The 72,089-nt window shown below is 40.4% G+C and overlaps 1 protein-coding gene and 1 long non-coding RNA gene across 2 annotated transcripts; both read right to left on the bottom strand.

Annotated features, from left to right (window-relative positions):
• Positions 1-30,279: 30,279 nt before the first annotated feature.
• LOC150086265 (uncharacterized) lies at positions 30,280-42,871 on the bottom strand. Its single transcript, XM_090374447.1, has 17 exons — positions 42,474-42,871; positions 41,005-41,152; positions 40,250-40,317; positions 40,085-40,165; positions 39,491-39,661; positions 38,243-38,364; positions 37,904-38,021; positions 37,474-37,696; positions 37,237-37,301; positions 35,288-35,368; positions 34,786-34,968; positions 34,574-34,659; positions 33,823-33,934; positions 33,164-33,374; positions 32,925-32,989; positions 31,071-31,151; positions 30,280-30,399 (listed from the first exon to the last, which is right to left on the bottom strand). The coding sequence occupies exons 1-17, from the start codon at positions 42,583-42,585 to the stop codon at positions 30,332-30,334; spliced, it is 1,995 nt and encodes a 664-aa protein (XP_090230573.1). The 5' UTR covers positions 42,586-42,871; the 3' UTR covers positions 30,280-30,331.
• A 4,419-nt stretch (positions 42,872-47,290) lies between these two features.
• Positions 47,291-49,324, bottom strand: LOC150086264 (uncharacterized). The gene is made up of 2 exons (XR_016546961.1): positions 49,223-49,324; positions 47,291-47,787 (listed from the first exon to the last, which is right to left on the bottom strand). It is a non-coding gene; the product is annotated as an uncharacterized LOC150086264 (long non-coding RNA).
• Positions 49,325-72,089: the final 22,765 nt, after the last annotated feature.

Here is a 72,089-nt window from a genome sequence, read left to right as displayed (position 1 = left end):
CAGGTAATTATTTAGTGACGTCATGCTGGAATTTGATTTTGGCGAGTTAATGGCCGAAATGATCTGGGCCCCCAAACACGAAAGGTATCAGAATCTACAGTCACTCGGTATCGTGCATGGTTGAAGGCTGAGAAGACAGAAGATTAAACTTTCCACGATAAATTCAACTTTAATGTTAAAAGCATCCACGAGAGGCGCTTCCTATCGGTATTCCAACCTTTTATGTACACTACGTGGTCAGAATAACAGAAGCACAGTTGACAGACTAGGGTGGTTAAGCTACAATAAACGGCAACTTTGAAGATCAAAAAGATCTATGTTTCGTGTTTTAACAGACAGAGGGCGTTGCTATGCAGCGCCGCGTTTGATGATCTAGTCCAGGCCCGCAGTACAGTCGTTAAATGATTGCGTGGTGTAGGCAGGAAGGGTTCATATGTTCGACAGTACATGCACTAGTCGTATTAACTGTCACGGAATGCACAATGGGACATCACGAGGACAATTACTCCCTCTGGGGAGTGAACGAGGATTTAAACTAATTTATAGCCTTGGATTAGCGTGTGCAGACCATTATGGTGATGTTATCGGAGAATAAATCACTTTCGCGCGTGGTCCCCGATGCTGGTGTGTTATTTACGATGCCGTAAACAACATTCTGCGAATTACGGAGGTCAAATGGCTTCGGCGTCGGTCTCCAACTCTGACGAAATTTTACGCTTCGGAAACATAAATTTAAAACTCCGAAGGATTAATGTTCGATAGCCAAAGGGAAGGATTATTTTGGGTTGGAGAATTTCCCAGTGGGACATTCCGGAGTGAGTTTGAATAACATCGGAGACACCTTTTAGAAGGTCAAAGAGAACCCTTCGAAATTACCTTCTTTTTTTTTGCTTATCATCCTTCAAGGTTGTTGTGGTATTATCCCCCTGGTAATTAATTCCACGCGCAGAGCTCTTGGCTCTCCCTAGAGACCCGTCGACAGGGAGGTCGTTATGGGTGCCCCCCCCCCCGACATCAGAAACCATAAACCATCTGGGATGACGCAGAGATCGGTTCGGTTTGTTGTTAGTGGCCACTGAGAACGATTCGTTTGTCCAGAGTGGCTACTAACGACACGTGATGTGGTGAAAAATGAAGACAGTTCAAAACGCTGTCATGTTCGTGGGGTCCATAAGAGGTCATTTATCTTGCGGTTGACGAATGATGTCCGCAATCACTTTTCAGTCGTGTTCGAGATTATTAATGACTGCTGACAAGAATTGATTGCTCCATCGTGCGGAAATCCATGCTCGAAATATAGGAAGGACACATTTGAAATAAATCATTTCTTTTCTTGTCCAAGAATTCAAATAATCGAAGCAAATCAGTGGGATTTGCTTTCGATCAGTTCAGAAGCAACAGTATATCAATATTTAACCTACATCTACCTTTTCCTTTTGCTCAATTAAACCTTGGACGTCTGTGGTCATCCACTTGGAGAAGGTCCTCAGTGGAACCAATTAATTGGTACTTTCCAAGATGAATCCCTTGAATACTTCCCATAATATCAAGTTGAATTTCATTGTATGGTATTCGCTCACTCCTGCCTAAGATTCAGGGAAGTGATATGCACTTACTCAGTCAGCAGTGGTAAAACTGTTGGTCGTGTTTGGTATTAATGTCTTATAAGTAAGTTTTGAGATCATGCTTCCTTTGATTTTTTTCAAATCATATGAATGTTTGAGGTCATGCTTCCCGGAAATTTTTAAATAATGCTTCCTAGATATATTTGAAATCATACCCCCTAGATATTTTGAGATAATTTTCCGGTATTTTGAGATCATTCCTACTTCCTAGATATTTTTTTAATCATGTTCCCTAGTTATTTTTGAAATCATACTACCTATATATTTTTGAGAGAATTCCTCAAGGTATTTTTAAAATAATTTCTGCTTTTTAGTTATTTTTAAGATCATTCCTCCTCCTACCTATTTTTGAGATCCTCTCTAGGAATTTTCAAGATGGTTCCCCTAGGTATTTTTAACATCATTCTTACTTCCTAGGTATTTTTAAAATAATGCTTCGTAGGTATTTTTGAAATCAAACTCCCTAGATATTTTTGAGATCATTCGTCCTAGCTATTTTCTAAGGTATTTTTGGTAGTCTAAGGTATTCCTAGGTATTTTTGAGGTCATTCCTGCTTAATAGGTATTTTTGAAATAATGCTTCTTAGGTATTTTTGAGGTCATACTCTCCTGATATTTTTGAGATCATTCCTCCTAAGTATTTTTGAGATTATTCCTGCTTCCAAGGTATTTGAGATCATTCCTGATTCCTGGTATTTCAGATAATTCTTGATTCCTAGGTATTTCTGAAATCATAATCCAAAGTTATTTTTTTAAGCCAGTTGCCCCTAGGTATTTTTTAGATAATTCTTTCTACTTCCTAGTATGATTTTTATCTAAATACTTCCTAGTATGAAATCTAGGAAGTATGATCAAAAATCATACTTCCTAGATTTCTAAAATACCTAGGGGGTATGATTTTTTCAAATCGTACTCCCTAGGTATTTTAGAGCTCATGCTTTCTAGTTATTTTGAGATTATGCTTCCTACTTATTTTGAGATCATGCATCCTATGTATTTTTAGGATCATAGTCCCTAGGTATTTTTGATATCATGCTTCCAAGTAGGCAACGTCTGTTGACCTACTTTTTTTTACAACTGAGTGCATATAAGTGGCTTTGTAGCCGAAGTACTGTATTTTATCAATATTATTTGATTTTAATATTAGTCTTCATCTGAATTGAGCGAAAGAGAAAGAAAAGCTGCTTTTCTAACTTCGAAAAGAAAACCAAAGGCTCTAAGTACACTGAATGACCACGTTATTAGGCACACCTACCTTTTAATGAAACAGAACTCTTTCATTAAAAGAGAAATGGGGAAGTGAAAAGATTTAATGGACTTTGAAAGTGGTCTGATAGTCAGCATGAGTATCCGCCCACAGGAGTATCTCGGAAACTTCGAATCTAATGAGGTTTCCTTTTCGATTGTGTTTTAGATGTATCGAGATGACGAATTGAGATTCATCTGGTGGCTAAAGGGGGGCTTACTTTCTATTAGAAAGGTGTACTTAATAACGTGGCCACTCAGTGTGCGCCTCAAATTTTAATTAATCTGAACACTTTGTGTCTTTTAGACAGTTTCAGACAGAACTGGGAAATGTCTTAAGCGTAAGAAGCGTTATATTTCTTCAGAAAGTACTCGCCGTACTTAACTGGTAGTTAAGCACCGAGTGAACGCGGAGAAGTTCATTCGTCTTCCACGGAGGGCTGTGCGCCACCTCTTAAACATCGCAGTCTGGAGCACTAATTGATTGCTCCTTTGCAGCTCTTAGTAAACCTCTCATTCCCTTGACGTGTTAAATTATCCTCGAGGGCGTTGCTGGGATCTTCCTGGTCTTAGTCGAGGACGAAGAGAAGAGTACGAAAAGTAGGATGGAATAAACGCACGTGATTCAAGTGTTGTAGGAAATTTTCGGAAAACCTGGTCGAGTTAGAGGCGCATTTTTCGGACAATTTATACAAGATTTGGGATTCTGACATCGAGATCTTTTAAGATGTGGGAGCAAGTTAAATATAGATGAGTCCTTAGCAAGCGCTCCCACATCCATTTTAAGAATCTATGGACACGTTCCCTTGCCCCTTTGCGTGTAGAGAAGTAGGCCCGACTGCTTTTTTTTTGTAAACTGTGCATACAACTACAAAAGGCTCTGTGATCGAACAGCCTCAAAGGAACTCTTTCCATCTTTGTGGTAAAATGGATAACAGAATTCATTTTCAAAATCTATAAAGCACCTGATGAGCTCAGAAGAAACGAAACAACCGAATGGTTAGTTTCTGCATGGCTGTTATCGCCAGGACACCAATTATTAACTAAAGTAATGCCGAAGAGAACCTGTAGGAGTGAAAGAAGATGGGAGCAAGCAGCTACCAATCTGCAGCCCCTGCGTGTGTTCCTCATTAATGTCTGTTTCCAACTCGAAGGAATAATGTTATCTTTAGCCAACGAGTCACCGATTACTGTGTCTCGCTCACCGCTTTCTTAACTTCTTCTTCTCTCTAGTAGGATTGCCACTTGAAGCAGAAAACCAACGGACCGAATTATGTTCCGCGTCTCTGACGTCACACACACGCCCGCGAATCCAGCGAAGAGAACAAACAGCGGAGGTTCAAGCGATATCGTGGCTATCTTGGTCCTCCTCATCTGCTTGCCACGGATTATTTATAAAATAATTTTATTCTCGATTTTTGATGGATCTTAAAGATTTCAATAAAAAGACTCTCTCTTATTAACCACAAATTCTCGGATCCTTCACGAATTGTCTTAAAATCCCCCTTTCAGAACAGCACTCGAGAATAGAAAGGGATCGCTTTAAGGCGGTGAAAAATTACTTTTCCAAGGAGACTGACAAATGTTTGGTACCGTTTTGGATCTGCCACTAATCCGGGTACTCCTGTAACAGTAAGTTAAGTATTGACAAGCAGGGTGAATGGACGTCAGGTTAACAAAGATACCTGTCAGCGCCTTTTATCTGCGCCATATACACTCCAGCTGATTTAAAGAACACTTCGCTGGCACCACACCTAAGCTCATTATCCACAAGGGTGATTTATAGCACTCCGGATTCGAGAGCAAACAGCAAAGGATGCCGAAGACAAAGGGAGGTTACAAAGCCATCGATCTTAAAATCACTGAACTGGAAATTGGCGAGAAATATCCTGAAAAGATCTTCCAATTCTCTGGTTCCATCCCTGCCCTCAACTGGGTACGAATGACAAGACAATTACAGCTGTTCAAGGTTTAAAAGTCGAATTTTACGAATGCAAGACGACAAATCGTTTTTGTTTTAGAAATGACGTTAATGATGGCTATAACCCTAAGAATATGTTCATCAATGGCGAAGAGGTTCATCGATGGGCATTTCCCTCATGTATGTGTATCTTTGTTACAAAGGTTACTTAGGTTTCCTTCATGCCAGCTTTTTGGAGCATCTCTGTAATGCCAGATGTCATCATCATCATCATCATCATCATCATCATCAGCCATTTTCAATCCACTGCAGGATGAAGGCCTCTCCAGCAACTTTCCAGTTCCTTCTGTTTTGAGCACAGGCCATCCATTTACTACCCACAAACTCATGAATTTCATCTATCCATCTCCTCCTTTGTCTTCCAGGATTTCTTCTAGCTCCCCTTGGGTACCATATGCTAGATGTATGTTGTATTAAACTGAGTGCTGAATAAGAGGATCATAACACAAGCAACAGTTCCGAAATCATTAGAAAGAAGGATCTCAAAAATACCTAGGAAACAACATCTCAAAAAATTTGAGGTAATATTTCCTAGGGATTACGATCTTAAAATATCTAGGAAGCATGATATCAAAAATACCTAGGGAGTATGATCCTAAAAATACGCAGAAAGCATGATCTCAAAATATCTAGGAAGCATGATCTCAAAATAACTAGGAAGCATGATCTCCAAATAACTAAGAAGCAATAACTGCAAAATACCTAGTAAGCATAAGCTCTAAAATACCTATGATTTCAAATAGGGAGAATCACCCAAAATAACTAGGGGCTACTGTCTTAAAAATACCTAGGGAAAATGACTTCAAAAATATCTAGGGAGTGAGCATGATTTAAAAAAAATACCTCGGGATTATAATTTCAAAAATACTTAGGGAATGATTTCAGAAATACCTAGGAATCAGGAATGATCTGAAAAATACTTAGTGGAATGATCTGAAAAATACTTAGTGGAATGATCTGAAAAATACTTAGTGGAATGATCTCAAAAATACTTAGTGGAATGATCTCAAAAATATCTAGGGAGTATGATTTAAAACACACCTAGAAGGCATTATTGAATCATCCATAATACCTAGGAACGAGTCTCTTAAAATACTTAGGGAGAATGATCTAAAAATATCTAGAGAGTGAGTGTGATTTCAAAAATACCTTTGGATTATAATTTCAGAAATACCTAGGCATTATGATTTGAGAAATACCTAGGAATCAGGAATGATCTGAAAAATATTTAGGGAAATTATCTCAAAAATATATTGGGTGTATGATATTAAAAATACCTAGAAGACATTATTTAAAAAATACCTCATAGAAAGCAGGAATGATCTCAAAAATACCTTGGAAGATTATCTTAGAAATACCTATGGAGAATGATCTCAAAAATATCCGGGTAGTACGATTTGAAATATACCAAGGAAGCATGAATTGCCTTTAATAAATCGGAGAATAATCTCAAAAATACCTAAGGAGAATGATCTAAAAATATCTAGAAAGTATGATTTCAAAAATACCTATGGAGCAGGAATGATCTTAAAATCCTGAAAAATTATCTCTAAAATACCTACGGAGCAGGGATGATCTGAAAATCCTGGAGTATGATTCCAAAAATGCTTAGGGACCATTATCTTGAAAATACCAGGGAAGCATGATCTCAAAGGTATCTAGGAAGCATGATTTTAAACCTTGTTTATAAGACTTTAATACCGAACACGACCAACGGTTTTAGAAATGTGAGAATTGCTTGAATTTCTCAGAGGTTTTCTATTGAAAGTTTCGAAAGATGAACTCAGCTACCACGTCATCGTTTAATCAAAGATGGTGGAATCCACACTGACGATCGTTAATAAATGTCTGGCCTCACCACAAACGCAAGTATTTCTTCCACACGCTGGACAAAATTCCAGCTTGAATGCAGTATTCGCGTTGCATTCCCTAATTAGTTTCTCACTGGATCCTCTGAAATGCTTCCGCCTGCATATTAATTTTTCATTTGATTCTTAAATGAGTAGAACTTCAGTTTTGTTTTCGTTTTTCTGCCCCATCAAATATTCTTTTATTCTCACTCTCTTTTGTCTTCGTCGTGAGCCCAAAAGCATTTCAGAATGAAGAAGTTGAAGAAACCCATTTGGTCTCTCGCTAATGAAAGCGAGTTTCTGTTTACTGCTAAAAGGTCTCGAGAGATGTCAGAGCTACTTACCGAACTTTAAGTGAAACTAGGGGGTTGTTTCCCCCCTCCGCGGAGGTCGCTTTTAGTTTAATTACTCGGAGGAGAATAAAAAATCTTCCGCTGCCTCACAGTTATAAATCCTGGATGACAAACTTCCCTGCAAAATGCGCCAAATTTCTTTATAAGCGACTCATCCACACTCATCCCTGGATGGCCGAGATAATTACAATTTTGCGGGATTTTTCTCTTTGAAGAGAACTTGGAAGTTTCGGTTTTCAAACCCCACATTTTTAGAACTGCGAGTAAACAAAACCAGAGGAGAGTTTACCTTGGCGTTCTCTCAGTAAAAACCCCATCCCCGCTCATTAAAAGACGAAGTCCACACGTTCTGGCGAGGACAACTGAGTTAGAAACCAATTGAGATCGAGGTCAACAGAGAGTTGCTTCCACTTACCAAAAATTATCTTAGCATATATCTACAATATGCCTGTTATCTTCCTATATCCGTCCGTCCGTTCGCATGTAGTAAAACGGCTATTCAACGTATATCATAGCTGAAGCATTGGATATTGAGTTTGTTACTTTGCAGAGTCTCCTTAGAACTCATCAGTGGGGCCATTAGAGAAGAAAACCAACAGAGAGACACTTAGAAAGTCTTGGATTCCGCTCAGCTAATGGATCCGAAGAAATTAACTTCTTCTTAATGATGCTGTTTCAATATCAAAACCTCGAGTGTCTAATCAGCTGTTTTCACTCCCACCCCATTACACTTCACTCCTTTTTGGGCATCACAACTCAGCAATAAAATTAAAAGCAGCGATAAACCATCTCTTCCGGGATGGAGCCCACAAAGAGGAATCCCAGCTCGTGTCGAAATAAATTCTAATTTAATTACCGCAGTAATCTGAAGAATAATTAACTGTCTGTCTCATGTTTACAGAGGTTTTTGTTCCACTTAACAGCCTCAGTTCCATTAAAATCATTTTGCTAATGTGTTTTCTTTTCGGATCTTTTTACAATTCGCCCTCTGGTGTTAGTACTTCGAAATCGCATTTTTCTTCGCCTTTCTTACAATTTCCTTGAGGCCATGCAGTGTTTAGTTGCTTCTTAGAGAGAGGCAGTTTAGTTTTCTTGGCTCTCTTAATGTAATAGCTAAGTGTGTTTGACATTTTATGCAGGGGTGGGGGGAACTGTCTTCAACTCCACTCCAGTCTAGTGGAAGTCACTTTTAATGATTTATAGTTAAATTTCCTGAATTCATTTATGTGTGGTAATGTCGTGGATTCCCCTCCTTCTCCTTGCAGGCAGAAGCAACCCGGGGCTTGATGAGGATGGGAAAATATCGATGAAAATGGCTTCATAAAGTGGGATGCTGCTGGGGATAGTTTAACCTCCAAAGCCAGTGGAAAAGGCTTCTTTTCATAAGACGCACTTTAATGGGCCTCTTCTTGGAGAATTCACATTTATTCCTGAAGGGGAGGGTTATTAATTTCGATTGAGGGTCACATGTCGAGAATTACTGCGATATAATACCGCGTGCGATGCAATATCACGTGTTTACTGGAGTCTACTGATAATTGATAACGGATAAATGCAATAGTTTGCAAGATAATAGACGCACGTGAATGATATTTGGCGAGGAAGTATAGATAATGGCATCCTGCTCGGCATACGCCATTGAGGGCAAGTCCAAATGATTATTAAGTAGGCAAACAACTGCTTGACTTGCAAAAGCAAGGACCTCGTTATATTTTTACTTATGATACCTGATGATGAAGTGCAAGCTCTGGTGTTGATATGGGCAGCTGAGAGCTTAATGAGTCTCCAATATAATTCCTTTGAGGGAATCCACCCTGTTCATCAAGGTGTCATTAATATCCTCACAATCCTTACATCGAGCACATACAAAGACACCCCTTGGCAATATCATGTCCCATTCTTGATAGTTCTGCAAACATCAAACAAGCCGTACATTTCATAAGGCCGTAATTCAGAGAAAAACTGCAACTCGTTTATAGAGGTGCAGGACGCACCTCTATAACGAGTTGCCACGATATTGCATTACATTGAACATTACTTTGATATAGATAAATACTATTAAAGAAGAGCAATATATATTAGAAAATAAATCTTTTTCCAGTGTGAGCTTCGAATAAAGTGTGCGGATCACTAGTTGGACAAGTTGCCTTGATATTGAACTACTTCAACTAAACAAATCAAAGATTTTATTCGGGAACTTTTTGGTATTTTTCTGTAAATTTCGCGGTTTTTGCCAAATTTGAAGTAGCACCTCCCTGTTTCACAGGGTTGTGTTGACATGAGTAATACTGAGGCAACTCGTAGTAGAGGTGGATAGCTTAGGTATTTACCATACAAATGTACAATATTTTCATGTATCATTATAACGGAAATTAGTTATATGCCAATGATTAATTCTTTTGTTACAAGTTCTACTTATATGTGAAAATCCGTCGGTGTCTAGCCATCCATATTGGGTCTCGTTACTGACTACGTTGAAATTTCCAAAAAGTGAACGGAAGTCGATTCCAGGAAGGAAGAAATTCATCTTAAGTAAAGCGAGACCGTTGCCACGGCAACGGTCTCTTTCTGGATTTTTCTGAGCAATAAAAATAAATAATATTACGTTGTAAATAGATTAAAGGTTGTGGAGAAATATGTTAAGAACAAAACCAAGATAGTTGAGCGTATCGATTTGAAGTTTGTTACTTGATAAAAGGGAACCACGTGACATTTGGGGTATTTAACTATCTTCCATAAAAGTCAGTGGAAATAAAAGAAATTGAAGCAGTTTTCAGGAAAACTTGGAGTTAGATGCTGACAAGATCGGTAAATGACAAAGTACATCATTTGCGGGTCGGAACTCGACTAGAATTACCGAATTGAAGCCGATTTACTATTTTTATTACTTTCATCGATCCCATAAATCGAGGTGAGAGGTGCTTCTTGTCAGGACATTCGTTAAGATGACTTTCATGACGTAATAAAGAGGCCATAAATACGGTTTGTTCAAAAAGAAATGTAAACCCCATCTTTCTGTTCCAGATCATTAAGTACAAGGATGGTGTGAAGTCTGTAAGATTCGTAAATTCAGGTTAGAAAGAATTACGAAGGGAATATTAAATTTTGAGGATAATGTTGCCACTAGATGGCATATTAAATTTAGAAGGACAAAATGTTGCCACCAGATCTTGCAGGCTGATGGTCATTGATTGGTCATTGATATTGATAACAGAACGGCTCGCTATGTTTAATATCATCAGCCAGTGAGCTGCAGACGACATGTTTGATTGACAGCCTACTAGACCAATGAGAGACCAGCGCATTTTATTTTAGAATCCGGGTTTCAGGATCTCATATTTTCCCATTGCTGATGAGATTCGTAGTACCTTCTTTAGACTGGGAAGCCATTCGAGATGTTCCTAGAAATGTCTTCCTTGTCCTATAAGAATTTTATTAAAATAGAAATATCTCTTTCGTTCCGAGGGAAGATGCGATAAACTTTTAATTATGCATTCAAGAGAAACGGATCCATCAACACCAATTTGGATTTGAACTCTTGCAGCAGCAGAGTTGGCAGCGTAGACCACACTTCTCAAATAACGCGTGCGCAGAGAATATATTCGTATCCTGGAAGGAATTTCACAACTGATTAAACTCTATAAGAGTGGAGTCTGACAACAAATTCATCTTTGCATTTCCTTTGGTCCTTAACGTGCTGGATAACTAATTCGATTTCACACCTTTCCAACTCTCTCGCCTATTTTAATTCGCACTCAAACAAGTAATTCGCTCTGAGAAACGCAACCATAAATAAGACGTGAGGTGAGATCGAAATGGATTTCCTTAGTATGGACACTGCATAATTCAAGGGAGGTTGCGATGTAGCTAAAGACACCATTCTTAGTCTTAGAAATTGCGTTATACCTCTTTTCATCTCCAAGAAATTGTTGCTTATGGAACCCAAATTAGAAGAAGAAGAACTCTTTATTATATACAGAAGGAACATTGCTGTAATTCCTCGAGATGGAGGAGATCTTAAGAAATGTAGGATTTGGTTTGTTTGATTAATTGGTGCAGAAAGACATTTTTCATAATTGAAAAGTACGTAGAAGACAGAAGTTCCTTTCTTCAGTTATCCACACATTGCATTAGAAATTCTATTTATTTGAAAGTAGTGAAATACTGAGGCAACTCGTGCACCGGCCAAAGAGAAACCTGATCTTGTCCTACAGCGGTTATCATTTCTGTCCTACGCGTTGTGGAAAAGGTCTGGTACGAATCCTGATGAGATGGGATGGATTCTTCAGACCTTTTCACACGGTGGCCGAGTTAGCCAGTCCTGGGTGTCTTTTGCATGGTTTCAACTGGCAAACAAACAGTCCAACATGCAATAGTTCTTATTAGCATTACAGCACGATTTGATAATGCAGTACTCTTAATTCTCAAAAGAGAACATGGTTGCCTTTGCAATGAATCGCCACGATGTCCTCAGAAATGTTCTCATTTTTGGGGACATTCCCTAAATGTAATTATCAAATGTTTCCAATATCAAATGACGTCACTGAACAAAAAACAGAAAATGTTTCTTTTGAAGATTCAGGAATAACAAACAAAAAATAGTTGCGCATCTCGAGAGTTGGAGTTTAGTTTTATTCGGGAATTCTTTTAATGAATAATATCATTAATTAGAGAGCGGTCTGCGATGCACATTAATGACCCTTTTTTGTCCCTCAAACGTTAAGTTAGTGTGCACTTCTATTAGTTTTTTATGGACTTTAAAACTTTTTCTTCCCCTTTTTATAAACCCATATAAAAAGAGAGATTACAACCTTTCCTTAGCAATAAAGAATCGTTATTAGGCCATAATTATCCAGCCAGATTACACACAAGCCACAAAAAATATTTAAACGAAAGGCTTTTCTTTTTTCCCTTCTTACTGTTTTATATATACGAAGATGTAACGTATATTGCTAATTAAACAGGTCAGGGGCAATAATCCGAAAGAGAAAACCGAATCCTTCCTAAAATAAGAGTCTCCAAATCAGTATAAAAGATTGTTGAATTGAAATTCTATTTCCAAATCAATAAAGCTGTCTTTCTCAATATATAAACTTTTAAATTCAAATTTGCATATTCACAGACTGCAGTTTATACGAGGCTATACGGTAATCTGAAATGAAAGCTTAAAAATTATTTATATTCTTATTATTTATATTAATTAACCATCCCGTTTTTATGAGAAAGATTTTTTTTTTGTTTTAGCATATTTGTTCTCTCAAAATGTTAGAAATTCTTCCTCCAGTTCCATCTTAAGAACGAAAACGAGCTCATCTCATACATCTGGTAGTTGCCATGGGAACCAAGGAGCACAAGAGGAAGTTCTTCCTCGAGACCGAATTATCTATCAGAGAAATGTCTCTAAGATTAAAATTAAATCTTTAATCTTATAGAAATAAGATTAAAAAGATTAAATAGACTAAACCAGAGTAATTATTTATCCATCTACCAGAAAACAGAATTATATTAGAAAAGAATTAATCCCAGTGGAAAACTTGGCTTTCTGATTGCCATCTCATAAACACATTAATGTAGAGGGCGCTACTTGGTTTCTTCCGGTATTGACGTCACTACCTTGGCTTTCTAGTTAAGTGATCATTGTAGAACAGCACAGAGGAGAGACTTGCATCTACTGTTCTCTTTCTTGACAATGTTTAAAAATGGATTTTGTGGAGGTTATCAGGAAGATTAGTTTCTTCTCGTTAATGGTAATGAACTAAATTATGTGAGTAATTTAAGATTATTAATATATTGTTTTTATTTGTATTAATGTAATAAATAATTTCTTATTGTTAATTATCTAAGCTGGAGTCAGTTGTTTTAGCAACCAAAATCGCCCTGGTATTGTACATTGTTTTTTGCTCATTGGTATAAAAAATTCAAATGTCGAAGAACCTCAGTGTATGATGAAGAAATTCCAAGACGCCCCATTGCTGTAAGAGAAGAGTGTGTTGCAAAACTTGAGACAATAATCCTGGAAGATCGCTGTATTTGAGTCAAAGAACTAGATGCAGATCTCCAAGGAGAACATCATCCATCAACAGTTGCATATGAGTAAACTGTCTGCTAGATGGGTTCCCAGACTCCTGACCCTTATCAGAAGAAATCATGACCATTAAATTTTTTTTGTTTGATCCTTAAGATCTCTATAGCAACCACACAATGGAATATTGCATGAAATATTGTCGATTTTATAGCAAAAGCAAGAGGAGTTTTTTCATTGATAGTCACCATGGGTGAACCTTGGATCCATCACTATCATCCCGAAACTAAGCAAATGTCCCATACATCAACTGTCATGTACCGTACTATCGTACATCGAATGGATAAGATCCCCAAATAGCTTATTGAATGTCCTATAGTTTCCTATTGAGTCCATCCTGACCACAGTCCATCTTGACCACATCTTCAGTCCATCTTGACCACAACTTTTTTGACTCCCTAATCACGCTGTTGAACTCGGCCCATCAAAACATTACCTGAGGAAACTATCGGATTGATTTCTTCCTTGATGTCCGTTACCTCTTATAGACCATTAAACAAGAGCCAATTGTACGTTTATGTGGAAACTGAGCACTTCCAAAATTATAGATCAGTCTGGCTTTAGTGGTAGGGAAAATCATGAAGGCAACGATAAAGAGTGCAATACAAGGATATTTAGATAGAAGCAGAATTCTCAAGGACAGACAATACGGTTTTGTTAAGGAAAAGTCATTTTAAATAATCTTGACATCGCCAAAATGTTGATATGCCATTAATCAAAAGATGGGACAGTTGCTAAATGGTACTTAACCATCAGCGATTTAATGATATCGCCAAGAGTGTTTGCTCATAGTGCGGTACTATTGCAACTCGTTATGAAGTCCAAATTTGTAATTATCGCTTGGAGAGATAAGACCATTACATCAACTGATCATTTTAAATCCTTCTGGCTGCAAAAACGCGTGAAAGGAGAGGATAGAATATTTCTGAAATAAATGTGAAAGGTGTGTTCTCTGCAGCACTCCAGGGTATTGAGGTACTTTCTGACTAACTGAAGGAATCGCTGACCTTCTTGATGGCATAATTTAAGAAAAAGAAAGAAAAGTTTAAGACAGCGGACTCTTTGAGTGTCCTTGATGATCATGAACGAGGAAAGTACTCGAAGAAATCCTCTGTGGTCACATTAAGGTCAATGTCTCGTGTTTCAAACGATCTCTGCGCATGTTGTACAAACGCAGCAGTTAAAGATCCATCTGTGGCTGCGTAATGGCTGTTAAAAGAGCCGTTTCTGGTTTTCCCAATTCGTTTTAGATCTTAGTTGATATACAAGAGAGTCATATCAACAACAGATGGCGCTATTTCCTGCACTGTTGTACGTTTACAGATTTTTATTACTCCTGCTGCAAATGGGCTTTTTATTTCTTCTATTAGAGCTCACTGCCTATTTCTACGAACTTTTAACTCGCTGTAATCCTTTTGGGCATCATTCCTCCTCAGGATCATTCTTTCATCAAAAGCATCTTTTTGGATTTATTTTCTGGTAATGTACAGCTGCCCACAGGTCGACAAATCTTCCTTCTTTCAAAGATTTCGGAAAAGAAATGCTGCGGTACCTTCACTCTTTCTCAGATGACACATCAAAGGACTCATAAATTTAAATTGGAGAAGGATGATTGCAGAAAGAGATGTCCGGTATTCAAAGAATAATTCATTATTGGGATGAACTTCCACCTAGTCTTGCGCAAGTGGTAGTGTCAAAGATTTTTGTGATGTGGTGAGGTATGAATTAGCGAAGTAACAAACAAAACCGAGTTTGTCCGGGATGGTGATGGAGGCTTGTTGGCTTTCGTGTGATTTCTAAGAAAGTAGAGAAGAAACTTAATCAGTAGCGAGTTACCTTGGGGGTGCATTTGTTTCTTCTGTAAAGTGTCCGGAGGAAACATTTCTTTTGCTCTCTTGCGGGTCTTGGAAAAGACCCCCAAGAGATGTTCCAAGACGTTGTAAGACCAGGTGTGAGCACCAGGTGTCGCTAACAGACCTGTAAACCTTCATTCGATTACATTTTCTCCACCTTCTCCGAAAGTCTTTAATCCCTTCGTGATCACAATATTAAATCTTAAAAAAACAGCTCGTTGTAGAGTGAGAGGGGATAGAGTAATAAAAAGCATTCGTGTTCCAGTTGTAGGAGCAGATCCGCGTGTACACAAGATAGATTGGAAGCAGAGGGGGAGTCTTCGACTTGAGTTAACTTACAAGAATTTTCTGTTGCCAAGAGAGTTCTTTGATGAAGCGATCGGCGAGATTTATGGTTGAGAGAGGTTAATCGCACCGTAAGAGGTAGACTTGCTGATGAAGTTAAGACGTCCTTCCAGTTTGAACACACGCACACACGAGTGAATGTAAGGCGAACTTTCGAGGCAGGTTTTACTAACTTAAATATTTAAGATTGACGTGTAAATATTAACACGCTTTTTTTATGAAAACTTCACACGCGGAACGTATTAGAACGTACTGTACTTAGTAATGTGTATGGGTTGTAGGGTGAGAAGAAAGAATGGCTTTGCATTTGACATTAGATTTGATTGACATACATTTCAACATTAGATTGACTTTAGATTTCAACGACATTAGATTGGCATTTGATTTGAATGGCATTAGATTGACATTAAATTTGAATGACATTAAATTTGACATTGGATTAACATTAGATTCGACTTTAGATTGGCATTAGATTTCAATGACATTAGATTTGAATTTTGATTGATTTAAATGACATTAGATTCGACATTGGATTGACATTAGATTTGAATTGATTGATTTGAACGATATTAGATTTGAATTGATTGATTTGAAGGATATTAGATTTCAATGACATTAGATTAACATTAAGTTTGAATGACATTAGATTTCAACGACATTAGATTGACATTAGATTCGACATTAGATTGGCCTTTGATTTCAATGACATTAGATTTGAATGACATTAGATTGACATTAAATTTGAATGACATTAAATTAACATTAGATTCGACTTAGATTTCAATTACATTAGATTCGACTTAGATTTCAATTACATTAGATTTGAATTTTGATTGATTTGAATGACATTAGATTCGACATTGGATTGACATGAGATTTGAATGACATTAGATTCGACATTGGATTGAGATTAGATTTCAATTGATTGATTTGAATGATATTAGATTGATTTGAATGACGTCAAATTTGAATGACATTAGATTTGACATTGGATTGACATTAGATTGACATTACATTAACATTAGGTTTGAATGACATTAGATTTCAATGACATTAGATTGGCATTTGATTTCAATGACATTAGATTAAATTGGCATTTGATTTGAATGATATTAGATTTGAATGACATTAGATTGGCATTAGATTTGAATGACATTACAGTCGACATTAATTTGATATTAGATTTGAATTACATTAGATTGGCATTACATTTGAATGATGCACGTCAAACTGGTTTTCTATGCCACTGAGAGTGTAGAGACTTTGAAAGAGATGAGTCATTAATTAACCTGACTGCCCTCTTTCGAATAAAGTCTATAAAATCTGAGAGAGCTTTTGGGGGAAGCACAGTAGGTTCAGGAGCAATATGGTGATGTGCGCATGCCAAGAGAGATTAGAAGTCAGGATAATCCCTAATAGAGATATATGATCGTGTTTAGAATCCAGAGTGTCATCGATGATAAGCACAGGAGCAGAAGACTCTCTCTTACGAGATTCCTTTGTTGTGGTTACAAACTGAACCCACAGAAAGAGCCCCAAAACGTTCCTGACTATCGCTGACCAAGATGAAGGCCCTCGTGGGTAGCACAATTTGTAGCATCGCTGCCCTCCCCACACCGGGTGGTAAAGACCTGAGTTCGATCCTGTTGATGACCGGAGGAATTTTTATGGGCCTTTTCACAACGTGGCCACGTTAGTCGGTCTCATGTGAGGTTGCCATGGTTTTTATCCTGGAACTCCGGTTTATCGTGCAGCAAACAGGAAGTCGACCTCAGAAAACTCAATATACAGACGATATACGCGGAACAACATGGACACAGTCGCCGATGCCTCTAAAACCCAACAACAACAACCAAGCTAAAGGTAATCGTTGTAAGAGGTCTCCAGCTATTTTCAGTTCATCTAATAGACTGCTCATTGCATTAGCTCTAACCTCAACGGACAAGAATGCCCTACCTAAGCTTTAATGCTCGCCCAGCAGTGCCCTCTGGTAGCATCTGTTCTAATCTTCCAGTTAAATTGCATCTTGACGGCTCTGCCGAGGATAATTTCCTCATTAGCGGGAAACAAATGGATTCTGTAAAGCCTGCGGAAGCACACCCTTCTGAGCAGTCTCCGATGCCACTCACGGTGCGATCTTCATTCACGAGTACTCCCCATTGTTTTGGCTGAAGTGCTGAATGGAATGTGACTCCGAGTAAACATTAAAGCGGTTGGTAAATAGACGAACTTTTCCTGGCCTTCAAAATGGGAATGGATTTGAACAACACTCCGCCTTAGAAGTAAACGCCTCAATATTCTGTAAACACCTTAATTTCATTTTATGCACTGCGCAAAATGAAATTTATTCAACATTTGTTGCTGCTTGCAGAGGCTTCTGCTAGAGGACATCCTGGACCAGAAATAAATTCAAGTTTTGTCTCACAGAAGCTTGAATATCCGGGTTACTTTTTACACCCAGTTGCATAAATTGCGGAGGCAAAAATTGAGTAGGAGGATTAGACATCAGCCCTCTTCTTAGAGTATCATTGCTGCAGGGATTAGGTTTTAATTGAAGGGTACACCATGCTCGGTTGGTAGCTCGATCTCTAGAATTACATTCTTTGGTCCAGAAGAAGTCCCTTTTTTGGCTCACTTCTATCTGCTTGCCTGGTAGATGGAATAAGGATTAACGATTAAAAATAGTACCCGACAAACAGTTTTAATGAGGTAGTAATCCCACGATCCTTTTTTACCTCTTAGGTAAGACAAACGGGATTATATTATAGTAAAAAATGGGATTTATATGTTTTTAATTTAATTATGAGAGACTTGTGGATTGAGAGTTCAGATGAAAGAAAAGAACAGGAGACTAAGACCTGAGATCAACTGAGAACCTATGAATAAATTCTTTGGTTTCGCGAGGCGTATTAACTTAACAGAACACGGAGAAAACGGGGAGTACCTCGTGCAGCTTCTGATGAAGCTGGACAAAATTTGGTATAATGTACAATAACGATGAAATGGATGAGGAGTGGTATAAGGGACATTTATAGGGGTTGCATAAGAATCACGAAAAAGGTCGCATTGCAGAAGTTGATACAAGATGCTTGAAAACATGCTCACATGGCATTACAGGCGTATGATCCCTTCCAACGGCTAAGCAGCCTTGACAGCGGTGAACCATCCTCGATATAAGAGTGTCTATAAGATTCTGTGGCAACAAATCCCATTCTTCCACCAGCTCACCAAGTGACCGATGAGTTGGCTGTCGGTGTCCAATGCGTTACCCAACGGCGTTCCACACATTTTCGATCGGATTTAAGGCTGCTGATCGTGCTGGCCACGGCAGTCGTTGGATATCTTCAGTTTAAAGATATTACTCCACAAGTTGAGCTCTATGTGCAGTGGCGTTGTCGTGCATGAAATAAATCTAGGCCAACCGTACCCCTAAAAAGTTGCACATAGAGCTCCAGGATCTGTTTTCGGTACCTGTGCGCAGTTGTGGTACTCCTATTAAAAACAACGTGGGTCAGCCGTTGATCATTATTCCGTCCCACACGAGAACATCTCATTCGAATGTGTCTCACTGATGTTGGGAGATGACACTGCATTCCTCGTTGTCTTCAGATGAAATCACCCCTAGAAGCTGTAGACTGAAACGGAACTCATCAGAGAACAGAAGTGCACCCTCTTTGTCAGGGCCCTAAGTCACATGTTCATGGCACCAGTTTCGACCAGCCCTTCGGTGGTTTGGGGTTAATGGAATACAAACCACTTGCTTCCTTTCTTGGAGTACACTTGAATTGAGCCTTCTTATCATAGTCCGTTTGGAAATGTTTTCACCTGTGGCCACATCACCCTCAAGAGACAGTTGCTGACAGAACATGGTAGGGTTCCGTATTGCTTTTAGAGTCAGATAGTATTGATGGTTCTGGTTGACGTACCCCTCGGGCGACCTCGGCCAACTCATCTTGTAATGGTTTCTGTCTCCTAAAAGTGCTTCCACTGTGCCGAGATGACACTTTAAGCCAACATGCCACCTCCGCCTGCCACTGCTGGGCTTAAGTCATCCAATGGCCCACCATCTCAAAGAATCATCTAAATGACGATGTCCTGCCATCCTGAATATTGGAGATGTGGCTATCCCACTGAACAATAAAAAAAAAGACGGAAATGAAGTGATGTGGTTGTGACCCCTGTTTTTATAGGCTTGAATAATTTGCATGATGTGCTGCTCTCTAAGATGGTAGATCGATTTTTATTGGATCCTTAGAAGTTGCATGCCAGAATGCCTATTTTACCAAAATTCGCCTTCAGGGACACTGTTCACAATAAAATATTTATGAAAAACATTTTGTTCTGTTAATTTTGTCGAGGAGTGTATTTAAAAGAATAAATAAACTCATTTAAGAAGTTCAAAATATCCTCCTCCAGCATAAACTGCATCCTCTTCCAACACCACCAAAATGTTAATTAAACCCGAATGTGAATCTCCTAAAATATTAATTAAACATTTTAGTGGATTGAGATTAAATCATTTGTAGGTTAACACGCAAGGCTAGCATTAAAGGAGTTTAAACGAATCTTAGTCTGTTGTCAAGGCAACCAATGGGCGTTTCTTCGTCTTCTTTCGGAGATCAGACGCAGCGTCGGCGAAATTTACTCCGCCAAATGATCTCTTGTCACCAAGGTGGGCAGAGGAAGTTGCTCTCCTTGGCTTAATGCATTTCTCTTTTAAAATTTCTGTTTATCTTCCGAAGAGGGATTCATTGCGCTGAATTAGGAAGACAAATGAACTCGCCTTCGGCAATGCGTCGGGTTCATTACCTTCTTCTTCTTTCTGCAATTCCCGGAGGCTGTCGAAAGCACCAACAAAACTTCTCGGTGAACGCAACAATTTTCTTAACAAGTTATTCTTGGGTAGTTGCGCAATAAGAAACTTTAGAAAATAAATGTGGTACTGAAGAAGTCGAATCAAATATTAAATTAGCCTCTCTGATGAGTAGAGTGGAGGATGGAAGCGAGGATTGTGTTTCCATGGAAACAAACAGAGAATAATTCCAACAAATTACGCAAAAGATCTTTTGAAGTAAGTCCAACTGCAGAGAGGACGTGGGAAGTCTGCTAAGGTGGTAAAAGGAAGGCTTTTCGGAAAATCAAAAATCTTTTCAACACAAGGCGCAGAGAATTCTCTCCTGAAGGTGTTGATTCAGTCATCACACCCAGTCTCATCCAACTTCCCTCCACGCGTGTCTTGTAATTAATAATCCAACGTGCGCTGCATGTTGGATTATAATGACCATCTACGCTAATGGTATTAGCAGATTAAATGTCACCTTCAGAGCGTATCACTCAATGTCCTCAGAGAGAGAGAGAGAGTCTGTTGTAAATAGAAAGGTCCCTGCTACCCTTTGAGCTCTTAGGAGACGTTCTTGGTTTGGAATTTCTCTTCCACAGCATCCCAGGAATCAATGGTACATTGAATAGAAGAAACTATTTAGAAATCTTCAAATATTCGATATTTATTGTTTATAAATAATTAAGGCAACTTCTTTATCGGTTAGATGGCACGTCTCAAACTTTTGTTTCTATGGTTACGTGGGGAGGTAGATTGGTACTAATTAGCTGCGTGTTACGCCGAAATACTAATAAACAGTCCTCGTGGATTTGAAACACCCGGAGGAAATTTAAAGTGGAAAACTTCGGTCTAAAAAACCATCTTTTGGCTTAAAGATTTTTCCTCTTTTTGCCTGCAATAAAAATAGGTTGTGTTCGTAGAAAAAGCGCGGTGTAGTGAAAGGGAAAAAAATTGGGAGGGGGTTGTTGCCATCTGCTGGGAAAACTCGATTAGGAGAGGAGAAGATGGTTGAATTATTTCTCTTCGAGTGAACCCTCTGAGTGTCGCCTTCAGAGGTTAATTAAATTTTAAGACGTCTTAACAAGGGTTTACAGTGAATGAACTCTCTTATCGATGTACAGTGCTTGTCAAAAGACAATGTCATCCCTCCCCAGAGGAATCCAAAAAGCGTCCCCTTTCTTAATGTCATGATAATCGAGTTTGGATATTCCATTTGCTAGCGTGCCTCTTGCATATCATGGTGCTCTTCTGTTTACTTTCATGCCTCCCTCCCACACATTTCTTTTAATAATAACGTTTGTTGCGTCCTCTATCCACAGTTTTAAAACTAAGGTCCAAATCTGTTTGTTGGTGCTCAATAGATGAAGCCCCCAAAGACTGCTTATAGCGAATGGCACGCATTTTACGTAAATAAGATTATATTTCTTTAATAGAGCGGTGCTTTTTATTTAAAGTGCATTGTGCAATACAAAGGCACGTCGTGGTGGAATCTTTGCAACATAAGATCGATGTACTTAGTATTAAACCGAGACTATGGAACTCTCGGCTATGGTTTGATGGGTGCTGGATGAAAAATCCGAATATCAGAGTAAGACTGTAGTATTTTCTTTGAAATAAACTTTTGTCGTTGCAACTTGGGGATTCGGTGTAGATGAGACACTTTGGAGCTCGGCTAATATCTATCGATGTTGTGTAATGAATTGCATTTGTTTAGCTTTCCAACAGAAAACTCTGAGTAAAGGATTTGGTCGATGCAATTTCCAAGACGTCAGTGGAGTTGCACAAACGGATGGATCCAAGGACTTATTCGGCCATTACAGGGATTTAACACCATGTTCCATCACACAAAAGTGTGATGGAACTTGCCGAACGACCAAATTAACAGTACTGGCTCATAATCTCCAAACAGAGAACCGCACGCTGCTGTTCTTTTGGTTAAACCCTGGTAGTATCGATCCTTTCTTAAGGCCAATGACTTCAGAAGACGAGAACTTTTAATCCCTCCGTGACATTTTCTTACCGTAAAGATCCTGCTAGGAATTTCTCCCGAAAGAAATCTGCCACCAAATGTCCTCTGTTTATGGTGGTCACATTGTTCGGGTTTGTTGGGCAAAAACATTTTCTCCCGAAGTGAAATCCTAGCTGTTGATGACTATAGTATCTTGATCACGTAGGATTTTCGGAGGGGGAAAAAAGAATCCAAACTGACTACAATAAAATAAAACAGCAAAGAAAATTTTCTAATATATTATAAATATATATATCAATATTACACAACATTTTTAATAAAAAAAATTAAAATAATTGCGAGCATCTTTCACTACCATTCGACATATTTCACATTACACAATTGAATTCCACCCAAATTATACTTCACGAGCCTTGCACAATCTCTCCAGGGCCAAATTAATTGACAACGCTCATCATGTACTCCCTTCTATCGTGTCTGGGAAGAACTGCAGGCGCTTTCAAATTCAATCCTACTCACGACTTTTTTTCAACATTGCCCTGTACTTGTTAAGTACAGGGCGATCTTGAACACTTACCACGTTGTACGTACATGGGCTGTGTTCGAGTAATTGAGAGTAAGAACAAGTGCATGTACACTGAGTGGACAGAAATCATGGGATTCCTACCTAGTAACTGGTAGGCCCACCTTTCGTCCGGATTAGGGTAATCACACGGTGAGGCACTGGGACCATTAGTTCACGGAAGCGTTCCACACGTACTTCCATCCATGCTTGCTGCACCGCTGTCCACAATTCGGTCGCATTTCTGGGTGGAGGTTCCAAAGCTCGATAGGACCTTTCCATAGCATCCCAAATATGCTCCACAGGGTTCATGTCTGGTTAATGGGGAGGCCATTCTATGGTGGTAAAATCTGCGGAATGCTCTTCGAACCGTCACCACAGCTCTGTGTGGAGACGCATTGTCCTGCTGGAAGAATCCATTGCCCTGTCGGTTCAAGATGACCATGAAGGGATGCAGATGAACTGCAAGGATGAACAAGTAAACTGGACCATTTAGAGATGCGTCTAGACGTAACAGAGGTTCCAAAGTGTGCCAGTTGTACACGCCCCAGACCATTACAGACCGTCCACCCGCCTAAACAGTTCCTTGTTGACATGACGGGTGCATTGCTTTGGGCGCTTTCCGCCAGATACGCACCAGCTCTAAATATCTGAAAACGGGACTCATTGGACCAGGAGACCCATCTGCAATCATCCAAGGGTCAGTGCCGATGTTCTTTCGCCCAGTTGAGGCGTACAGTCGTGTGTCGCGGCGTTAGCAATGGGACTCTGGTGGGTCGGCGGCTCCCATAACCTATTGAGGCTAATGATTGCCTAATGGTCTTGGTGGAGACGTTTCTGGCACCTCTCTCTTTGAAATTGGCGGTGACGTGTGCCACTGTCGCTCTCCGGTTGGACGAAACAATGCAAGACAGACGTCAACGGCCGTTCATCCACCACCTTTCTCCGCCCACAGCGCTGTCCACGATCAGATGTTATTCCGGAAATGGTGTATTCTCCATACACTCTTGATACAGTCAAACGGGAATAGTTCAATTTCTGTACCACCTCCGCGATACAGTGACCCGGACACCTACTATCATCCCTCTTTCAAAGTCGGTTACCTCACGACGTTTATCCGTACTGACATCGAATCGTCTACGTGAATGCCGTGTATCTTATATACCTGCCAAGAGGTGGGTTTGTCGACTTGTGAGAGGAGTGACCGAGTCGCGTTGCCCAGGAACCAGGTATCCCATGAATTCTGTCCTTTCACTGTACATTTGCATGTACACCAATGCTAGGAGTTAATAAATTTAATCAATTTGAGGTGTTGGTCAAAATATCAAAGGCAGATATTGTTGGAATATCAGAGACGTGGTGTCACACAGATATAAGGAATGCAGAAATGGAATTTGGGGAGGAAAGGATAGATACACAGAAGAAAGGCACCTGGGGTGGATGGGATCTATCCAGCTATATTAAAGGAGGCAGCAAAGGAAGTAAGCAAACCCTTAGCCATAATTATGAGAGCTTCCATGGACTCAGGGGAGGTCCCCACGGACTGGAGACGTGCAAATGTATCCCCAATTCACAAAGGGGGATCGAAGGGTGACTTGAGTAATTACAGACCAGTTGGTTTAACTTCTGTTCCGGGTAAAATAATGGAGTCACTGGTTAAAGAAGTAATCCTGGATCATCTAGACAATGCTGCAATTATACTTCAAACAGAGTGGGTTTGTTAAGGGAAAATCTTGTTTAACCAATTTGATTGGATACTGTGATGTGGTTACAAAGGAACTGAATGCTACAAATAATTTTGATATCATCTACTTGGATTTCAGGAAACATTTTGACACTGTTGCTCATGGAAGACTACTGTACAAATTGGAGTAGTATGACATGGATAAAAAGATGGTTGAGTGGGAAAAGACAAAGAGTGGGAATCAATGGACACTGCTCTTCTTGGACTAAAATTATCAGTGGCGTTCACCCCTGGTTTGGTTTTGGGTCCACTGTTGTTTTGTGTATTTATCAATGATATTGATGAAGGTATATCGGACTTAATGTTCAAGTTTTCAGATGATACAAAGAAAGGTAGAGTTCTTAATAACATTAATGGCAGTGTGCTACTGCAACAGGATCCAGAAAAGTTCAACAGAACGGCTGAGAAGTGGCAACTGAAGTTTAACCTTGACAAATGCAAAGTACTGCATATGGGTAGCAATAACCGAAGATAAATGTACCAACTCTGTGGTACTACAATCAGGGAGGTGGGAAATGAAAAAGACCTTGGGGGGAGGGAGGGTAATTGTGCAGTCAGATATGAAGTTTTCACAGCAGTGCAGACAGGCTGCCAGAGCAGGTCATGCTGTCTTGTTAATGATTTACAGGAATTTTGCTAGCAGCGATAAGGAGGGGTTTATCCCTTTGTATAAGGGAATGGTTAGACCACACCTTGAGTACGACAGCCAGGTCTGGAAGCCTCATTTTGGGAATGATATACAGCTGCTTGGGCGAGTACAGAGAAGGGCAACAAGATTAGTGAATGGAACAAAGGGTTGATATTACCAAGAAAGGCTTATTCTACAAATCGGAGTGTCTGGAGACTAGGCACCTGCAAGATAATCTGATTGAGGTGTATAAGGCCTTCAATGGGTTGAGCAAGCTGAATGCTGATGGGACTCTTCCTCTTGCTCAGATTACGAACCTGAGGGAGCAAAAATTCGAATTGAAGAAAGACAGATGTAGGATAGATGTGCGGAAATTTGCCTTTAGCCAGCGATTGGTTAATTGCTGGAACAAACTTCCATCTGTTGTTGTGGAAGTTGATTGCTTTAATAAATCCAAGGAAGAAGTGAATAAACTTTTGGAGTGAATGAAATTGAATTTTTTTTGGCTTATGTTGTATAAGTTTGCTTTCTTGCATCCTGTGCTTCTACTAATGCTAATGTTCATACTAAAATACACCGGTGTGCAAAACTTAAGGACCAACACTATTTCTAAAGGTTACAACAACAAAATCAAACGACACAGCCTTTGGGGATTTGCATAACTGTGGCCGTTCAATAGAAAGCTGGTGCACATGCAAAAAATTGAATCGTGATGAGAGGACTCACATAAACAGATAAAAGCAGCAGTTCAGCAGTTAATGTGCAAATTACCGAATGGTGAGCACCATTGTTACAATGAGGACAATGGAACATTGGTACGATTCATACAGTGCTACAGACAAGGAAATGGCCAGTAGACAACCTCTGGATGACTTTACCCGGGGTCCAATAATTGGAAGGCTCGAGGAAGGTCGAAGTGCGAGGAGTGTGGCTGCAGAGTTCGATATCGCCCATAACATCGTCTCACGTCCGTGGTCAGCCTTCTGGACGACAGGTACAGCTGTTTGAAGGACCAGTGGTGGTCGTCCACGAAAAACACCGCCCAATGATGACCGCTATATACTCCTACAGGCCAAGAGGGACCGACACCAGACATCGGGATCCATTGCAAACCACTTGCACAGGACGCAGGATATCGCGATTTAATGTAGCCAGGTGACTCCACAAAGGTGAACTGTTTGCCAGACGGCCTGTACGCTGTGTCACTTTAAAACACGCCGAAAACGGGGACACCGTTTGCAATGGTGCATCGAACACAAGGACTGGACAGCAGCGCAATGGGGTAAAGTGCTCTTTACTGATGAGAGTAGATTCGGTCTCAGCAGCGATTCTGGACATCTGGCGAGAAGTTCGCACACGGTATCACCCCCAAACATCACTGAAAAGAACTGGACCGATATGGCGGTCGAGGTGTTCTCATTTGGGAAGGCGTTATCTTGGTTGGACGTACACAACTATCCCCGTGTTTATGGATGATAACGGCACACCCCATCGCACTGCAGCTGTTTATATGCTTTTGGAAAGTGAGGACATTGTTGTATGGATTGGCCTGCTCGTTCCACCGATCTAAATCCCATTGAGCAGATATGGGACGCTCTGGAGAGACGCCTAGCAGCACGTCCACACCCACCAGAAAATGTTGACCAGCTGAAGATGGCGCTCACAGAGGAATGAATCGAAAAAGCCTGCATCGAGGTGCATTAGGGGTGGCCATATCTCCTTCTGAGGACCACCTCTTCCCTTTGTTCCATCTTTGGCAGTGATGCATCTGTATCATGGCAGCCAGTGCTATGTTGCCATTTTTGAATAAAGTCCCTCTGTACCGTTGTGTTTCCGTTGTTGTTTCCTTCATCATTTCTTTACCTCACGAGGTTCCTTTGGTATGCTTTTCCACACCAGTGTAACATAATACAGCGAAATGAATATTTCACAACCTTCGTGGATGTCGCAACCCACAGTCAGTCTGGGAATTACTGGCCTCGTCTCATTGGATTGTAGATCCGTATAGCGAAGCTACAAATCAATTGCATAAGAACTGGGTGATGGGAGTGTCCATCGTACAGTTCGTATGTCAATGAAGAGAACTATCGCAGAGAAATTGATGGATATTATGTGTACGTCATTAGTGACGTGTACCCTCTTCTCCCAAATTTATACAAGAGTAATCGTACTTCTACTGGTCTTATGAAAGGTGGGTACTTCCTTAGAAGTGCAATCTGATAAGGACCCTGTTTACGTCACAGTGAGTATCTCATGAAGTTTCAAAGAGGTTGGATTACCCGATGCTCCATCAGGCATTTGTCTTCTGAGTGCTATTGGCTGTCATCTCTAAACCATCTTGAAATATCTCGGTTGGTGGCAGGAAACTATAAGTATGCGCATCTTCACGTCAAGTTTCCAGATTCTGTTGAATATTAGACATCTTTGAGTTAGATCCGATATATCGAGTAACAATATCGGAAGATAAACGACAAATATTACTCTTTTATGTACACGTCCTTGTTGTTTACAACGTGCAGAAGCATTTTTGGCCGTCTTCCAAAACCTGTGACACCAGGCTCAGAATAAGAAGTGTGAGATGCATCGCACGCTTAGTGGATGCTGGCAGAACCCATAACTTTGGCTGCAAGAAGAAAGCCCAGTTCGGCGGACATGGACAACAAATTATGAGGAATTTCCATTGGAACGTGGCAGTCAGAATGGAATGAAAGGAAAGAAAAATAGAAATATTTAGCGTGAATGGCTTTTAGGGAAAATGTCTGCCTGGCGCTGGAGTTAGATTTCAATATTTATCAAAGTTTCTGGAGATATAAGTGGTGATATCTATCTTAAGATTAAAAGAAACCCTTTCCAAAAAAATGAGGACATCGATTACACTAGTGGTGTGTTCAGGGAGTAAATATTGGTTTTCCCGAAGCAACTGAGGTGTCATATTGCATCACCCATTAATGAAAAGAATTCTCTCCATCTTCAAATTGGAGTGGCATCAAATATTTCTTGATGGTAACGAGAAATGCATTAAAAATAGAAAATCTAACTTAAGTTGGGTCCCTAAGAAACAATATTCATACAGCCAAGAGCCTTATTTAAGCTACATTGAGTTTTCGGTGTTTAGCAGAAGATTTTTAGTTGTTGAGGACATTTTTATGTCTTCAACAACTAAATATATTTATCTGAAGAACCCTAAATATATTTACTCACTATGGCCTCGCATCCTTGTGGCATCCTTTCAATATCTCTTTGGTCCATGTCACGTCGAAGACAAGCTATTCTGTGGGCTAAAGGTGCATCCATCTTTTAGATGGATGCACCTAATAAAGTGCTACTCATTGTATAAACGATGAACTCAATTGGAATGAATTGGATTGTATGCAACTGGAATGAATATACTGACATTGATACAAGCTTTGTATTTTCTACCTATCAGTTGTAAACTTCCACACAAGTGTATAAATAAATATTGTATCCTTTCTTGGGATTTGTGGCCCTTTTCAGTCCAGGGGCCTTGCTTCAATAAATATCCTCTAAAATAGTTTTGGCAAATCCTCATAGTTTAATTATTACTGCGTATTTAAAATGGGAGATTTTTAATGAAGAAATGTATTTTGTCTTTCAGATTGGTGTTCGAGTAGTTCCTCGGTCAGGTAATACTCAAGACAGGGTCGCAATCAACAACCTCCTTTTGACCTGCATTCCCTTGTTAATTCTTCAGAGTCGAGTAACAGCAGTTGTCCCGAATTCTTCATAATATAGAAATATTCGCCAATGCCTCTCGACAAATGAACAGCAAAGATTTTCCAGGAGCACGTAGATGGATCCAAACAATTATGGCATTGTTTTCCAATCTTTTCTCTACAATTTTAATTATTGTTAACCCCTTTAGGATGTATTGAATTTATTACCACGATCCAACCTTTGTACGATTATGAGTCAAATAAAAAAATACGTTTTTTCAAAAATACGGAGTAGAGTTTTCTTCTTCTCGAAATTAATTAAGAACTGTTTCTACTAAGAAAATTAACGTTCAGTAAATTATTTTAAGGATTCTTCGCAGTTTACTGCTTTTGTTATCAGTTTACTAAATACATAAATCGCGAATCTATTCGTTCATTATATTATCACACCGAAAACGTTAAATAGGTCTTATATTTCAACTGATATCAAAATTTAGTAAACTGCATTACGAAAGAGTTGTCTGCACTATGACTTTGACAATGAGAGAAGCTGTAATTCGATGATTCTTCCAGTAACCCTTGACTTCCACTGAAAGGTGCGATAGGGATATATTTCTTATCATTTTCTTTCTTCGAGTGTTCGGATTAATAGAAGAACCATTATGATGTCGAAGAGAGTTGCTAAGGAACTATTCTTTTATTCAGTAGCTCGTGAGGTGAATGAACTTTCCCATTAAGTGAGGATGTTGCTTGTAGAAATGGCGAGAGTTGTTTGAAAAGTTTCCTGGATGTTTGTTGGAGTCTTGGACTTTGTGGAGAGCATCGGACCAATCGCGTTAATAGAGAGAGAGAGAGACAGAGAGGACCTCTCTAATCTCATCCGCATTTTCTTATTAAAAAACAATTTCTAATAGTGAGGGCTATCGAGCGTGAAATGCGAACGTCGGGCACGTGATTAATGACAAGAAAATTCAATTACCTTTTGGCTTTGTCCCCCCACCCAAGTTTAAAAGCCTCCAGAAATGTCCAAGTGAGGGAACATCAGTTCTCAGTTATAATTACATTCCAGTTGCCTGTCTCAATCTTAGGCGATGAAGCCGGCCCTGAGTTTTCAACGAAAAAGAAGTGGGCGCCTTATTTCCACCAAGTCTCCTTCTACAGATATTAAATATTCGTAGGAGAAAGAAGGAGGTAGAGGAGAATATAAAAAAAACCCACAAATACCCAACTCTTTTTGTGAGTCTGCGTGGAGCATCATTTCTGATCTTAAAAATCACATTATTCCGCGTTCCATCTCTCCACGCAACTGATGCGTGTAAAATAGGAATCAATAATCGCGTTCGTTCCTCACGTGCATGCTAATAACATCGGATTCTCCTTTCTGGGCTCCATCGAAGGTGTTCTTCTATTGAAAGAAATGACTCTGGACATAAAGAATACCACAAAAAATTCATTTAGATGTGAAACATTAAATTGTCCACAACTTTAATTCGTCAAGACAGTATATCCACTTAAGATGTGGATTCCGACTTTGAGAGTAAAAACTGTCCTCTGCTGGAAGACGTAGTCCTCCTTTCTGTTTAAAATCCATTGAATTTCCCCTTGGATGAATAAACTTTGCAGAAATCCCGGATAGTGGCCGAAGGCACTAAATGAAAACAAATAATTTATTAAAACTCTTCAATGGTAATTGAATATCACTCTATTGAAATATTGGAGTATCAGGGAAGTATGACATTCAAAAGCCAAAAAATTAGAAACCATTTTTTATTGGCATGTTTACAATTGTATCTGAATGGTTGGAGGAACATTCCCAAAATTTCCAACATGTACCCTGGTCTTCTAGTTCCCTAGATCAGACCAAGATTTCCAACATGTACCATTGCCTAATTCTGCAGATCTAATTCCAGTTGTCTGGGATATGTTACAAAGTGGAGGGTGTACCACTTTGCAGTTCGCTGCCTTCCACAATACAGCAGCTGATAGATATTCTGATGGAATAATGGCCAAATCTGGAGCTGGATTTCCTCAGACACCTGATGGAATCCATGATAAGGTCATGTCTGGTCAGTAATTAGGGCAAATGTTGGCCCTACTAGATATTGAATAAAGGTTTCTAATCTTTTGGCCAATGACTCTGAATCTACAGTAGTAAACTCTTTGACTTGCAAAAGATGAAATTAGCTCAGCTTCTACCAGACCCGACATCGAGTACAAACATGGTGCCATCCGTAGATAACACCATGTTTAAACTCATCAATGAGTTAATCTATAAAAACTGGACACATTCCAGTTAAGGCACTATAATCCAATTCTTACCAACGAAAACGCTGTTTTCTGGTGAATATTCTTCATAATATGGAGGTTGGCACACCTCTTCAGGGTTGCTACTTAAATTCCCTGTAAAAACAACAAAAATATAATCGAATGAGAGACCGTTTAAGATTCAAACTGATTCAAAGATACAAAGTGTATGTAAAGGTTGCCAAACGTAACAGGAAGTCTCCGATTTTTAGAATGTGTCCCTGGAAAGGTGAATCATAAGAACTGCAAATGAACTTGCAAGCGGTGTTGGGAAGAAAGTTTACAAATCAGTTTTACAAATTAAGTAGGATAATGTTTAAATTACTTGCATTCTTAAAAATATTCTTTAATTATTTTTAAAGTCTGTAAATCTTAAAAAAACTACTGATAAGATTATGTCGAAATATTTGAAAATATATAATATGGATCACATTTATACACTGCTGGACAAAATTATCAGAGCACGTAGAAAACCTGGTGTAACTTGTGCAGCTTGCAATACTATAGAAAAAAAGTGAAATGAGGACACAGCAAGGAACTTCAGACAAGTATAAGGGACATTTATAGGGGTTGTATAAGAATTACCAAAAAGGTCCTGTTGCAGAAGTCCATACAAGATGCTCGAAAATATGGTCACATGTCCTGATCCCTCCAACGGCTAAACAGGCCTCAGAGCAGTGAAGCATGCTGGATGTAAGGGTGTCTACAAGATTCTGTGGTAACAAATCCCATTTTCCTACCAGGGAAGACCTTAGCTCACCAAATGACCGATGAGTTGGCTGTCAGCGCGCAATGCGACCCCGAAAAGTGTCCCACACGTGTTGGATCATGTTTAATTCTGATGATCGTGCTTTCACGCACTCTTTGGATATCTTCAGTTTTAAGATATTCTTCCACCACTTGAGCTCTATCTGCATTGGCGTTGTCTTGCACGAAAAGAAAATCTGGGTGAACATCGCTCCTAGAAACGTGCCACATAGGGCTCCAAGGTCTGTTCTAGGTACCTCTGCGCAGTTACAGTACCCCTATCCTATCAAAACAGTGGGGTGCCACCGTTGATCATTAATCCACCCTACAGGAGAACACCATCTCCAGCTAAGTGTCCTTTCTCTGACGCTGGAGAGTTGGTACCGCATTCTTCATTGTCTCCAGATGAAGTAACGTGTAGAATATGTTTGTAGGCTAAAACGGGACTCATCAGAGGAGAGAAGTGTATCCCATTTTCCAGGGATCCAATTCACACGTTCATGGCACTAGTTTCGACGAGTTCTGCAGTGGTTTGGGGTTAATGGGTAACAGACCACTGAGTTCCTTGCGTAGAGTCTACTGGAATTGAGCCTTCTTAACACTGTCCGCGTTGTGTTTTCACCTGTGGCCACAACAATCTGAAGAGGCAGTTGATGATAGCACATGGTCTGTTCTGGTTGACGGAGCCCTCGGGTGACCTTGGCCAGCTCTTCTTGTAATGAGTCCTGTCGTCTGAAACTGCTTCCATAATGCCAAGACGACCTGCGTGACACATTAATCCAACATGCCACCTCCGTCTAAGACTACCCGGCTTCAAATTGCCCAACAGCCAGCCATCTCAAAGAATCATCTAAACGATGATGCTTGCCATCCTGAGTTCTGGAGATGTGACTATCCCACTGAGCAAGTCAGAAAACGGGAATGAAGTGATGTGGTTGCAGCCTGTGTTTTTATAGGCATAAATAATTTATCTGCACTCCCGAACTCGGCTCTGCAAGGTGGTAGATGGATTTCTATTGGATACTCGGAATTTGTAAGCCTTCGCGTCACTGTTCAGAATAAAATGATCATGGAAATAATTTTGTTCTGGTAATTTTGTCGAGCAATGTACTATGTACTCACCTATTTGGATCTGAGTGATATAGCGATCCATGCGAACAAACCTCACACACATAAATCCACTTGAGCTGTAAAAGAAAAGGACAATTATTGCATTGAAAATATTGGTGACTTAAAACATCTTACTGGAAATGTTTAAAAGAAATTTACTGAACGCTCCACCACAGATGCAATATTTGGTATTAATTCAGTTCAATGCAATTAAATGGTTCTTAAAGAAGACATTTTTAGGGCAAACCCACCATTCTTTCGTACTGTGTACGATGAAGGCTGTCTGGTTAGCAAATGACGTCACTTCCTCCACACAAGAAACTTCGCTGTCCACAAGATCAGGACGACATTGGACAATGTTGAAAGTCTCATTCCTGGGGCTGAAAATGTAGGATGTCCTCCCATCGAGAGTGTTCCATTGCCTTGTTTTCACCACCCACGAGGGAAACCGGCATCCCACATCTGAGTAAAAAGAACAGAAAGGTGTTGTCAAATCCATTGGAAAACGGATTCCATTTAATGAATGTACACTCCCAACTAAGAATTCATTTTTTTTGGTGTGGCCACCCCAATTTCCTGATTGAAACCCAATAGAGCATAAATGCTCTATTGGGTTTCAATAAGGCAATTGGGGTGGCCATCAAGTTCGTGAAGTTTCTCCATCTTCACAAACTTTTCTTCTGGAGAATGTGGATATTTACTTAATGGGTGGAGAAGGTCCAATTTTGTTCCAAGATTATGGTACTGAATTTAAATATGATCTTTATTTTAGTTTCCAGTGGATGGGAAGAAATTAATACACCATTGAAAGTCGAAAGACAGCATCACAAATCTTAAAACTTAAATTGACCCAAAGTTTCGTTAGCATATCCTCAAAAGTATATCTTTGTGATGGACAGAGTTTTCTTACCTGAAGAAGTTATATTTAATGTAATATTTCCATCCACTCCCACAAGAACGTTTCGCTGACACGTGTCGGAAAACCCAGAAAGACTGGTCCCGTTTGGACTTGGAGAATAAACCTGTTTGAAATGAAACAGAAACTGTCACACATTTTGACCCTTTTACCACGTGCAGGTATAAGATTTAACTTGGAAAGTCACAGTTATACACTTCTCTACAAAATTAACAGAACAATATGATGAATATTTTATTGAGAACAGAGTCCCTGAAGACGAATATTTGAATTATTAGGCATCCTGGCATGCAAATTCCGTATATCCAATAGAAATCAATCTACCATCTTATACAGCAGCACATTATGCAAATAATTCTCGTTTATTGACTTGCTCAGTGGGACAGCCACATCTCCATTACTCTGGAGGACATTCAGTGCGTGACTGTTGAGGTCGGCCATGGTACATACGCACTTGTGGCCTAGTTCCTCCATTTCCTTTCCCTAGATTTTCTTTTCATGCATAGAAACGCCACTTGAGCTCAAGTGGTGGAGGTATATCTTGAAATTGAAGATTACCAACGACTACCGTGGCCAGCACGATCCCCAGACTTCGATCCGATCGAACATGTGGACCGCATTGCCACAGAATCTTGTAGAAAACTTTGGTTGAAAAAAATAATAAATCTAATCAGAAATTAGTAATTGGAGTACATTACAAATAAAATGCTAAAAAAACCAGAGTTCATGCAGTGCCTACACTTACAAAACAAAAGTTGGAGTATGGTCCTTTGAGACTCGCTATAAGATAATTTCTTCCATTTTCTTCCCACCCTCCGCGACAGAAGAATGCTGAAGAAAAGAGAAAAAAATATAAAGGGTAATTTAAAAGAGACAATCCATAATTAAAAAACAATCTTTAGATATCCGAGATGCAGCCGAGTGGATGGTTGAACAGCAATAATGAAAGGCACTTACTCATGCGTTCTCTGGAGGCAGAACACATAACTAGAGACTTTGAAGTTCCTTCTTGGCTACAACCCAAAACTAGGTCCTCATTGTCTAGGTGTAGTCCGGATGTGACTCGTACATTTCCTCTTTGGTTTCTTAGGTCCTCTTGGAGAGCCAGCTCTGGACACGATTTAAATGGATAAGATAAAGCTAAGAAAGGGAAATCAAAAAGATTTCTTCATGGCCCACTACAAAAGAACATGACAGATGTCATTTATTAAGAAGTTTGAAAATTAATTGTACGTACAGACATTAAGTGAACATTCTTTTTAAGAAAGCTCGTGACAATTAAAGTAATGCGACTTCTGTTCTTGTTCGATAATGGGGCTATCGGTTTCCTTGTAGACTTGTTCAACTTCCGGTAATTTCTTTTCTACTTCCGATAAACTTAATGATTTCCTGCAGATGAGATAAAGTAATTTATACTGAAACGTATCCTCCAAAAAGAAAGCGTTTTCTTAGGACTTACCTACAATGGTCACAAATTTCAATGATTGGTTGTCATAATATGGAGTCTGACAGACATCTTCAGGTTTGCTAAGAAGGGTTCCTGTAAGAAAGAACAAAACTACACTCAGATAACAGATTATGTGACGCACCGATCGCTTCTTAGTGTATAATGGAATGTACCACGACTTTGAATTTCAAGGTTTAGAATTCATGATCTTAATTTGGACAGCGATTGAAAATTTTCAATTCTTACAATTGAGTTAAACTATGGGATCTAATAATAATCTTTATATAAACAAAGACATTAAATGCCTGTGCAAAATAGTCCTGAATATCTCCAAGGACAACGCACCAAAGGCTGATGTACACTATATGGACTCATATCGTCCATCCTATACATCAAGTCCATAAGTATCCATCATATACATCAAGTCCAGCTGATGATCAAAGTTAAAGTACCTTTTTTTATACTTTTATAACATAATATGATTAAATGTGAAAATATGTTGTCATGAGATCATAATATAGCTTATTTATCTACAAATGACTGTATTTGTAAGAATTATGGACGTTATGTACACTGCTTGACAAAATTAACAGAACACGTAGAAAACGTGGTGTAACTCGTGCAGCTTGGGATGAAATGGGACAAAATTTGGTGTGGTGGTGTACCATAAACTAACGATGAAATGAGGAGACTGCTAAAAACTTCGGACAGGTATAAGAGACATTTATAGGGGTTGCATAAGAATCACCAAAAAGGTCACATCACAGAAATCGATACAAGATGCTCGAAAACATGGTCACATGACTCCAATCCAATGGCTAAACAGGTTTGATGGTGGTGAACAATGCTCGACATTAGGGAGCCTATAAGATTCTGTGGCAACAAATCCCACTGTTCCTCCAGCGCAGACCTTAGCTCACCAAGTGACTGAGGAGTTGCTGTCTGCGTGTATGAGATGCCCAAGGGTGTCTCATACACGCTCGATGGGATTTAAGTGTCCTGATCGTGCTGGCCACGACAATCTTTGGATATCTTCAGTTTCAAAACCGGAAATTCCAAGTTATGAAACTGCAAATTGGGCTCCTAACCCACTCTTACTGTGGCCAAGGGCACACCCCTGGGCAGGATGATTCTTAGGGGCCACCCAACTAGGATGCCCACCGACGCCGGTCTGTGGTTTGGCATGGGATTACACTTGTCGAAAACTTCATTGCTAGCCCGAGGATCGATTTCACTACATCTCTGGGTGCCACCTCCCATCACTTCACCTTTTGCTGGCCCAAAGCTTTACCCCTGGTGTGACTCATTGCCCTGGATGTTTCCCTAGGTGCTTATCTGTTGACGATGGATTAGACACCAACGTGGGATCAGAGCCTTGGCTCTCTTACTGGCCCAGAATCGTTCTCTGGGCAGGATTTCGGTCTCCAGGAATAATTCGTTACTGAAGACCTTTGCTGGGCCAGTGTATGAGACTTCCCACAATCACAGTCCACATCGAGTGGCTCTGCAATGTTGTGCAACATCACCGTGTACTTAACGTGGAATTGTGGGAAACCACAGGAACCGCATACCAATAACACTATGTCCACTATATCTTCAGGTTCAAGATATTCCTCCACAACGTGACCTCTATGTGCAATGGCGTTCTCGTTCATGAAAAGAAAATGTGGACCAAACGCACTCGCAAAAGTAGGACATAGGGTTCGAGGATTATTTCTCGGTAGCTCTTGGCAGTTACGGTACCCCTATCAAAATATGAAGAGGGCTGCGTCCATTGATCATTATTCCCTGATACTGGAGGGATGGTACCACATTCCTCGTTGTCTCCAGATGAAATTACGTCTAGAATAAAACGGAACTCGTATTGTATTGTGAAGAGTGTTGCCGAAGACACTGTCCATAAAAAACGTTTTGTTCTATTAATTTTGTCGAGCAGTGTAGTCAATGCAAGAGAAACTCACCTGTTTGTATCTCAGCGATGTATTGATCTCTCCGAACCAGAGTCAGACACGCAAACCCAAATGAACTGTAAGAGAAAAACGTATTCACGTGGTCCAGATGTAAAAGTAGAAAGGGGGGGGGGTAAAATTACTGCAGTTTAAATCGTACCTTTCCCCTTGAACTGGTCTACAGTAAATCTATAATATTGGAGATTAATTCTCTAAGATTCAATTAAATTGTTCTTGACGAAGACTTACCATTCGTACAGCCATTGTACGACAAAGGTTCCTTGGTTAGCAGATGACGTCACTTCCTTTATACAGAAAACGTTAGCGTCTGTGTGACCAAGACGAGTGTCGATCATTTCGAAAGAATTATACCTGGAATTAAATCTGTAGACCGTCCTTCTATCTAATGTGTGCCATTGATGTCCTTCCACCACCCACGTGGGAAACTTGCAATGTCCCCAAAGAGTTCTGTCTGAAAAAACAACAGAAAATTATAAATTTCAGAATTTTGGAGTCCCTTTCTTAAGGATTTCAAAGATTCTGCAATCTTTGGGGAGTTTAATGTCAGGCCTTACCCCCCCCCCCCTATATTGCATTGTTTGGGGGATCTGATTACCCTGAAACGGTATAGGGATCTATAGCACTCTACTATACGGAATCATCAAGGGTGAGTACGTACTTCTGACAAGGGTCATGGTCCGAGAACCTTCCCAAACGTTCAGTAGGCCTTCGCAAGTGGCGTCGTGCGATTGTGCCACACGATAAACGATCCCGTGTTCGGATTTCCGGTCGTATATCTGAAAGAAAGAAGAGATTAATCCACTGCTAGCGAATTCTTCTAGGGTCACTGCCAGTGAATCTTATGGATTTAAGAAAAATCTGCTGATGATTCAACATTTCAGTGCCTCTATTATTTTGCCATGCTACTGCATGTGTGATAATTCCCTGATTTATATATTTGTGGTAATATTTAATCATTTGGATGATGCATGTATTGATGAGAATGCCAAAAACTTACAAAACATCTGTGGAATCGTCCATTTTCCAACTGGGTCCCATGGCTTTCGATTGGCCGCATTTTTCCAATCATATAATGTGATGATCCCTCCCTCCAGGTGGCGAGACAAGTCAATTCCTCCACTACAAAGAAAAAAATGCTTTTTTCCAATACTCATCAATACATAATACCATTTTTTTAACATAATAGTACATATACTCACTGGCCAAAAAATTAGAAACCTTTATCCATGTCTAATAGGGCCACGTGGTGGGGAGACTTCCACTGGGTGTCTGATGGAGTCTAGTTGCAGTTTCGCCATTCTTCCATTAGGATATTTGTCAGCTGCTGCATTGTGGTTGGTAAACAACTGCGAAGTTGAACTGTCCTTTCCAAGATTCTAGATATTCTGGATTGGATTTAGACATGGAGGATATTCTTTGATGGTAACAGAACCTTCTAATGGTATGGACAGATCAAATAAATCTCAGCAGAACATACCATGATATCATCCCCAGCCGCTTGAGCTCTAAATGTATGGCTTCACGAGGTTCATGCTACAGTTTTACCCTACTATTGGTCCAAAAATCTGAATCGAGATTCGTCAGACCTCATGACCTTTTCCACTGTTCCACAGTCCAAGTTAGCTGCACCAACCCAGTCCAATCTTTCAATGTTTTATAGAAAGAAGGGGCTTTCGTGTAGGCCCATGACTACTGAATCCCAGATTTTTCAACTTCCCTGTGGCTTCTACTCAATCACGTGCTCCAACAGTAACACCTTTCTGGATATCGGAAAGATCATTTGTCCTCTCCATGACTGGATGAGCCGACCGGGCTAGCCGAGTGGGTAAAGTACCTGCCCGGCAACCCAAAGGTCGCGGGTTCGATTCCCGCCTCGGGCTTGGATCAAAGTACTGCAAAAACCTTGGGAGGTGCAATATGGCCACAGAAGCCGATGCGCCAATAACTACCAAATCAAAAAAAAAAAAAAAAAAAAAAAAAAATGACTGGATGAACTAAGAAGTCCCAGGGAAGTGTACAGTATTTTTCTGATACCATGGAACTTTTGGTCATACCACGTGATAATTACATTAGCATACCATACCTTTAATTAACTATCGATGCCAATTGCAAAAGATTCTTAATTTCTTGGCCAGTGAGTGTACTTTGGAATACTTTGGTGCTTACTGAAATTGATGGTGTCTTAAAAATTCAAAGTACATTTTAAGATTTCGTTTGAGGGGACAGCTTCTTCAGTTATACCTACCACTATTCTCCGTGCCGATGGTGTCTGGACAAGCATGAAACCGAAAGAGGATGCGGTGGTCCTCTACGCAACCATCAACAGCAGAAAGGGGGTTTTCACATTGTCCGTGTCCTATGCTGTATTTAAGTTGGAAAGGACCCCTGAAAGGACAGATGGTTGGAGTGGCGTTCACTGAAACATTCAAAAATACATTGGATTTGAAAAAAGGGAACTCCTCCTACAGCAAGGTGGAAGCAGTATGTGAATCTTAAAAGAAGTCAATTGAGTATTAAGACTCATTAGATATTATTTTAAATACACCTGCCCCACCAATAATATCCGGACACTTGCATATCTCCTAATTACCTCTATTCACAGAAAAACTACGAGGGCTGTTCAATAAAGATTGATCATAATTTTTTTCAAACATACCTCAATTAATCATCCATATTTTGACGATCCTTGTCAAAGCAGTTCCCATTGGTTTGGTCTTAAATTGCGCATCCCAGCTAGAAATAGCAAGCAGAACGGTTGTTTATGAAACATTATGACCATTATTTATGGAACAGCCCTCGTAGTAACGTGTGCTGAGATCTTTGAAAAATGGTTTCTTACCTCTAATTAAGGTATAGAGAGGAGCGTCATCTGAGAATGTTGCGCACACTTCTCCCAGGGTTCTGTGTCTATTACAAAAGGCTGGAAAAGGAGGAAAAAAATTACGAATTAATGAATTTGAAAATTATGAAGACTGATGGTGGAAGGAGTGATGGAAATACTCACTTTCTTTGTACTGTAAGACGTTGTGATGCTTTTCTTCTATCACCACGCAGCGGTAGCACTTCCACTTGCTGAAAAGGTAAAAACATTGGCTGATTAGAGGGTCGATTTGGGAGTGGTTTGCCCCATCACACTGTAAACAGACCTGATAACGCACAAAGAATGTTTAAGAGCACCAAAAGAGGATAGATAGAAAGAAAGAGTGACCTTACTTCGTGTATGGGGTCTTCTCATTCAAAACGAAAAGAGAGAGAGAGAGAGAGAGAGAGAGAGAGAGAGAGAGAGAGAGAGAGAGAGAGAGAGAGAGAAGAAAAGGAAGTTCGAAAAAGTAATGGAAAACAGGAGAGAAAGAAATAGAAAGAAAAACAAATGGAAAAGAAAGAAAGAGGGAAAGGAAAGAGAAGTGGAGAGAAAAGGAGAAAGAAAGATGAGAAGAGGAGGAGGAAAACGGAAATAGGAAATCAGATGAGAGAAACAGAAAGCGGAAATAAAATAGAAAGCGAAAAAGAGAAAAGAGGGAGAAAGAAGAGAAAGGGAGACAAAGAAAGTAAGAAAGAAAGAAAGAGAAATAAATTTAAAGATGGAGAAACGCAGCGAAAAGGGAAAGAGCGAGTTAAAATCGATGAGAGAGAAAGGGAAAATAGAAATAGAAAAGAGAGAAAGAAAGAGAAAACGAAAGAAAGTGATATAACAGCAACCAGAATAACAGCAGTAACGTTAGTTGATGGAAATCTCCAAGGAATAAGATGTTGTCTCACCTGTCTTCGAAGAGGAACTTGCCATTCTTAGCATGAACGCATTCTCCTTTGATTGATATCCCTTTCCTGTCGATAGTTGTTGGGGTCGGAATTCCAGCTTGGAACCAGCTGCCAGACCACGATTCCGGAAGTTCACAACTGGGGGTCGCTGAAAGTATCAAATCATCGCGAAATAAAATATTCTATAAGAACTACACCGCGTTACCATTAATATCGGGACTCTCCAAAAAGCAGGGCCAACAAAAGGCAGAAAATATTTGATACGCAGATGTCCGGGGATTAATGGTAGAGCAATGTACTTTTAGGGATGGAATAACCACGTATTATATTTCCGTATTTTCCAACAAGAGTGGCTCAAGATCTTGGAAAACATCCTAAATGGACTCATCAACAATGTTCAAACTTTGAAATTGCATTGGTCTTGCGAGGATAGCATTTGTTTTTCAATCATCCACTCCCAGACCCAGTGTGGTATTTTGTTTTGAGCTTCGCAATGCTCTACAAAATGCTTGTAGAGTATTGAGAAGGATTACAAGGGTTGCAAAGTGCGCTGATTGGAAGAGATAAACGTGATATGGGGAGGGACAGGAGGGCCTTATGTTTTGGCCTACTGGGAAGTTTGAGAGTAATCCTTTCGTAGAAGTTGGGCCAATTTGACACACCGTGTGGTTACTGGTTGAAATGCAAATGAAGGAAGAAATCTTTTCCATCGTTACCTTAATATTTCAATAAAACGCGTATAATGAGATGAAAATCATTGTGAAAAGCGATCCCCTATTGTTTTACTGACCCCCCACCCTCTCTGGATCACGTATTAACTGTTGACTCTATTTGGGTACATCCATGACAAGCTGGAATTGCCCACCTGCTGTCTATTTTGTACGTTGGTAGTTGGAAGATGAATGAATATCATCCAGCAACTTCAGCATCGTTCAATAATCAAATTTTTGACCAAAGAGGACGGAAATGCTAGTGCAATATCGAGTCAACTCGTTGTGATGGTTAACGAACAATGCACCAACTTTTTGAAACTTGTAATTCCTTTGAGGATTTAATCGATAGTTGATCCGAACCTCGTAGATTTACATGGTCTTAATCCTGTAAATTAATCATTTGAACAAATTCCAGATTAACCTTTTGGTAGTGCTGTTTGAAAGTATTGCTATATCAGGGCAACTCGTTGTGAAGCAAAGGGCTGTTCTGATAAAAAAAAAAACCCACAAGACAGTCCCTCCCCCCAATTTCAAGTGATTGGATGTAATCATGTTTGGTAGCTTTAATTTGAGAATGAAAAGGACTTCTTGAATTTAGGAGGATAAACCATTAGGTTTAAAATTTAAAAATAGAAAACCGGGACATCTCAAAAATGAAATTTTTGGATATTAAGAATAAAACTGAAAATCGGGACAAATCCCGCAAGAGTGGGGGGGGGGGTTGGCCCTAGCATGCAGTAACGGAGTTGCACTTACCAAATGTCTGCACCACGAGCAGAGCGACGTACACAGCCAGTTGGAGTCCATTCAATCCATAAACACATCTCGAGAGAAATCGAGAAATCCCAACCACCGCAAAGAAACCCATCTTCCAGGAATTTCTTTAGATTACAATTGGATGGATGCACTGGAATGTCAACTGGAGACCAGAAAGAAACGCGCCCCACGCGAAGACGCTTAGATATCCGTTCTAATATTCGGCTCACTGCACATTTCGCATTACCAGGGATTGGTAAATGAAACGATTGAATCATCTTAAGAAATATCCAGGATGTTGACCACGTGACACGAACTTTTTGGAGATTGCGAAAGCAGCTATGGAATCGGGAACTTCGCGAGAGAAAGCCAAGCAACAGCGAAGTGGGTTCCGGTGTTTTGAATGGCGCCTGCCTGCCATCTCGTGCCGGAAATGACGTCACGGTGTCTGTACTGTCACGTGAGGCCGGCACCTAAGTACTCCGGTCGATAAGAGGTATTTGCAGCTGAAGGAGGTTAAATAATGCTCGACACGTGGAGTTGGCTGTCGATCAGGCGTGTTGCTCAGCCAAGCATATTCCATCCCCCTATTTATCACGTGACAGTATGAGATATTGCCATCTAGCGACAAATCATTTAACAACAATAAGATAATCGCAGAAGAGGTTATTTTTTAAACATGTACAGTGTGTCCCAAGAGTGCTGCACCTTAATCGCAAAGTTCTGACTACAGTTCCTTAATAAACAGGACCCGAGTGGCCAGGATGAAGAGGAAATCGGAGCTTTACTGGAATCGGTGCCCATCCTGAGATTTTTGGAGAATTTGGAGTCGACAGCATTGGTGAATGAACTGCAAGAATACCTCGGAATATCCACAAGTGCAAGAAACCATCCTCAACAAAGTTAAGCAAAATGAATCAGGATTTGAATGAAGTATCATTAGAAAGATCTACTTTAAAAGTACTGCACATTGCATGTCTCAGACCAGGGTGGATGGCCCTGCAGCAATATAAGGTTTTCCCGGTCCTCACATCTGAACTGCTTTCAGCACCCACGGATTTAAAAAGTTGCTTTTTTTCATTTATTTTAGATTCAGTGGAGTTTCTTTCATCAAGGATCTTTGACCCAAGAATCTCCACTGAATCCAAACGTCAGAAGTCCCTCACTGGATTTGGTTGCACCCAAATTCCTCACGAAGTAATCCAGTTATTACTGCTGACTAGAAAATGTAGAAAAAATCTCCACATTCGTTAACCATCTCTGAAGATTCTTCTCCGGAAGGTGGATTGGGAACTAATAGGTCTTCATTGTGGGCCACCAGAGCAACGGATGATATTTGGGATAAATAATGGCTTCGGATCGGTGGAATTTTTAAATTTCGATGTGTCCATCAAAAAAAGTAGAGGGCGTCTTGATGGTGTCTGGGCTCTCTCAGTTTCCGAAAGTTTTTTGAACAAAATATTATTCGTTAAGTTTTCGTGGAAGTAATACAAAGAAACCCAAGTTTCCCAAATGGCAAATTGATTGAATTATCTGTACCATTACTTTGATTAATCGAAGTTTGGTTCAATCCTGCAAAACTTAAAATTGCCCACAGCAATTTCTCCAAAATTCCTCTTATAATCGACTTTATTGGTTGATACGTCTTGCTGAATCCAGTTCAGTAATCTTGGAAGTGAACTACAATGAGGAAATCTTACCATCGGGAGGAGTATTTAAGCATAAAGGATTGGCAGGTTGTCGGTGGACAGTACTTTGAATCCTCCCAGTGTTACGTCCAAAGAAAGTTTACTTGCGGAAGCATAATTTGAAAGGAGGGAGCAGATGGGCCCTTAATTAATTTGGTTTTAAGATGAAAGTGGGCAAAAACCTCTAACCATTTCCAGAGATAGACAATACCATTACCTTTCATCCCTTACCTTTCAGAAAAATAATCTCTAACAGAATGTCTGCCAGAGATTCTGGTAGAAACTCGTTAACTTGATAAATAGATCCAGTTATCAATAAAAGCAGATTTTTATATTTTTCATAGTAAATGTTACTGGAACTTACAATAATCTCGATCTTCGCAGTCTCCAGGTGATGACTCCATGCTCTTGGCTATCTCTCAAGCGCTTCTTGTCTGTGCGATGGATAGGGCGATAACAAGAACACCTTTTCCTTTTCAGGAAACTTCTTCCAACCCGAAAAGGCTGATAGATGTTGTTTTTGGTCTCTCCAGGAGGAGTCTACCAGAAAGAAACGATTTTAGGAGATTGAGTTCATCTTTCTAGTGTCCAGTTTAGTCAAAACTTATACCAAGAAGCTTCTTCAGAAACCTAATGGAATCCATGCCATGACATGTACGGGCTGCACAATGGACATAAGGTGGTATTACTGGTTATTGAATAAATGTTTGGACAGTGGTGTAAAATAAAAATAAAAGAGGAAGGAGAACAAGAAAATGATGTTTGGTCACAGGGTCCTACATTTCCCTAATGGACTGTTCGTGTAAAATCCGCCTGAGCGTTTCGATTCAGAAAGTGCTCCGAGTTGCACGTGCTTCCACTCTGATTAACGGACGAATACGAGGGCCGTAATTACAGTCGAAAACACCCGGGGAATGGCAGTCACATGGCGATGCATTGAGTCGACTACTTCAAGAAAGATCCATGCTTGCTGCACAGCTGTCCATAATTCCGTCGCATTCCTGGGTGGAGGATCCAAAGCTCGAACAGACCTTTCCACAGCAACCCAAAGATGTCCACAGGGCGCATGTCCGATGAACGAGGAGGCCATTCCATGGTTGTAAAATCGGCGGAATGCTCTTCGAACTATGTTCTAGTTACCACGGCTCTGTGAGGCAGCACATTGTCCTGCTGGAAGAGTTCATTGCCCTGTGGGGGCACGATGACCATGAAGGGATGCAGGTGGTCTGCAAGGATGGACACTTAACCTGGACTGTTCAGAGATGCGTCTAGACGTACCAGAAGTCGCAACATGTGCCAGTTAGCGACCGTTCATCTGCCTGAACAGTTCCGTGTTGACATGACGAACGCCGGCTTCGTGCGGTTCCGCCAGATACCCACCATCTTGTCCGCTAGAAATAACTGGAAACGGGACTCATCAGACCAGGAGAGCTGTCTCCAATTATCCAAGGTCCAGTGTCCATATCCTTTCACCCGGTTGAGGCGAACTCTGGTGTGGTGGATTCCCATAACCTATCAGAAAAACTGTTTAAGGTTTAGGTCTAAATGGTTGTTACATGACCTGATGAGACTCGTGGCAGAGAAGAAGAATACACTGGATGCATATAAATTATCTGGAGACACAGGTGCCTATGATGGATACAATCTAGTGTAGTCACAAAGGGGATTAGGCAAGTGAAGGTAGATTACGAGAAATCTTTGGCAAAGGTCCTAGAGATGTTAGGCACCAATTACGAGAATTAATGTTTGAGAGGCCCTTTTTGGGTTTTTTGTGGCCCTTTACAGTACAGGGTTTCCGCCTCACTCAATAAATATCCTCTCAAATAGTTTTGGCAAATCTTCATAGCTGAATTATTACTGCGTATTTAAAGTGGGAGATTTTAATGAAGAAATGTATTTTGTCTTTCAGATTGGTGTTCGAGTAGTTCCTCGGTCAGGTAATGCTCAAGACATGGTCGCAATCGACAACCTCCTTTTGACCTGCATTCCCTTGTTAATTCTTCAGAGTCAAGTAACATCAGTTGTCTGGAAATCTTCATAATATAGTGTCCCCCAGGTGCATCTCTTGAGTCCATAATTACGTTTTGTTTAAAAATAACGTGAACCGAGTGGAGACAAACTGGTTAAAATCTTTTACTTAAGCAGAAGAGGCTTTACCAAGGTACTTTTTGATCGCAAGTACCTTGACAAAGCCTCTTCTGTTTAAATAAAGGATATAAATCGTTCTCTGCTGAGATAAGGAGTAGAGTTTTCTTCTTCTCGATATTAATTAAGAACTGTTTCCACTAAGAAAATCAATGTTCAGTAAATCATTTAAAGATTCCTTGCAGTTTCGCGCTTTTGTTATCAGTTTACTAAATACATAAACCAAGAATCTATTCGTTTATTGTATTAATCACACCGAAAACGTTAAATTGGTTTCATATTTCAACTGATATTAAAATTTAGGAATGAATAAGTAAACTGCATTACGAAAGAGTTGTCTGCACTATGACTTTGATAAAGCGAGAGGACATAATTTGATAATTCTTCCACTCTTGACCACCACTGAAATCTGCGATAGGGATATATTTCTTATTGCTTATTTTCTTCGGGTGTTCAGATTAATAGAATAACCATGATGATGTCGCAGGGAATTTCTGGGGACCGGTCTTTCATTCAATAGCTCCAGATGAATGAACTTTCCCATTAAGTGAGGATGTTGCTTGTAGAAATGGCAAGAGTTGTTTGAAAAGTTTCCTGGATGTTTGTTGGAGTCTTGGACTTTGTGGATAGCTTCGGAACAATTGCGTTCAAAGAGAGAGAGGTCCTCTCCAATCCCACCCCTTTTACTTAATAAAAAACAATTTATAAGGGTGTGGGCTATCGAGCGTGAAATGCGAATGTCGGACACGTGATTAATGACAAGAAAATTCAATTACTTTTTGGCTTTGTTCCCCCACTCTAGTTTGAAAGCCTCCAGAAATGTGCAAGTGAGGGAATATCAGTTCTCAGATACAATTACATTCCAGTTGCTCGTCTCAATCTTAGGGTGATGAAGCCGGCCCTGAGTTTTCGTCGAATAATAAAACTGTCCATTAAAAACTGTCCTCTGCAGTCCTCCTTTCTGTTTAAAATCCACTGAATTTCCCCTTGGATGCAAACCAATGGCTTCTTTGCTTAAAGTCCACTTGAATTGAGCCTTCTTAACAGAACTCGGATGGAAACGTTTTCACCTGTACCTACAGCTACCTCACCAGACAGTTGATGACCGGACATCGTAGGGTTCCTTCTTGCTATTAGATAGCGGTCTGTTCTGGTTGACGTGGCTGTCCCACTGAGCAAGCCAAAAAGGAGGAATGAAGTGAGGTGGTAGCAACCCGTGTTCTTATAGGCATGAATAATTTGCATAATGTGCGACCCTGTAAGGTGGTAGATCGATTTCTATTGGATACTCGGAATTTGCATGCCAGGATGATTATTGTATCAAATATTTGTCTTCGGTGTCACTGTTCACAATACAATATTTATGAAAACCATTTTGTTCTGTTAATTTTGTCGAGCAGTGTCCTATGTACTCACCTTTTTGGATCTGAGTGATATAGTGATCCATGCGAACAAACCTCAGACACGAAAATCCACTTGAACTGTAAAAGAAAAAGAGAATTATTGCATTGAAAAGATTGGAGAATTTAAACATCTTATTGCAAATGTTAAAAAGAAATGCAATATTTAGTATTAATTCAGTTCAATGCAATTAAATGGTTCTTAAAGAAGACATTTTAGGGTAAACCCACCATTATTTGGGGTGTTCTTATGGACACCCCAAAATCTGCTCCAGTTTATCTCTGTGTGCTGTAAAAAAGTTCTGTAGACTGTCCTGCTGTCTAATGTGTGCCATTTATGTGCGTCCACCACCCACGAGGAAAACTTGCAGTGTCCCCAAAGGGTTCTCTCTGAGAAAACCACAGAAAATTATACATTTCAGAAATTTGGAGTCCCTTTTTATGGAAATGGCTTTCAAAGATTCAAGAAACTTTGACGAGTTTAATGTCAAGCCTTACCCTCATCAACACAACATGCCACGAAACCACGATGCCAAGAAGGGGAATTGGAAACTGTAACCCGAATGCTATTAGGAAATCTAATACCATCCGAGGTATTAAATTTCCACAGACATTTTGGAATGGAGGAAAGTGGATGCTTCAGAAGTGATGAGGTCCAACCATCTTGGACCTCATCACAAACATTCATCTTCGATCAACCATCAATTGATGTCGTATATCAATAATCCGGTTGACCCTTTCTTTTTTGTTTTTGCTTTGAAAGATCAAGTACAATGCGTGACCAACAGTATTGTGACACCCCTCCATCTAGTGATCGATACATGATTTGTGCAAATCAGGGATTGGTTTCAAAGTGTGCAGAAAAGTAGTGATATAACAGCAATCAGAATAAGTAGCAGTAACGTTAGTTGATGGAAATCTCCGCGGAATAAAACTTGATCTCTCCTGTCTTTGCAGATGAACTTGTCATTCTTAGCATAAACACATTCTCTTTTCATTGATATGCTGTTCCTCTCGATAGTCATTGGTGCTGAATCTCATTTTCAAACCCACTGCCAGAGCACCATCTCGGAAGTCAATAACTGGGATTCGCTGAAAGTATCAAATAAAATGTATATAATTACACTGCGTTACCATTAATATTCGGAATCTCCAAAAAGCAGGGATGAATTGGTGGCCACTTTATGGGGCCGAAAATATCTGTAGATATGAGGTGTGTCCAAGGATTAATGGCAGGTAGGACAGTGTATTTTTAAAGATTAAATAACACATTATTATTTTCTGTAATTTGTAACCAGGTTAGATCAAGATCTTTGAAAACATCCTAAATTGGCGCATCAAAAACGTTCAAACTTTGAAGGTGGATTGCTCTTGTGAGGTATTTTCAGAATAGAAAACCGGGACATCCCAAAAATGAAATTTTTCGATACTAAGAATAAAACATTGAAAATCGGGACAAATCCCAAAAAGTGGGACGTCTTCTGGCCCTAGCATATAGAAACAGCGTTGTACTTACCATATGTCTGCACCACGAGCAAAGTGACGTACAGAACCAGTTGGAGTCCGTTCCATCCATAACGCATCTCGAAAGGAATCCACGAATCCTAACCACTGCAAAAGCGCCCATCATGCAAGGAGTCCTTGAGATAATGATGGGATGGATGCACCGGAATGTCAACTGGAGACCAGAAAGAAACCCGTTCTACACGAAGACGCGTTATAGATCCGTTCTAATATTCGGCTCACGGCCCATATCGCGTTGCCAGCGATTGGTAAATAAAATGATTGAATCATCTTAAGAAATATCCAAGATGCTGATCACGTGACACGAACTCTTTGGAGATTGGGAAAGCAGCTATGGAATCGGGAACTTCGAGAGAAAAAACCAAGCAACAGCGAAGTGGGTTCCGGTCTTTCGAATGGCGTCTGCCTGCTCTCTCGTGCCGGAAGTGACGTCACGGTGTCGGTACTGTCACGTGAGGCGCGCACAAAAGTACTCCGGTCGATAAGAGGTACCTGCAGCTGATGGAGTCCACAGTAATGCTCGACGTGTGGAATTGACTGTGGGGTGTTGCGCAGCCAAGCATATTCCATCCCCTATTTATCACGTGACAGTATGAGATATTGCCATCTAGCGACAAATCATTTAACAACAATAAGATAATCGCAGAAGAGATTATTTTTTTAAACATGTACAGCGTGTACCAAAAGTTCTGCTCCTTAATCGCAAAGTTCTGATCACAGTTCCTTAATAAACAGGAGTTGAGTGTCCAGGATGAAGGGGAATGTAATTGGGTTCTGCATCCATCCTGAGATTTTCGGAGAATTTGGAAATTCTCATTGGTGTATTGGCGAATCAACTGCAGGAATACCTCTGAATATCTGCTAATGTAAAAGAAAACCGTCCTCAGTAAACTAAGCAAAATGAATCATGATTTGAATGAAGTATCATTAGAAAGATCTACTTTAAAAGTACTGTTTACTGCATGTTTTAGACCATTGAGTGGATAGTCCTGCAGAAACTTAAGATTTTCCTTCTCTTCGGTCCTCCCAGATTTCACAACTGCTTTCAGCACCCAAGGATTTAAAAAGTAGCGCTTTTTTATTTATTTTGGATTCAGTGGAATTTCTTTTGTCAAAGGGTCTTTGAAGCGAGAAACTCCATTAATCCAAACGTCAGGAGATTCGCACTGGATTTGGTTAGATCCAAATCCCTCAGTAAGTAATCCAGTATTTACTTCTGATTAGGGAAATGTGGCACTTGAGTTTCTGAGGCGTAATCCCACTTAAGCTGCTCATCGGATTTGCTATCGAACTCTGAAGATTCTTCTGCAGAAGGTGGATTGGGAACCGGTCGGTCTTCATTGTGGGCCACCAGAGCAACAGATGGTGGTATTTGGGATAAACAAGACCTTTTGATCGGCTGAATTTTTAAATTTTGAGAAATCTTCCAAAAGGAGTAGAGGTCCTCTTGATGGTGTCTGGGCTCTATCAGTATTCCGAAAGTTTTTTAACAAATTATTTGTTTTAAATTTTCGTGGAAGTAATACAAAGAAGTCTGACTTTCCCGAATGGCAAATTAATCGAATTATCTGTACCATTACTTTGATTAATCGAAGTTTGGTTCAATCCTGCAAAACGTGAAACTGCCCACATCGCACAACTAAATTTTATTGGTTGACACGTCTTGCTGAATCCAGTTAATAAATCTTCAGAGTGAACAACAGTAAGGAAATCTTACCATCGCGAAGGGTATTAAAGAGTAGTGGATTGGCAGCTTGTTGGTGGACAGTATTTTGAATCCTCCCAGTGTTAAGCTTTACATAAACCGAAATCTTTACATAAAACGGTGGTTTGAAACAGTTAGAGAGTATCTACCGGAGATTCTGGTACACACTCGTTAACTTGATAAACAGATTCAGTTATCAATAAAAGTAGATTACTTTATGTTTTTCATAGTAAAGGTTACTGGAACCTACAATAATCTCAATCTTCGCGGTCTCCAACTGATGGCTCCATGCTCTGGGCTATCTCTCAAGCGCTTCTTGTTTGAGCGATGGATAGGATGATAAGAACACCTTTTCGTATTCAGGACACTCCTTCCAACCGCAAAGGCTGATGGATGTTGTTTTTGGTCTCCACGAGGAGTCTATCAGACAGAAACGAATTCTAGAGATTGAGTTCATATTTCCAGTGTTCTTTTTAGTCAAGGCTTATACGAAGAAACTTCTTGAGAAACCTTGGAATCCATGCCATGGAAAAAAGGTAGTCCTACTGGATATTCAATAAATGTTTCTAATTTTTTCGCCAGTGGTGTAAAATATAAGAAGGAAAGGGAACAAGAAAATGATGTTTAGTCACAGGATCCGTCCTTTCCCTGATGGACTCTTCGTATAAAATCCTCCTGAGCGTTTTGTTTCAGAAAGTGCTCCGAGCTGCACGTGCTTGCACTCTAATTAACAGAGATATGCGAGGGCCGTAATTACAGTCGAAAACACCCTTTTACTTAGAGTGATGCGGGCTCTTCATCAACCGGGAGAGGGGGGTTGTGCGCACCAGCGTGAAAAGCAGACGACCCGTAACTGAGAGGAAATCGTGTTCAATAACAGGCGTAGTTTCAAAAGAGAAGAGTTCACTGCGGATGCGCAGCTGTCCTAAAGGAAAATAAGTCACGGATTATCTTTCCCTTTCTTTTCTTTTCAGATTAATGTCTGCTTAACGCGATTCTAATTTTTAAACTATAAATTGCTTATCCTATAGATGGCGCAGCTGGTGCTGATTAATACTCTGCGTGCTTTGAAATATTAATAAACAGTCCTCGTGATTTTGAAGGCTGAGGAGGAAATTTAAAACAAAACATCTTCCATCTGGCCCTCAGTTGGTGGAGAAGCCCTCAGTTCGAATCTCGTCGATGACGTGAGGAATTTTTATGGCCTTTTTCCCAATTTGGCTGTGTTGGTAGATCCCAGGCGAGAGTAGCGCGGTTTTCCATCCAACAAGCAGAAAATCGACCACAGAACAATATATACGAGGCAATATGGTCTTTGTCGCTGATTCTTCTGAATCCCTACAACAACAACAACAACAACAACAACAGCTTCTTTCAAAATAGAAAATAAAAAGTAATGGAGGAGTTGTCGAATGTGTTGGTTACTTCAGCGTGGGAGAAACCCGATTAGCAGAGGGGAAGATGTCCATTTAATTATTTTCTTCGAGCGAATCCCCTAAGTTCGAAGAGCGAATCCCCGAATCCTCCTTAATTTTAAAAATGTCTTTTAGAAAGGTTTGCACCGAACGAATTCGCACATTGATGTGCTTTGCCATCAAAAAGAGTTACTGGACTACGAATTCCAGGCAATCCGTGTTAAATTCCAATCTGGATGTCTTTATTAGCCTCTTCTAGGATATCAGCAAAACCTCTAAACCTCCTCTGTTCAAATACATACCATCCCTTCGAAATTCTGTCCTTTTCCAACTTGGGCAGGCCGTGCTAATAAAAAACTCCCTCTAAAATTCCACTTACTCCAGCTGTTCAAAGTTGAAGCTATTTTACGTTTCACCCACGTGAAATGGACGAATAGCCACTTAAGAGCAGAGAGGCTCCAGGGAATTCAAGGGTCTTTATGGGTTTTTATGACTATTACACGCACTGTCCAAAAATATACGAGTCTTTGTATTAAGGTAGCTACAGACAGAGGAAAGACATAACTGGCTTCTTAAAAGCATCCATCTCAAAGGTTTTTGATAACCTCAAAGCAAGCGCAAATGTGGCAGAAAGAAAACTTCAAGAGCGAAGCCATCGTATTCAAAGGATTATATTGAAAAATAGGACATCCAGTGTGCAGCAAATAACACATGGATTCAACCAAGATATGAACTGTCCTTTTCGAAACTCGTACCATGCAGAGGGAATTGAAGAAATTGGATATTTTAATATAAATGGCCTATTTGGAACCACGTGATTGGACAGTGGAACATTGGAAGAAAGTTATGTGGTGAGAGGGATCACGATACACTTTGTTTTGCACTGATGGCAAGCAGAGTGTGTGGCGAGAACCTCGCGAAGTCATGAACCCTGCTTACCTCCATCAGGATGTTTATCAACATCCTGATGGAAGAATAGTCAAATCTGGGGACGGAATCCCTCAAAGGCCAACCAGAATCCATACCTCGGCATGCACGAGCTGTAATTCCAGCAAAAGGTGGTTGTTCAATCCGATAGAGAATAAAGGTTTCTTATTTTTTTTGTCCAGCGAGTGTATTTTAGTACAGTTTTCCAGCTATTGAATGGGTTTAACTTTCAGACGCAGACACCAGAGGGCGAGTAAGATAATGTAAAAAGATCGGGAAAGAAAACCCATCTTGAAAATGATTTTAATACAACTGAGCTTGTTAAAAGGAGTAAAAACTTCAGCAGAGCTTTGTAAATAGGAGAAAGTAAATTAATTATTCTTTCCATTACGGCTGTAATTAAATTAGAATTTATTTCGGCTCGGGTTGACTTCCACTCTGCGTGCTCCGTCCCTGAAGAAATAGTTTATGACCGTTTTAATTTTATTGTCGAGTGTGCTATCTTGGGAGAAGAGAAATACAGCTGATTAAACGCTCGAGGTTTGGCAATTGGGACAGGGTCATTAAGAAGAAGTTCATTTCTTCGGATTTCATCTCTTTAGCTGAGCTCCGAGACTTCTTAAGTGTCTTCTGGGTTTCTTCGATAATGGCTCTCAGTTTGCTGGCTGCTGCTACAGGCAATAATGAGAATCCTCAAAGAAAAGCGTCTTAAAGTAATACGATAATTTTATTGGGCTCTATCTTGCAGTTAAAGTTGAGTGATAAAATTCCAGAACTAGCTGAAGAACTGCTTTGGATTGAAACTCGGTGACCAAGATAAACAATGGGCTCCACGTTGTTTATCACTTTTGCTTTGTTAATGAAGAAAGTTATTTTGCAAAGAGTAAGAAAGGCATTTTGAATCCTAATGTTCCATCTGCCATCAGACGAGTTCCACCTGGAGATAACTCGTCGATTCCATGCCCTACACTTATATTGGAGAATATAGCAACAGAGAGTGCTGAAAGTGAATTTTCTGATCTGAAGATGACACTGAAGTCTACACGCCTGGAAACATTGAGTCCATCCTGCAACTGTTTTCACAGCATGAACTCAATGATCTGGTAAGAAATTTAAATTTACCAAAGTAATCTGCAGAGCTCCTTGGTTCTAGAATTAAGTTAAAAAAATTTCCCTTTTCAGAACTTCAAGTTGTTGACAGATAGTAAGCACGAAGAACATGGTTGGTTGGTCTGTGCTCACTTTGAAGTGATAGGCACGCTATTTGGACAGCAATCTGGCTACACAAAATTGCCTTCCTTTTTTGTGTGAGTGGGACAGTCAGGCAAGGAGTAAGCACTGAGATACCATGGTCTGGCCAAAGTGGGGCAGTTTGTTGCCTGGATCCAAGACTGGTTGACCCCAAAACTGTTTTCCTTCCACTCTTGCAAAACAAATTGGATTTGATGAAACAGTTTGTGAAAGCTTTACCTCAGGAAGGATCCTACTTGAACTCAACAACCGTTGTACTAAATTCCCCATTAATCACCCAATAGAAGCTAAAACAAGGTAAATTTTTGTTGGATCTGCAATTCGCAAAATGAATTATTGAGGGAACTATGAATAACAGAGCATGGATTAGCTTCAGGTCCTGAAGGAGGAAACTCATGTTGCAGCCCAACTTCAAACGGTCTAACAGTAAGAAATGTTTCTAATTTCTTCTGCAGTAAATGACTTCAAGAATAAACAGTTGGTTTCCTTTGTTGTAATGATAAACGTAACAATAACACTCGTAACTCAGCAGTAATTTTTGCTGGAGTAAATCCTGTCATTGTTACAACTCAATGGATGGGCAGCTATAAATACGAGGCTTCCATCTAGACATTTGAGATGGATCTGAACTGCCATTTGAGATGGATCTGAACAGCCATTTGAGATGGATCTGAACAGCCATTTGAGATGGGTTTGAACAGAGCCATTTGAGATGGGTTTGAACAGAGCCATTTGAGATAGGTTTGAACAGCCATTTGAAATGGAGGGACATTTCCATTTCCGTATGTTAGGATTTAAAAAAAAAAAGAAGTTGTTTTTAGGACAACTGGCCTAACATATCTATGATTCGCACAGATCAAACAGCTTCGGATTGGTGAATGCTGGGCGGATAGAAATGTTGCGGTATTTTTTTTTTTTTTAGCCAAGTACATTTAACGTGGAGATAGGAATGGCATATAGTTCAGTTGTGGGTGGCACGTCGGAATGAATGCATCCAGGACGTATTCGTAAGCGGTCTAGCAGAATCGAGATTGCACTGGAGGTGAGGTGCGGAGGGCTGTTATCGCTGCGGGACCCCGAAATACTTCTCTGTTAACTGAAGACAGAAATGCTAGACGTAATTCCTATTGGAGCTGGTGACCAGGTCTGCTAGATGCGAACCAAATGTTGAGCTTGAAGTCGAATGTAAACATTGAAGAGAAGAAGAAGGGTATACAAACGGTATTCACGTTTTCACGCGCCCTGTTTATCATAAACGAGTGGTAAAAGATCTCCAAATCCTCCAAGACACTGGAGGACTGGAGATCTTGCTTATGTTAGTGATTGAACAGGGCGAATGAAGTACCCTATTATAGTCTGCTCCGTTCAAGTCTGCTGGCTTAAGTCTGTGAATCCTACATTTTAAGTATTTTCATTAATTTTTCAAATTTCGGGGCACTGTAACTGATTGGTTATATTATTGGACATAATTTTAGATTTAGGGAATAATGAGTTGAAATAAGACAGTCAAACTTGAAACCCCGATACGTCGTTTTGTGGTGAGGAGAGGCAGAGGTATCGCCCCGATCTGTCAATAGAATGGCACTATCGCAACGATCCATGGAAGTTGCTGTGCGAATCGTTGGGTGGATTGGATGGGTTTAAATTTGAAGGCGATTTCCTCAATGGAAGTCATCTTGAAAAAGAACGCTGGCAGATCGCATTTGAACTGAGGTAGGCAAGGAGAATAAGAAATTGAGCGATTATTCAAAGTACGTTTCGTGTATTTGCACGATTTGTTCATTAATAATTGCTCTGTTAAATCATAGATATCACAGACAAGGGATGGGAGGGATGGGTTTAGAAATGAATGGCATTTTTAGTGGAAGACATACGAGAGCTGATTAGAAAATACCGTGATTGAATCTGTTTGATTTGATTTGATTTGATTTTTTATGGAGCATTGGCAGCTAAGGCCATAAGATTGAATCTGTGAGGCTCCTGGTTTCCTGATAATTTTTGACTAATCTAATTTCTGAAGATTGATTTACAGACTTGTCTTACACTCAGTGACAACCGTTTATGACCACCTCATCCTTAATGGACTATGCCGCATAGCTCGCTTTATAAAAACTCAAAAAACAGCTTCGAACTCTAGAACAATGGTAATTTGCATCTGGTCCATTCTGGTCCAGAGTACTGGTTGGACACTGGAGGACTGGAAACGAAGTGTGCCGGTCGGATAAATCCAAATAGTTGGTGCAACAAGAGTCCATGGGCCCATTTCTCATGGTACCCGCCATCCAGGCAGATGGCGACGGTTGCTGAATATGGGGCATGGTCTACTGGAAGTTCTTATGAGACCATGTGCACCCTGCCATTTTTTCTTCAGATAGAAACGGAATCTTGCAAGATGATAATGCTCTGTTTCACCGGGTTATGTACAAGTCGTTCGAGGAACAGAGTGAAGATATCACCACTTTTATGGGTCTCCATATTTGCCTTACCTCAATCAAACTGAACACCTGTGGGATGTTTTGGAACGGGAAGTGAGGCGTATGGACAAGCAACCATAATCTGTTCCGGCAGCGTGGTTGCAGGTCCGTAAGCAGGTCTTCAGCCATCTGGAGGAGTCAATGCCCAGGGGGAGAGCGACTGTTATCCGTGCGAGGGATGGTCCAACGCGGCATTAGGTAGGCGGTCATAATTTAGTGATCACTGAGTGAAAAATTCATTTTAAAATCTGTTCTGTAGTTATGCCATTAAAGGAATTCTTATTTTGAAACGGAAAACAAGAAAATCGTTTAATCATTTCTAGAGAAGCCTCAGTGCTGGCCAAGATGGTACCATTTACGAAATATGGTTCAACCTTAGAGAAAACAGGATTATAACTTAGTACGTACATTATATTATCTTGTTTTCTAGTAACGTTGAACAAAATAGCTGGTGCAACAAGAGTCCATGAGCCCATTACTCATGGTACCAACTATCCAGGTACCAGCTAGAGTCATATGGTGAGAACCATCTGACTTTAGTTGGTTCTCTTAAATTCTGAAATCCGAAGCCTTAATAGCTTTGCCATCGGCAGCTGTTGGCCACTCGACTTCAAGCGTTTTCTTGTAGCAACAGTGGAATGAACACACTGGAACGTCTTTGTTTTTTGACAATTATTGACATTACTAAATCCTGGCTGCTGACAAGATGTGAACATTGTGACCACCCTTGTGGATTTTTGCAAGGTTACGAAAACCGGCTACCAAAGAAGAAACACTGCCCAGAGGAGAAGAAGAGACGCGCTTCGCTGTCACCGAGCTGTCTGAGAGCTTTCTCCTGTCTCACGGCGGAAGGGACTTGGTAGGAGCTACCACGGACACGAGAGCGGATGTTGCGCACACCCGTGAACGACTACGGCTTGAAATCGACATAACGCGACCTAGTGGACACTTTCTAAGGGTTGGTTTCGCTTTAGACCAGATGGATTCACTTGGCATTTGTCAGAATTACAGCAGAATCATTTTCTCGTTGACACGCTGATTATTTTCTATTTTCAGTACAGCCTAAATCGCAGATTTCTCCTCTTCCCCACTAGTACTGACAATATTGTCGTCACAACCTCAACAGGCATTCCTCAAGGAGTACTCTATTTATTATTAAATCCCTTTGCTTTCATCCCCTTCCACACAGCTGACTGGCTAGAAGAGTGTACAAAAATGCAAGAATTAAAATTATTTGCAATATTTGCAGAAAGGTATATATTTAGAATATAGTTGAAGTATTCAGAGAGGATCTTCACTCTGTACTGCTTGCTTCCACAGTACGTCACAGGCCAATGAATTGAAGAGGTTCTTTGGAAAGATATTCTTCAGACAGCGCAGGTTGGACAGTATGTGCATAGTGTTGGGGGAAAGGCGCCTCCGGTGGTTAGACCAGTATATGAGAAAAGGGTGTTGATCAATGTGCATCAGTTCCAGGACTTTGCACCAGTGATCTTCTGGTGAAGAGATCATGGCCAAAAGGACTCTACTTAAAAGTTACAGCTGACAGTTACAGGCTCCGCAAAAACGATAAGTGTTTGCCTTTTATTTACATGATTGTTGTTTTATATTGTACTTAATACGTAGTCATATAGTTATAGTTACGCTGGTTATTTTTTATTTTAATTTAGATAAAGAGTTTTGTGGATTTTACTTACGATAGGTAAAACCGTTATTTTTGTTCGATTTTTGTAGCCATTGTTTTTGTATATAGGGAATTCAAAGTTTTTGTAGGGAATTCAAAGTTTTTAATTGAGGTAGCTCTAACGCATAATTATATAGTAATACGCTTCACTGTTTCTATTTCATAGTTTCTATTCAAATACTACTGACATTTAATTTATTGATTTTATTAATTTAAACTACCATGCCCCGAACTAGAGCAGCAAAGCAACGGGCACAAAGTGGCAGGAGTGTTGTGACTCGGGGGAGAACTGAGGGGGGCGATTCTCCAACGCGTCACAGCCTAAAAAAATGTGCAACTTGTGAAATGTTTGCCGAACTCTCTGGAACGGAACATGATATTGCCATGGGGGATGTCTTTGTGTGTGCGCGATGTAAGGAGTGTAAGGAAATCAAGCGACAACTCAGCGTTGTTATGGGCCTATATGAGAGTTTGAAGGACAGGGTGGATGCCCTCGAAGGAAATAAATTGAGGGGCCCATCAAGCTCTCAGCTGCCCACATCAACGCCAGAGCTTGCACTTGGTCATCACGCAACACAGCGGCAACCCCCAAGGCAGAATGCGCTGGTCCCACAGGAACTAGTAGTTGTTGGTGACTCTATTGTCAGGGAAACGGGGAACATGCTATGTAAAAAGGATAGGTGGAACAGGACCAGGGTATGTCTGCCAGGGGCAAAGGTTGATGACGTTGTAGAGCGGATATCATCTTTCAAGGGCACAAAAGGTGATATAGTTGTACACGTTGGCACTAATGATATTAAGAGTAGGAGACCGGCAGAATTACTCAACAAGTACAGGTCACTGTTGAAAAAAAGCCGAGAATTAGGGTTGAATTTGAAAGTGTCTGCAATTCTGCTCAGACACGATAGGAGGGAGTACATGATGAGAGCCTTGTCGATCAATTCGGCCCTGGAAAGATTGTGCAAGGCTCAAGGGGTAGAATTTTTTTCAGCCTGGACTGTACTTGTTAACAGGAGAGATTGCTTCTACAGGGATGGGATACACTTAAATAGAAAGGGTGCAAGAATATTTGCTGATGCTATCGAGGCAGTGTTAGGTGGGTCGGAAAACTGCTAGCTTGGGGGGATACAAAGACTAATAGTTTAACAGTAACCGCAGGCAGAGGTGAAGGTGATTCTTGCACAACTTCTATTAGAATAAGAAGCGACCTGGAGCGAGGGGTGTTGGGGGTTTCAGGGACGGATGGCAGTCATCCTGGAATAGTTGGGTATATGGGATGTGTTAGGGTAACAAGGAATAGGCATAGGAGCATGTATGCTTGCATGTATACCAATGCTAGAAGTATAGTAAATAAATTTGATGAATTTGAAGTGTTGGTCAAGACATCAAAGGCGGATATTGTTGGGATAGCAGAGACGTGGTGTCACACAGATATAAGGAATGCAGAACTGGAATTTGGGGAGTACAATGTGTACAGAAAGGATAGACAGGACAGAAAGGGAGGAGGTGTTATGCTGTTAAGAAAAACATAAAATCAAAAGAAGTGCATCCAGTTGATATAGATGGACAGTGCACTGTTGAGTCAGTTTGGTGTGACATAAGCACTGCAAAAGCAAAAATAAGAGTAGGAGCGTGTTATAGGCCTAATGACTCGAATGAGTACAATGAACAATTGTACGGAGAAATAGAGTGGGCCAGTAAATCAGAATGTCTTATAATGGGGGATTTTAACTTCCCAGATATTGACTGGAACTTGTGGGTTGGTCACTCACACACTAGTCAGACTTTTGTGGATTTATTGGATGATTGTTTTCTGCAGCAGCATGTTCGAGAGGCAACCAGAGAAAGTAATACTCTTGATCTGGTTATCAGCAGTGATCATTCGTGTATTAAGAATTTGCAGATAAAGGAACCACTAGGTGGCAGTGATCACAGTGTGCTGAAGTGGGATTTACTCAAAGAGGTAACTACCGTCAGGGGTAAAGGAAAGGGTTTTTGCTTCCGTAAAGGGGAGTACAGTGGTCTCAGACAGTTTTTAAATTCTGTACAGTGGGATCAACTGACGATGTTACTAACAGTAAATTCTAAGTGGGAAGCATTCAAGGAATTAATCATGGATGCTACTAAAAGTTTCATACCGATGAAGAAATATTGTTCAAGGTTTAGGCCTAAATGGTTATCAAATGAACTAATGAGACTCGTGACAGAGAAGAAAAATGCATGGGATGCATATAAATTATCAGGCGACGCAGAAGCCTGTAGCAGATATAAGCTAGTCTGTAATCAGGTCACAAAGGAGGTTCGGCAGGCGAAGGCGGATTACGAGAAATCTTTGGCAAAAGATGCTAAGAAAAACAGCAAGGATTTCTTTACTTATATAAACTCTAAAAGGAAGGGGATGAATATGATTGGACCACTTGACATCGATGGTTCGACTGTTGATGATCCTGCTCAGATAGCAAACAAACTGAATGAGTGTTTTGCATCTACATTCACACGTGAGGAATTATTACAGTTTGAAAATGGAAGAAGGTTATCAAATTGTAACAGGGTGCTTAATGATTTTGTAATAACTGAGAGCAAAGTGGAGGAGAAATTGTTGAAGTTAAACATAAGAAAGGCACCTGGGGCGGATGGGATCTATCCAGTTATATTAAAGGAGGCGGCAAAGCAACTAAGCAAACCCTTAGCCATAATTATGAGAGCATCCTTGGACTCAGGAGAGGTTCCCACGGACTGGAGATGTGCAAATTTTTCCCCAATTCACAAAGGGGGATCGAACGGTGACACGAGTAATTACAGACCAGTTAAACTTTTGTTCCGGGTAAAATAATGGAGTTACTGGTTAAAGATGCATTGCAGGATCATCTAGACAAGACTGCAGCAATAATTCAGACACAGCATGGGTTTGTTAAGGGAAAGTCTTGTCTGACAAATTTGATTGGTTATTATGATGTGGTCACAAAGGAACTGGATGCAAAAAATAATTTTGATATCATATACTTGGATTTCAGGAAAGCTTTTGACACTGTTGCGCATGGAAGACTACTGTACAAATTGGAGCAGAATGGTATTAAGGGTAAGTTGCTACAATGGATAAAAGGATGGTTAAGTGGGAGAAGACAGAGGGTGGTAATCAATGGGTGCTGCTCTTCGTGGACTAATGTTATTAGTGGAGTCCCACAGGGTTCGGTGTTGGGTCCACTGTTGTTTTGTGTATTTATCAATGATATTGATGAAGGTATATCAGGCTTAATGTCGAAGTTTGCAGATGACACAAAGGTTGGCAGGGTTGTTAATGACAGTAATGGCAGTGTGCTACTGCAACAGGATCTAGATAATTTGGGCAGATGGGCTAAGAAGTGGCAACTGAAGTTTAACCTTGACAAATGCAAAGTACTGCATATGGGTAGAAGTAACCCCAGAGAAACGTACCAACTGTGTGGTACTACACTTAAGGTGGTAGAAAATGAAAAAGACCTGGGAGTAATTGTGCAGTCAGATATGAAGTTTTCTGAGCAATGTAGACAGGCTGCTAGGGCAGGTCATGGGGTTTTGTCAATGATATATAGGAATTTTGCTAGCAGGGAAAAGGAGGTGATTGTCCCTCTGTATAAGGCAATGGTCAGGCCACGCCTTGAGTACTGCGTACAGGTCTGGAGGCCTCATTTTAGGAAGGATGTAGATTTGCTTGAGCGTGTACAGAGAAGAGCAACACGATTGGTGAGGGGAATGAAGGGATCCTCTTACCAAGAGAGGCTTAAGTTCTGCAAATTGCAGTGGCTGGAGACTAGGCACCTGCGCGGTGATCTGATTGAGGTCTATAAGGCCTTGAATGGGTTGAGCACGCTGAATTCTGATGGGATCCTCCCACTTGTTCAGAATACGAACCTACGGGGACATAAGTTCAAATTAAGAAAGGATAGATGTAGAATAGATGTGCGGAAATTTGCCTTTAGCCAGCGGGTGGTTAATTGCTGGAACAAACTTCCATCTGTCGTTGTGGAAGTTGATAGGTTAAATAAATTTAAGGAGGAACTGGGCAGGCAATTGGAGGGTATGGTGTGATTTTTTTTTTTTTTTTTTTGGCTGATCCTGCATAAGCTCCTACACTGCTTTCTTGCATCAAGTGCCACTACTACTACTACTACTACTACTACTAAAAGCAGAGAAAGCGTGGTACTGGTCTTCCTCATTGATCAGAAAATGTTCATTTCCTCGAGGCAAGGCATGTATTTTTGATATGAGCGAAGTTCGCAGGTCCTCATAGAACGGACAAACATAGAATAGGTTGATCCAAGTCTTCGTTTTCACCACAAAGGCAGTGAGGGTCATCCATGATGTTCATAGAGGCAAGTTTGCGATTTATGGATCCATGGCCTGTAATCAGGAAAGTGGTATAACCTGGGCTGTACCATGCTGGAGCTTTAGGGTAGATTTCGGCTATTGCAGGTAAGAATTTTTTAGTGATGGAACCTTTGGGGGTGGTATTCCATCTGTTTTGCCAGGCGTTAAGAAGGTAGACTGCAAGGCCCTTTTTTTTTCTTTGATGGTGTTTGCTGGGTTTGTAGTGAAATCCAGGATGGTGGTAGGGAGTCCCTTTGCGAGCCAGTAATGCAGGCCTTTGCGAATTATCTGCAGGTCCAGAGAGAGAACTCCTGCCAATACTTGGAGCGCTGGGTTGCTTACTGTGAAGCAGGCACGGGTGATAGTGAGAAGGATATTACACTGAATGGAAGTGAGCTTCCTTTGGTTACGAACAATGAGTGCACGATGATACCAGACATGGGCACAGTAGATTATAGTCGGAATAAATAAAGCTTTGTATAGCATTTGCAATGAGCGGCGATTTAGGCCCCAGTCAGACCTGCTGATCCTCACCACCACTGTGGTGTAGTTCCTGACTTTGCGATGAAGGTAGTCCATATGCAGGTAAAACGTGAGCTTGAGGTCAGGAATTACCCCAAGGTACTTCACCTCAGTTGCCAGTTTGATGGTTCTACCAGCAATTTTAATCTGGGGCGGCCTTGCTTATTTGAAGGGTTTCACTGAGTAGAACTGAAGTAGTTTTCTCAGAGGATATACGGAGTTTATGGAGGCTGGCCCATTCTTGTAGCTTTGTAAGGGCTCCAGTGGCTGTTGTTTCCAGGGAAACTCTGGAAACAACAGCCAACAATGATATTTATTTCCAGTGACTGTCAGTATCAAGTCGTCTGCGAAGGCTTGGGTGGAAAAATCCCCCAGGTCTAAATTCAGGAACTCGTCCATGACCACATTTCATAGGAAAGGGCCAAGGACAGAGTTCTGTGGGACTCCTCTGTAGACATTTCTCGAGACTTGTCGAGCATTTCTGCCTGTAACACTTCTGTTGTGAAGATAGTCCTGTATGCAGCTGTAAAGATTTGCTGGAACGCTAGCTTCTCTGAGTCTTCGTAGTATAATTGGCCACCAGAGCAAGTCAAAGGGCCCAGCGAAATCCACTGATATTAGAAGTATTTGGTGGCTGAATTTTTGACAGAATCCATGAGCTGTCGAAGAGAATCTTCTGCTGAACGCCCTGTCCGAAAGCCGAACTGGTTTGGGGACTGGAGATTTGCATTTTTATAGTGTTTCTCCAATCTGAACAAGAGAAGACGTTCAAATATTTTGCTTAAAACGGGAAGGAGTGCTATGGGTCTGTATGACCTTGGCTGCTGTGGTGGCTTACTTGGGTTCTTCAAAATGAAGCGTAGATTGGCTTCTTTCCAGTCATCCGGGAAGAGTCCAACTTCCAGACAATGGTTGTACAGGCTGATATATCTATGCCTATATCTATGCATATATCTATGCTTTGGCTGCGGTTTCCCCATTGCCTTTCTTTCAGGCATGGTCAGGCCTATTTTCTTTTGGGCTTTTTTTGTTTTTTGTTTTGTCAATGGCAAGTTTTAATTCATCTAAGTTGAAAGGCCGTTCTATGGAATTGATGCTGTAGGATGCGTCTTCAGTACAGATTTTATGTTGCTGGCTGGATGGATTGAGGATCTGTGTTTAGCGGGACCAGGGTGTCCAAGATGTTGTTTACTGACTCTTCCCATGTGAGGATTGTGGTGCCCTGCGGGGTGGCTGTAGAGGAGATGACCTCACCCCTGTGGAACTTGTTCGTAATAATGCGACACACAACTTCCCAGCGGGGTGCTGTTTCCAGTCGTGGAGACCAGGTGCTCTCAAGGCTGTTTTTTCTTGGCTCTAATTAAACTAGTGTAGTCATTTCTCTAGCCTACGGTAGTTATTGCGCAGGACATCAACTTCATGAGGGGGGGGGGACCAGGTACGGCGAGCACGTTGAAATGCTTTCCGTGCTGTATGAACCTGATGGCAGAGATGATCCAGTTGGCTGCACCACCATGGGACAGCACTCGGGAAAGGGTGTTTCTTCTTGATTGTTTTGTCACAGACATTGGCTATGATTGATGTTATTTTCCTCTGATGCTGGTTGAGGTGGTGAGATTGGTGTTTCCAGGAATTTGAAGGGAATCTTGGGCCGTTAAACTAAAGAGATCCAGTCTGCTTTGTTAATTGCATAACGGATTGTATTGTTTCTAGGCGTGGCCACTGGTTCCATTGAGCGTTGAAGGTTAAAAGTAATCACCCTATGGTCGGAAGTTGTCCAAGCCTCGCGGACTTTCCAGTCAGCGAGGCTTGGACACACCTTGTGTAAGGGATCGATATTCTCTAATGGCATCGTGGGAACTCTATCCGCTTTGGCTGCAGTTTCCCCATTGCCTTTCTTGCAGGCATGGTCAGGCCTATTTTCTTCTCAATCTTCCACAGATTCATTTAGTGCAAAGTCACCCCGGGATCTTGTTAGGGGACAGTCAATATTCTATGCTCATTTTCCGGTTCGCTGTTTGACATGGTGGAGATTGTCAGTTTTGATAGATGGACAAGTACGGATTTACAGGCACTTCGGATAAGCGAGCGGATTTCAGTTTTTCTTTTTACAAACTGCAAGATGCAAAATGACGTGCACACTTGTTCTTAAGATTTACGCAGTGCATTTTGGGTGAGTTAAATTCAGGTAAAGAAATAGAGTTTTATTGCTTTCTCCTGGGCGAAAAACGTCAACTTTTGCTTTCTCTGTGTCTCCCGAGGATTGGAAACAAAAGACTAGGGGTAGAAGGGAGGAAATCACTTTATAGCAGGAGGAGAACAATAGTCTAGACTCTAGGATACTTGAAAGCCCTTAGGCAATCAAAGAGACCACCCGTCAGCGATCACCTTGTTGCGACAGCAGGCAGTAGTCGAAGCGACACAGTGAGTATACATTATTCCTGCGAAAGTTAGAAAAAAAATTTAAATTAAAATACTTATCTCTGGAGTCTTGTATCCAAAAACATCTTATTAGCTTCTCAGGACTCTGCACCACTGCTGAAGAACATGGGCAGTTTGGCAGATTCTGATAAATCACTGTTTTAAATAACCCCATTAGTTCCTGTCGAATTGACCACATCGCCAAGAAAGTCTTCGATTTCATGGTCGAAAAATAGTTATGAAAAGTGAGACCCTCGTCCCAAGTCATGGTGATAGGCTGTGATGACATTTTTGATTCTCTTTTTTTGTGAAGGTAAGTTGAGCTCGCTGATTTATCAGGTGAGTTTGTTCAGCTTCTTTAGCTGTTATGTATAATTTGAGTTGTCTGCCTATGATGAGAAATCATCGTACCTTGCGAAGAGGAAAGGTTCAAGGGCAGCGGTGAACAGTAGACCGGACAGGACACCTCCCTGCAGTACTCCTGTCGTTATAATGCACTCCTGTTGGAAGTATTTATAGCTGATGATGGTGTAAGGATGAGGTTGATGGTTTTTAGCAGGCTTCCTGTAATGCCAAAGTACTTTTCTAGAATGAAGATGAGAGCAGGAATTGAGCGCTTATCATAAGCAGATATCAAGGAAGATGACGTCCCCAAAAGAAATCACCCTAAGGTACAACCCATACCCAAAAGAAGAAACCCTAAGGTTTCTTCTTTTGGGTATGGGTTGTACCCTGTAGTGATTACACATTGTCGGGATTGATCCAGACTTCAATATGCGATTAGGGATTACCAGAAGGGCTCCACAATGAAGGCACTACACACTTTAACCATGAATAGAGGGAAGCTGTCAGGACCAATTATAGATTTATTGGGAAGTCTATTGATGGTATTTATAAGGTGTTATTTTGTTAGAGTTACAAATCATTTAGGTTTGGAGATTTTGGGTCTGATGGCAACTCGATGAAAGTCAAAGATACCCATTTCTGAAATACCTTCTCATCGATATGGAAATCTTTGTTGCATTTGGATGTAATAATACGTTTGGAGTGGTTTATTCTGTTGAGTACCAGCTGCCGGATTGCTTTTCGTTTACATTTGAGGAAGGTTGCTTGCTCTTTTTTGTACATCTGACTTTTATCAGCTGAGTTATGGTACGTTTCCCATATTCTGAAAGCTTTTTGTTTCCTCTTGAATGCTTCTCGAACTTCGACATTGAACCATGTATTGGATCTATCAGAGAATTTTAATTGCTTGGAAGCTCCGTGGGAGGTAACTTCATGTAGTTGGTTAGCCAGGTTAGATCTATTAATTCTTGCTGATCCTTCCAGTTTATTTCTGTGAGACGTGCAACTATGATCTCTGGAGAATACTGTTTTGATAATCACCTCCTTCCCGAAAGATCCAATAGTAACGCTGAACTCAAACGTGATGGCAGTTGATTTGAAGATGTACTGAAAATATAGTACCTTCAGTACTATATTTTGAGCATCTCTTCAACCACTTCCATAAGAAAATCCAAATCTACTGGTATATTCCCGATGATTTAGTGTTATTTATAATCTCCAAAGCCAGTGATGATATTCGCAAAGTTATCCACGATGCGAATTTATAGTCAGATTGAGATCTGACTATAAATGCAAGCAAATGTGCTCAAATTACTTATTCCCTTCAGAAACAACCCAACCACGCAGAAATAAAAATTGCAATTTCCAAATGTTTAATCTCACAAAGATCTTGGAGTTGTTTTTGATAAAAAATCGAAAAGCAAAATGGTTAATCAAACAAGAAAAAGCAGCGATTCGATTCAAGACAGAAAATAATTAATTAAAGTGCGTTTATTGAAGAGTTAGTTAGAGTTGAAAGGTTATAGTTGTGGATGATGTCTTCCACAGACCCTGCACTTATTTGAAGATTTGCATCTAGTTCTTTGACGCTAATATGGCGATCTTTTAGGGTTTTCGGCCATTAATCATTATACCATCCCACACGAGAACACCTCCTGCACCGTAAGTACCACATTCCTCACAGTCTCCAAATGAAATAGCATCTAGAATCTGTGGGCTAAAACAGGACTAATCAGACATCAGAACTGCATCCGATTTGTCAGGGTTCCAGTAACATGTTCATGGCACCAGTACATCTGGTAGTCATGGTAGTGAGAAAATAGATGCGCTTCATTGTAAATCTAAGATGAATGTTATGTTTTTAAATGAAAAATTACTGGAAAAACGTCCACCAAAATAAATAAAGGGAGGTTATTAATTTTATTCCAAACTTCTTTGCTATAATTGCTCAATGAGTCCTTTCTTTAGAGATTTCTATTCCCAAAGAGACAAACGTCGGTTGATCCTCTTAAGCCTTCACACAGAGATAGTCAATAAAGTATTGGTTAGAGGGATGGTCTCTGCGTGCTGTGTTTGAGTTGAGTTCACGCAGTTTTACTTGGGTTGGCAAACACTGAGGTAATGTTTACTTTTAAGTGATGTTAAATAAGGGAACGCTACTCGGAGACTAGTCCAAGGAGAACCACACTCGCAGTAGTATCCGAGCTGTGTTCGGTGTGACTCCAAGCTCACCGAACACAGCTCCATCTGGCGTCAGTGTATCGATAATGCCCGTTTATTTCTACAAAATATAAGGTTATTTAAAAATAATCCAAATATGCCAAGTTGCGCAATCTACACAGAAGGGACAGAAGTTCGGGTTTCTTCTTCCTCCACAACATCATCCCCCTTTTAGATGAGCTTGAAAGGTTATTAGGATAGAATGTTAATAGATAAATACCGAAAACATTACCCTTCCCATCCCACCCTTTGTAATATTCACCGGCTTCCATCTATATGGAGATTGACCAAATCATCCACTCGAACTGAGGCAAGGACGCCTCCCTAGAATCCAACAAACTGTCACACTGCAATTCCGCCGATATAAAAAAATAGTTTTGCATTTACAAGTAGGTTACCCTACTGCTTTATCTCAGTGCCTATTCAGTTTGACAACGAGCACGTGAATCTGAAGTTAGTTGGGTTTCGTTTTATAAGCTTCGACTGTAGTTAGCAAAGAAAGGTTTCCAGCAAAGAAAAATCTTTCTAGCCAGAACCCACTGTCCTAAATACAATACGCTTTGACTGCAATACTTCCACTCAGTTATTGCCGAGTGGGCGAAACTGGCGTGTCCCTCATCCTCTGCAAGAGTGGACCTGCAGTTCAAACTTCCAGATGGTATCGACTTTGGTAAAATCACAAATAAGGCCTTAATTATGTTAGGACAATCTTCTCACTGCAGTGTGTTTTTCCCTTAACATAATGGAAAAGGAAATGGACGGATTTAAAAGATTCTACATTTGCAAGGAATGCTCAGCTTCAAATTTTTCATTTCCATTTCGGATTTCCAGAAGAGGACAACCCTATTTATAATGCTTCTCTATTGGATGCAACAATAACACCAAAAAAACTGACAGCATCACCTTGCCAGCACTTGGTTTGCACCTTTGCCTTTTTGAGGGGGTGATTCTGCATACTTCCATTGTTTTGAACGTTTGTTTAGTTTCGGGATCATAGTGATGGATCCAAGTTTCATCCATGGTGAATAGCCATGGAAAAAAACACCTCTTGCTTTTCCTGGCACATCGATAACATTTCACTTGCACGTTATGCCCTTTCCTTCTTCTGGTAAGGGTTCAGAAGTCTGGGATCCCATCTAGCAGACACTGTTCACATCCAACTGTTGATGGATGATGTCCTCCACAGACCCTGCATTTATTTGGAGATTTGCATCTAGTTCTTTGACGCTAATATGGCGATCTTCTATGAATAATGCCAAACACCCTCTTCTATTACAGCAGTTGGTGGAACTTTATCATTCACTGAGGTTCTTCCATATTTGAATTGTTCATAACAATGGGAAACAACACTGTAACGTGGGTAGCCTTCTCCACAAATAGCGACTATTTCTTCGTGGATTGTTCTGGGCGTTTCCCTTGCAGAAAGAGGAACCGGTTTGGGTTCGTCTTTCGATTCCCTTCGTAGAGACGCATTAAGGCAATAAAAGGTTCTCAATAAAATAAAAGGTTCTTTCCTTCTCTGTACTTCAACACATCTGGAGAATTTTTTGGACTGTCCCATGGTACCATTACTTCGGCTGGAAAAATACAAGAGATGCTAAAAATCTGAGCATAAGTGGAAGATCTGCGATTGTATTCCTCGACATTTAATCCTCGCTTTGATAAACCCTTCCACATAAGACAGGAAAATGATTCTTCTGAAAAAGAGCTTATTAAAATAGTTCTCAAGAGAAATTTCCCCTACCTTTCCATCAAAGCAACATTCCTTGGAGCATTCCTTGTTTTGAACGAAGTCTTTTTTATCTGATCCACGCCAACCATCATCAAGCGTTGATTGCTTCTGACTCCAGGGGAGAGGGCAATTCAGGACATTACCACGCATAAACGAATCCCGGAAATGTTGTCATAAATCATTAAAAATGACCCTGACAGCTCCTGTGGGGCGGTTCAGGAGACATGCTTTTATGTCAAATACACGAAGATGCTCCACGCACATTGCCAAGAAAACTACCGCCTTATTTCTCCGAAGCCACCACTCTCCTCATGGCCTAGAGGAAATTGGAAGCCAAGCGAAGAAAAATGGGTGTCAGCAACGTTAAAGGAGGAGACCGCGAAGTAAATTTAACATTCAGCAGCCCGAATGGGTTTATTTAATTTACAGACACCAGAAGGCGAGTCAGATAAAAGATCGCAGAAGAAAACCCATTAGAAAATGGGTTTTAATGGAACTGAGGTGGCAGTTAAAAGAAGCTGAGGCCTCTGCAAACAGGAGACAGAAAATTAATTACTCCTTCAATTACTGCGGTAATTAAATTAGAGTTATTTCGCCACGGGTTGCATTTCACTGCATCCTGGAAGAGATAGCTTCATGCGTATATTAATTTTATTGTTGAGTTAACTGTCCAGGGAGGACTAAAGTGTAAATGTGGAAGATGGTGGGGTTTAAAGAGCCGATTAAATATTTGTGGTATTGGAACAGCTTCGTTAAGAAGTTCGTTTCTTATGAATTTAGAATTTTCTAAATTCTAATGATTCTACTGTTATTCGCCTTGTCTAGGAGTTTAACCGGTCCAATTACGCTGCAGTTTTTCTTTAAATTGTGTGAAACGTTTGGAGTTTTTCCATGACTCTCGCAAAGTGTATCTTCTTGACAACTGTCTTGACTCAGTGTCGTGGTTGGATTCGTTGGAGAACAAGTTGTTTTTCAGATGGATGTGATTAAGGAAACAAGAATAAATGTTTTCGTCAATCACTCCCACACAGGAGCACTTCTGGGTGATGAGGGTCTGATACGAGAGGGATTCAAAAAAGATTTTTTGTGTTCATCCAGAAGTGTTTGTTACAGGATGAAAGTTCGTTTGTTTGATACCTTGAAGTCACCAAAGTAACCTTAGAAATTTTGGTTTTGGTCACAATGGATCAAGTGGAATACACATCAATGATTCGGTTCTCTTTCTTCAAGGGGAAAGAAAGAAATTGTCTCTGTTTATGGAGAAGACTGCCCAGGTTACAGTGTTGTTGCACATTTGTATAATCAATTAAAGGTACATGATGAGGAAATCCCAGGACATCAAGCAACTGCAGTAAGAGAAGAGTTATTAGAACCAGTAGTACTTAGTATCATGAAGGTTGAGAAGGTGAAAGAGGATACTTGTTGACATTAAGATTCGAATTTCTGTACGTTGTAATTTTCAGGAAATGTGTATAAAGGGAGATTGTCCCAGAAATCACAAGTTGAAGAAATAAATGAGGAAGAAGTAAAGTTGTTTCTGTAAGTTTGAAGTTGGACAGTAAAAGGATGCTGACTGGTTGTGGCACGTGCTTTGGAAGAGGGAGCGAGAATAATAAAGGCCAATTCGGAAGACTGTTACCGGGACGTGACCACCCGGTAACAGCCCCACCATTGTGAAGCTGTCGAACGACCACAAAACGACCGGACTTAGTCAAAATTCTTGACTTGAGCCTCACCTGAATATTTAACGTCATCAGCGTTTTAGACTCCCAGATAGCAAGTCCAGTTTGGAGGTCCCTGAGAGAATGTCTCTGGC

This window comes from Mastigoproctus giganteus, chromosome 5 (genome assembly GCF_048544385.1).
Source record: "Mastigoproctus giganteus isolate SK-2022 chromosome 5, ASM4854438v1, whole genome shotgun sequence".
NCBI classification, from domain to species: domain Eukaryota; kingdom Metazoa; phylum Arthropoda; class Arachnida; order Uropygi; family Thelyphonidae; genus Mastigoproctus; species Mastigoproctus giganteus.
Note: the sequence above shows the minus strand (reverse complement) of the source record. Positions and strands in the feature narration are given on the sequence as shown.

Bases quoted from the DNA above. Each gene is read 5' to 3' on its own strand.
- LOC150086265 (XM_090374447.1), bottom strand. From the start codon at position 42,585: ATGGGTTTCTTTGCGGTGGTTGGGATTTCTCGATTTCTCTCGAGATGT. The intron at 38,365-39,490 runs GTAGGTATAACT...TTTTCTTTGTAG, and splicing joins CATCGGCACGGAGAATAGTG to TGGAGGAATTGACTTGTCTC. The intron at 34,969-35,287 runs GTAAGTCCTAAG...TCCCTTTCTTAG, and splicing joins GAAATTTGTGACCATTGTAG to CTTTATCTTATCCATTTAAA.